The sequence below is a fragment of the Lepidochelys olivacea genome (genome assembly GCF_965140295.1).
Source record: "Lepidochelys olivacea isolate rLepOli2 genome assembly, chromosome: 24".
Taxonomy (NCBI): Eukaryota; Metazoa; Chordata; order Testudines; family Cheloniidae; genus Lepidochelys; species Lepidochelys olivacea.
In genome coordinates, this window is record NC_140434.1 from 15,988,100 (window position 1) to 16,060,188 (window position 72,089).

The 72,089-nt window shown below is 47.0% G+C and overlaps 3 long non-coding RNA genes across 3 annotated transcripts; 2 read left to right on the top strand and 1 right to left on the bottom strand.

The window, feature by feature from the left end:
* The first annotated feature begins 5,235 nt into the window (after positions 1–5,235).
* Positions 5,236–8,966, top strand: LOC311512669. The gene is made up of 5 exons (XR_014709522.1): positions 5,236–5,259; positions 5,836–5,892; positions 6,993–7,016; positions 7,467–7,505; positions 8,915–8,966. It is a non-coding gene; the product is annotated as an uncharacterized lncRNA (long non-coding RNA).
* Positions 8,967–25,793: 16,827 nt separating this feature from the next.
* LOC311512796 lies at positions 25,794–30,554 on the top strand. The gene is made up of 4 exons (XR_014709566.1): positions 25,794–25,921; positions 26,956–27,003; positions 27,671–27,694; positions 30,319–30,554. It is a non-coding gene; the product is annotated as an uncharacterized lncRNA (long non-coding RNA).
* A 10,068-nt stretch (positions 30,555–40,622) lies between these two features.
* Positions 40,623–45,763, bottom strand: LOC311512208. The gene is made up of 3 exons (XR_014709424.1): positions 45,580–45,763; positions 44,257–44,409; positions 40,623–40,907 (listed from the first exon to the last, which is right to left on the bottom strand). It is a non-coding gene; the product is annotated as an uncharacterized lncRNA (long non-coding RNA).
* Positions 45,764–72,089: the final 26,326 nt, after the last annotated feature.

Here is a 72,089-nt window from a genome sequence, read left to right on the forward strand (position 1 = left end):
CATTTCCCACCGTTTTTCCATGTTACAAAGGCAATTTAGAAATGCCACCTGCTGCAGGGTGCTTATGAACATCTCTGCAGATCTGTGGCAGATTGACCATCTCTGACAGAGTTCCCCTGCATGGCTATAAATACGCCCCAAGGGGATTTCCAATATCACCCATCCAAGACATTGCTACTTGGAGCTACTTTAGAAGGTCCCCATCCCATGTGAACACAGAGTAGGTTACAGGAGGCTTATGGGAGATTGTAGGGGCTGATGGGAGGTTGACAACTCACAGTTCCCTTGGGCACCCATGAAATATCTCAAGAGGGGGGGTTCTGTAATCACACATACTGTACTGCACCTAGAAACCAGGCTAGATGGAGTAATTTCTCTACCCCAGCTTAGGCAGAGATATCAAGATAGACTGGCCAATTGTTCAGATCAGGTGTGCAAATTCTTTAGTTACTCAGTGATACAATCCCAGATACCCTGGTGGGGAGTTGAACAGTACGCTTTGCTAACTTTTCCTTCTCTTGCAGCAGAACAACCCGTTCTGGTCAGCTGTGATGATCAGCAGTCATCTTTGCTATTGGAATATAATGCTTTGCCTCAAGGGCATTCTGAATCACTGCTCACTAAGAGCTGAATCCTTTGCTGGCAAAAAAAAATTGAGGAAATAGACTTCCTGCCACCCTTTACCCCATCAGTCAGGTTAGGGTAACAAATAGGCAGAATTGGGATATCACAGCTTTCTAAGGATTCTCTCTTGGTTTCCATCATCTTGAGACTGATCCCCAGTTGATGTAAATTTGTCATAGATTCATTGGAATAAAGGGGGCCAGGCTCACACTGGTGTAAATTCTCCACAGAAACAGTGGAATCAATACGCCACAACCCCAGATGTTACAAATTGTCCATGGCCCACTGGGCAGATGGAATATCCGTTCAAGGCCTATTGCTGTTGCACAATAACCATAATAAACATTCCTCATCTTGCAGGACTCCGGTAGTGTGAAAACCGGCAACATCCACGGCGGCAACTTTAACGACAACAGCGTAAGTAACAGAGATTACCTCTCCATGCTCTGTAGCTTCACACACATTAGAGAATGGACACCGTTTCAGCTAGTTGGATGTCTGGTAACATTTGCATCGAGGAGCGTTGGCTGCATTTGCTTATGTTGCGAAAGCAGCATGGAAAGTCATCCCACTCCACAAGGCTTATGAAAATTTCCAGAGGGTTATAGCAGGTTCGCCTCCCTCTCCCCAGTACCCGGGGTAATAATGAGGCATACCAGAAGAGGCTTTTTGATGTCACTCAGAAGGCACTTCTGTTGGGAGCTACCTCCAAGGGTCCCCAGGTGAACACATATTTGGGAGGTTTATATGAGATTGCAAGGGTTGATGGGAGGTTGTCCTCTCCATAATTTCTTTCGGCACCCATGAAATGTCTTGCAAGAGGGTCTTTGATATCACCCACAACACATTGCACATGGGAGATATCCCAAGAGTTTTGGGATAAAAGCCCCATCTCCATTTGGAGCCACATGAGAATTTCCCATGGCTTCATGGGAGGATGATGTCTTCTACTACAAGTCCACTGAACAGGCATGAAGTGTCCACCAGTTCCTTTGGGTACCTACTAATTCTCTCCCAAGAGATCTTTCCGAAATCACACGGAATGCACTGCTCTTGACAACAGTCCTAGGAACTCAGGGTAAATTGTGTCCAATCAAGGATAGCTTGGCTGACTCCTTTGCTATTAGATTAATTTTGCCTTATGTCATCTGAGTGGGAATAATATGTGGCTTGTTATCTGAAGAACAAAAGAGGAGAGACAGATATCTAAGAAACGTACTTAGCTGTGAGGGGATCTAAGCATAGCATAAGAGTTAAAGTGCTAGATTAGCACCGAAGATATATTATCTATGTCTACAGCATTGATGGGGTCAGCACTGGAATACTGGGCATTTTGGGAGATATGATTGAGGGGCCCATTCCTCTGTTCCAGCCTGGGGAGGGACATTAGAGTAGATTGGCCTATTGGTCTGATCTGGTGCGGCTATTCTGAAGTTACTCACTGGTACAACCTCTGCTACCCTTGTCGGGGGGTTGAACAGTGTGCATTCCTAACTTCTCTTTCTGTTGTAGAAAAACAATGAATTCTTTTCAATGGTGAGTATCAGCAGTTATCTGTCCTTTCGGACTGTCATGCTTTGCCTCAATACTATTCTGTATCGCTGGTCATTAACAGCCCAACGCTTTCCTTGCAAAACTCTCTATGCAACTGCCATTCTGTCCCCTTTTATCCCATCAGTCCAGCCATGGATAACAAATTTACAGCCTTGGAACGTCAGAGCTTTACCAAGGATTCTCTCTTGGTTTCCATTAGTGGGTGAGAAGGATGTTGGGGGAGGACCCCAGTTCACGTAAATTTGCCCAAGTTTCATAGGAATCAATGGGACCAGGCTCCCACGGGTGTAAATTACCTAGAGAAGCCCTGGAATCAATACGCAACATCCCGAGATGCTATACATTCTCCACGGCCCACTGGGTCGATGGAATATCCGTTGCAGTCCTATTGGTGTTAAACAATAAACATAATAAACATTCCCCATCTTGCAGGGTAATGGAAACTTCGGAGACAACAGCAATAGCAACAACGTGAGTACCATAAATTACCTCTCCGTGCTCTGTAGCTTCACACACATCAGTGAATGGACCCCGTTTCAGCTAGTTGGATGTCTGGTAACGTTTGCCTTCGAGGAGCACTGGCTGCATTTGCCGGAAAGTCCTCCCACTCCACAGCCCTTAAGAACATCTCCAGAGGCTTATAGCAGGTTCACCTCCCTCTCCCACGGTACCAGGGGTAAGAATGAGGCATGCCAGAAGAGGCTTTCTGATATCATTCGGAAAGCATTTCTGCTGGGAGCTACGTCAGAGGGTCCCCATATGAACTCATATTTGGGAGGCTTATATGAGATTGCCAGGGTTGATGGGAGGTTGTCCTTTCCACAATTCCTTTGGGCACTCATGAAATATCTTGCAAAAGGGTCTTTGACATCAGCCACATTGCACTGCACCTGGGAGATATGCCAAGACTTTTGGGATACCTGTCCATCCCCACTGGGCGCCTCATGTGAATTTCCCAGGGCTTCATGGGAGGATGATGTCTTCTGCTACAAGTCCATTGGACAGAAACAAAGTGCCCCACAGTTCCTTTGAGCACCCACTAAATGTCTCCCAAGAGATCCTTCCGAAATCACACGGAATGCACTGCTCTTGGCTACGGTCCTAGGAACTCAGGGTAAATGGTGCCGTATCAGGGATACCTTGGCTGACTCCTTTGCTATTAATTTTGCTTCATGTCACGTGAGTGGAAATAACATGTGGCTTGGGTGCTGCAGAACAAAAGAGGATACCCAGGTATCTATGAATGAGACATACTTCGGTGGGAGGGGATCTAAGCATAGTATAAGAGTTAAAATACTAGATTAGTACCGAGGAGATATTATCTATGTTGATAGCATTGAAGAGGTCAGTAGTGGAATACTGGGCCTTTTAGGAGATATGACTGGGCGGCCTATTCCTCTGTTCCAGCCCCAGGGAGGGACATCAGGGTAGACTGGCCTATCAGTCTGATCTGGTGTGACTATTCTGAAGTTCTTAGATGGTACAACCTCTGCTACCCTTGTGGGGGGTGGAACAGTGTGCATTCCTAACGTCTCTAGAAAAACAACCAATTCTGGTCAGTGATGAGTATCAGCAGTTATCTCTCCTCTCGAACTACAGCCGTGGAGTGTCGGAGCTTTACCAAGGATTCTCTCTTGGTTTCCACCAGTGGAGGAGAATGATGCCGTGGCCGATCCCTAGTTCATGTAAATTTGTCGTAGTGTCATAGGAATCAACGGGGCCAGGTTCCCACTGGTGTAAATTGTCCAGAGAAGCACTGGAATCATTACGCCACATCCCCAGATGCTATAAATTGTCCATGGCCCACTGGGTCGAAGGAATATCCATTTGAGCCCTATAGCTGTTACACAATAAACATAATAAACATTCCCCATCTTGCAGAACTTCGGTAACAACAACATCCAGAATGGGGGCATCGGCAACAAGAACGTAAGTACCAGAGAATACCTCTCCATGCCATGTAGCTTCACACACATCAGTGAATGGACCCCGTTTCAGCTAGTTGGATGTCTGGTAACGTTTGCCTTCGAGGAGCATTGGCTGCATTTGCCCATGTTGCAAAAGCAGCATGGAAAGTCATCCCACTCCGCCAGGCTTATGAAAATTTCCAGAGGTTTATAGCAGGTTCGCCTCCCTCTCCCCAGTACCCGGGGTAATAATGAGGCATACCAGAAGAGGCTTTTTGATGTCACTCAGAAGGCACTTCTGTTGGGAGCTACCTCCAAGGGTCCCCAGGTGAACACATATTTGGGAGGTTTATATGAGATTGCAAGGGTTGATGGGAGGTTGTCCTCTGCACAATTCCTTTGGGCACCCATGAAATATCTTGCAAAAGGGTCTTTGACATCAGCCGCATTGCACTGCACCTGGGAGATATCCCAAGAGTTTTGGGATACAAGCCCATCCCCACTGGGAGCCTCATGAGAATTTCCCATGGCTTCTTGGGAGGATGATCTCTTCTGCTACAAGTCCACTGAACAGGCACAAAGTGTCCACCAGTTCCTTTGGGTACCCACTAATTCTCTCCAAAGAGATCTTTCCGAAATCACACCGAATGCACTGCTCTTGGCAACAGTCCTAGGAACTCAGGGTAAATTGTGTCCGATCAAGGGTAGCTTGGCTGACTCCCTTGCTATTAGATTAATTTTGCCTTATGTCATCTGAGTGGGAATAATATGTGGCTTGTTTCCTGAAGAACAAAAGAGGAGAGACAGATATCTAAGAAACGTACTAAGCATAGCATAAGAGTTAAAGTGCTAGATTTATTATCTAAATTTAAATTTATCTAAAGATAATATATCTTTTAAATTTATTAGATTTAGAATATATATTATCTATGTCTACAGCATTGATGGGGTCTGCACTGGAATACTTGGTATTTTGGGAGATATGATTGAGGGGCCCATTCCTCTGTTCCAGCCCGGGGAGGGTCATCAGGGTAGATTGGCTATTGGTCCGATCTGGTGTGGCTACTCTGAAGTTACTCGCTAGTACACCCTCTGCTACCCTTGTGAGGGGTTAAACACTGTGCATTCCTAACTTCTCTTTCTGTTGTAGGAAAACGACCAATTCTGGGCAGTGGTGAGTATCAGCAGTTATCTGTCCTATCGGACTGTCATGCTTTGCCTCAACACTATTCTGTATCGCTGCTCATTAACAGCCCAACGCTTTGCTTGCAAAACTCTCTATGCAACTGCCATTCCGTCCCCTTTTATCCCATCAGTCCAGCCATGGATAACAAATTTGTAGCCTTGGAACGTCAGAGCTTTACCAAGGATTCTCTCTTGGTTTCCATTAGTGGGTGAGAATGATGCTGGGGGAAATCCCCAGTTCATGTAAATTTGCCCTAGTTTCATAGGAATCAACGGGGCCAGGTTCCCACCGGTGTATTTTGTCCAGAGAAGGACTGGAATCAATACGCCACATCCCCAGATGCTATCAGTTGACCACAGCCCAGTGGGTCGATGGAATATACATTGGAGCCCTATAGGTTTTACATCTGATGAATTGGGTTCTAGCCCATGAAAGCTTATGCCCAAAGAAACTGCTTGGTCTCTAAGGTGCCGCAAGTACTCCTCTTTTTGCAGATACAGACTAACATGGCTACTACTTAGAAATCTGTCACAATAAACATAATAAACTTTCCCCATCTTGCAGAAATCCGGTAGCGTGAACACCGGCAACATCCACGGCGGCAGCTTTAACGACAACAGCGTAAGTAACAGAGATTACCTCTCCATGCTCTGTAGCTTCACACACATCAGTGAATGGACCCCGTTTCAGCTAGTTGGATGTCTGGTAACGTTTGCCTTCGAGGAGCATTGGCTGCATTTGCCCATGTTGCAAAAGCAGCATGGAAAGTCATCCCACTCCACCAGGCTTATGAAAATTTCCAGAGGCTTATAGCAGGTTCGCCTCCCTCTCCCCAGTACCCGGGGTAATAATGAGGCATACCAGAAGAGGCTTTTTGATGTCACTCAGAAGGCACTTCTGTTGGGAGCTACCTCCAAGGGTCCCCAGGTGAACACATATTTGGGAGGTTTATATGAGATTGCAAGGGTTGATGGGAGGTTGTCCTCTCCACAATTTCTTTCGGCACCCATGAAATGTCTTGCAAGAGGGTCTTTGACATCACCCACAACGCATTGCATATGGGAGATAAGATAAAAAGAAGAGTTTTGGGATAAAAGCCCCATCTCCATATGGAGCCACATGAGAATTTCCCATGGCTTCATGGGAGGATGATGTCTTCTACTACAAGTCCACTGAACAGGCACAAAGTGTCCACCAGTTCCTTTGGGTACCCACTAATTCTCTCCCAAGAGATCTTTCCGAAATCACACCGAATGCACTGCTCTTGGCAACAGTCCTAGGAACTCAGGGTAAATGGTGCCCTATCAGGGATACCTTGGCTGACTCCTTTGCTATTAATTTTGCTTCATGTCACCTGAGTGGAAATAACATGTGGCTTGGTTGCTGCAGAACAAAAGAGGATACCCAGGTATCTATGAATGAGACATACTTTGGTGGGAGGGGATCTAAGCATAGCATAAGAGTTAAAATACTAGATTAGTACCGAGGAGATATTATCTATGTTGATAGCATTGAAGAGGTCAGCACTGGAATACAGGGCCTTTTAGGAGATATGATTGAGGGGCCCATTCCTCTGTTCCAGCCCGGGGAGGGACATTAGGGTAGATTGGCCTATTGGTCTGATCTGGTGCGGCTATTCTGAAGTTACTCACTGTACAACCTCTTCTACCCTTGTCGGGGGGTTGAACAGTGTGCATTCCTAACTTCTCTTTCTGTTGTAGAAAAACAACGAATTCTTTTCAATGGTGAGTATCAGCAGTTATCTGTCCTATCGGACTATCTTGCTTTGCCTCAATACTATTCTGTATCGCTGCTCACTAACAGCCCAACCTTTTACTGGCAAAGCTCTCTACGCAACTGCCACCCTGAACCCTTTTATTCCATCAGTCCAGCCTTGTATAACAAATTTACAGCCTTGAAATGTAGGAGTTTGACCAAAGATTCTCTCTTGGTTTCCATTAGTGGGTGAGAAGGATGTTGGGGGAGAACCCCAATTCATGTAAATTTGCCAAAGTTACATAGGAATCAATGGGACCAAGCTCCCACTGGTGTAAATTGCCTAGAGAAGCACTGGAATCAATACACAACATCCCGAGATGCTATACATTCTCCATGGCCCACTGGGTCGATGGAATATCCGTTGCAGCCCTATTGGTGTTAAACAATAAACATAATAAACATTCCCCATCTTGCAGGGTAATGGAAACTTCGGAGGCAACAGCAAAAGCAACAACGTGAGTACCAGAGATTACCTGTCTGTGCTCTGTAGCTTCACACACATCAGTGAATGGACCCCGTTTCAGCTAGTTGGATGTCTGGTAACGTTTGCCTTCGAGGAGCACTGGCTGCATTTGGCAGAAAGTCCTCCCACTCCACAGCCCTTAAGAACATCTCCAGAGGCTTATAGCAGGTTCACCTCCCTCTCCCACGGTACCAGGGGTAAGAATGAGGCATGCCAGAAGAGGCTTTCTGATATCACTTGGAAGGCATTTCTGCTGGGATCTATGTCAGAGGGTCCCCATATGAACTCACATTTGGGAGGCTGATATGAGATTGCCAGGGTTGATGGGAGGTTGTCCTTTCCACAATTCCTTTGCGCAGCCATAAAATATCTTGCAAAAGGGTCTTTGACATCAGCCACATTGCACTGCACCTGGGAGATATGCCAAGACTTTTGGGATACCTGTCCACCCCACAGGGCGCCTCATGTGAATTTCCCAGGGCTTCATGGGAGGATGATGTTTTCTGCTACAAGTCCATTGGACAGAAACGAAGTGCCCCACAGTTCCTTTGAGCACCCACTAAATGTCTCCCAAGAGATCCTTCCGAAATCACACGGAATGCACTGCTCTTGGCTACAGTCCTAGGAACTCAGGGTAAATGGTGCCCTATCAGGGATACCTTGGCTGACTCCTTTGCTATTAATTTTGCTTCATGTCACCTGAGTGGAAATAACATGTGGCTTGGTTGCTGCAGAACAAAAGAGGATACCCAGGTATCTATGAATGAGACATACTTTGGTGGGAGGGGATCTAAGCATAGCATAAGAGTTAAAATACTAGATTAGTACCGAGGAGATATTATCTATGTTGATAGCATTGAAGAGGTCAGTAGTGGAATACAGGGCCTTTCAGGAGATATGACTGGGGGGCCTATTCCTCTGTTCCAGCCCCAGGGAGGGACATCAGGGTAGACTGGCCTATCGGTCTGATCTGGTGTGGCTATTCTGAAGTTCTTAGATGGTACAACCTCTGCTACCCTTGTGGGGGGTGGAACAGTGTGCATTCCTAACGTCTCTAGAAAAACAACCAATTCTGGTCAGTGAGGAGTATCAGCAGTTATCTCTCCTCTCGAACTACAGCCTTGGAGTGTCAGAGCTTTACCAAGGATTCTCTTTTGGTTTCCACCAGTGGATGAGAATGATGCCGTGGCCGATCCCTAGTTCATGTAAATTTGTCATAGTGTCATAGGAATCAACGGGGCCAGGTTCCCACTGGTGTAAATTGTCTAGAGAAGCACTGGAATCATTACTCCACATCCCCAGATGCTATAAATTGTCCATGGCCCACTGGGTCGAAGGAATATCCATTTGATCCCTATAGCTGTTACACAATAAACATAATAAACATTCCCCATCTTGCAGAACTTCGGTAACAACAACATCCAGAATGGGGGCATCGGCAACAAGAACGTAAGTACCAGAGAATACCTCTCCATGCCATGTAGCTTCACACACATCAGTGAATGGACCCCGTTTCAGCTAGTTGGATGTCTGGTAACGTTTGCCTTCGAGGAGCATTGGCTGCATTTGCCCATGTTGCAAAAGCAGCATGGAAAGTCATCCCACTCCGCCAGGCTTATGAAAATTTCCAGAGGCTTATAGCAGGTTCGCCTCCCTCTCCCCAGTACCCGGGGTAATAATGAGGCATACCAGAAGAGGCTTTTTGATGTCACTCAGAAGGCACTTCTGTTGGGAGCTACCTTCAAGGGTCCCCAGGTGAACACATATTTGGGAGGTTTATATGAGATTGCAAGGGTTGATGGGCGGTTGTCCTCTGCACAATTCGTTTGGGCACCCATGAAATATCTTGCAAAAGGGTCTTTGACATCAGCCACATTGCACTGCACCTGGGAGATATCCCAAGAGTTTTGGGATACAAGCCCATCCCCACTGGGAGCCTCATGAGAATTTCCCATGGCTTCTTGGGAGGATGATCTCTTCTGCTACAAGTCCACTGAACAGGCACAAAGTGTCCACCAGTTCCTTTGGGTACCCACTAATTCTCTCCCAAGAGATCTTTCCGAAATCACACCGAATGCACTGCTCTTGGCAACAGTGCTAGGAGCGCAGGATAAATTGTGTCCGATCAAAGACAGCTTGGCTGACTCCTTTGCTATTAGATTAATTTTGCCTTATGTCATCTGAGTGGGAATAATATGTGTCTTTTTTCCTGAAGAACAAAAGAGGAGAGCCAGATATCTATGATAAGGAACGTACTTAGCTGTGAGGGGATCTAAGCATAGCATAAGAGTTAAAGTGCTAGATTAGCACCGAAGATATATTATCTATGTCTACAGCACTGATGGGGTCAGCACTGGAATACTGGGCATTTTGGGAGATATGATTGAGGGGCCCATTTCTCTGTTCCAGCCTGGGGAGGGACATTAGGGTAGATTGGCCTATTGGTCTGATCTGGTGCGGCTATTCTGAAGTTACTCACTGTACAACCTCTTCTACCCTTGTCGGGGGGTTGAACAGTGTGGATTCCTAACTTCTCTTTCTGTTGTAGAAAAACAACGAATTCTTTTCAATGGTGAGTATCAGCAGTTATCTGTCCTATCAGACTATCTTCCTTTGCCTCAATACTATTCTGTATCGCTGCTCACTAACAGCCCAACCTTTTACTGGCAAAGCTCTCTACGCAACTGCCACCCTGAACCCTTTTATTCCATCAGTCCAGCCTTGTATAACAAATGTACAGCCTTGAAATGTAGGAGTTTGACCAAAGATTCTCTCTTGGTTTCCATTAGTGGGTGAGAATGGTGTCAGGGGAGAACCCCAGTTCATGTAAATTTGCCCAAGTTACATAGGAATCAATGGGACCAGGCTCCCACTGGTGTAAATTGCCTAGAGAAGCACTGGAATCAATACACAACATCCCGAGATGCTATACATTCTCCACGGCCCACTGGGTCGATGGAATATCCGTTGCAGCCCTATTGGTGTTAAACAATAAACATAATAAACATTCCCCATCTTGCAGGGTAATGGAAACTTCGGAGGCAACAGCAATAGCAACAACGTGAGTACCAGAGATTACCTCTCCGTGCTCTGTAGCTTCACACACATCAGTGAATGGACCCCGTTTCAGCTAGTTTGATGTCTGGTAACGTTTGCCTTCGAGGAGCACTGGCTGCATTTGCCGGAAAGTCCTCCCACTCCACAGCCCTTAAGAACATCTCCAGAGGCTTATAGCAGGTTCACCTCCCTCTCCCACTGTACCAGGGGTAAGAATGAGGCATGCCAGAAGAGGCTTTCTGATATCACTCGGAAGGCATTTCTGCTGGGAGCTATGTCAGAGGGTCCCCATATGAACTCACATTTGGGAGGCTGATATGAGATTGCCAGGGTTGATGGGAGGTTGTCCTTTCCACAATTCCTTTGGGCACCCATGAAATATCTTGCAAAAGGGTCTTTGACATCAGCCACATTGCACTGCACCTGGGAGATATGCCAAGACTTTTGGGATACCTGTCCATCCCCACTGGGCGCCTTATGTGAATTTCCCAGGGCTTCATGGGAGGATGATGTTTTCTGCTACAAGTCCATTGGACAGAAACGAAGTGCCCCACAGTTCCTTTGAGCACCCACTAAATGTCTCCCAAGAGATCCTTCCGAAATCACACGGAGTGCACTGCTCTTGGCTACAGTCCTAGGAACTCAGGGTAAATGGTGCCCTATCAGGGATACCTTGGCTGACTCCTTTGCTATTAATTTTGCTTCATGTCACCTGAGTGGAAATAACATGTGGCTTGGTTGCTGCAGAACAAAAGAGGATACCCAGGTATCTATGAATGAGACATACTTCGGTGGGAGGGGATCTAAGCATAGCATAATAGATAAAATACTAGATTAGTACCGAGGAGATATTATCTATGTTGATAGCATTGAAGAGGTCAGTAGTGGAATACAGGGCCTTTTAGGAGATATGACTGGGGGGCCTATTCCTCTGTTCCAGCCCAGGGAGGGACATCAGGGTAGACTGGCCTATCGGTCTGATCTGGTGTGGCTATTCTGAAGTTCTTAGATGGTACAACCTCTGCTACCCTTGTGGGGGGTGGAACAGTGTGCATTCCTAACGTCTCTAGAAAAACAACCAAGTCTGGTCAGTGATGAGTATCAGCAGTTATCTCTCCTCTCGAACTACAGCCGTGGAGTGTTGGAGCTTTACCAAGGATTCTCTCTTGGTTTCCACCAGTGGAGGAGAATGATGCCGTGGCCAATCCCTAGTTCATGTAAATTTGTCGTAGTGTCATAGGAATCAACGGGGCCAGGTTCCCACTGGTGTAAATTGTCCAGAGAAGCACTGGAATCATTACGCCACATCCCCAGATGCTATAAATTGTCCATGGCCCACTGGGTCGAAGGAATATCCATTTGAGCCCTATAGCTGTTACACAATAAACATAATAAACATTCCCCATCTTGCAGAACTTCGGTAACAACAACATCCAGAATGGGGGCATCGGCAACAAGAACGTAAGTACCAGAGAATACCTCTCCATGCCATGTAGCTTTACACGCATCAGTGAATGGACCCCGTTTCAGCTAGTTGGATGTCTGGTAACGTTTGCCTTCGAGGAGCATTGGCTGCATTTGCCCATGTTGCAAAAGCAGCATGGAAAGTCATCCCACTCCACCAGGCTTATGAAAATTTCCAGAGGCTTATAGCAGGTTCGCCTCCCTCTCCCCAGTACCCGGGGTAATAATGAGGCATACCAGAAGAGGCTTTTTGATGTCACTCAGAAGGCACTTCTGTTGGGAGCTACCTCCAAGGGTCCCCAGGTGAACACATATTTGGGAGGTTTATATGAGATTGCAAGGGTTGATGGGAGGTTGTCCTCTCCACAATTTCTTTCGGCACCCATGAAATGTCTTGCAAGAGGGTCTTTGACATCACCCACAACGCATTGCATATGGGAGATAAGATAAAAAGAAGAGTTTTGGGATAAAAGCCCCATCTCCATATGGAGCCACATGAGAATTTCCCATGGCTTCATGGGAGGATGATGTCTTCTACTACAAGTCCACTGAACAGGCACAAAGTGTCCACCAGTTCCTTTGGGTACCCACTAATTCTCTCCCAAGAGATCTTTCCGAAATCACACCGAATGCACTGCTCTTGGCAACAGTCCTAGGAACTCAGGGTAAATGGTGCCCTATCAGGGATACCTTGGCTGACTCCTTTGCTATTAATTTTGCTTCATGTCACCTGAGTGGAAATAACATGTGGCTTGGTTGCTGCAGAACAAAAGAGGATACCCAGGTATCTATGAATGAGACATACTTTGGTGGGAGGGGATCTAAGCATAGCATAAGAGTTAAAATACTAGATTAGTACCGAGGAGATATTATCTATGTTGATAGCATTGAAGAGGTCAGCACTGGAATACAGGGCCTTTTAGGAGATATGATTGAGGGGCCCATTCCTCTGTTCCAGCCCGGGGAGGGACATTAGGGTAGATTGGCCTATTGGTCTGATCTGGTGCGGCTATTCTGAAGTTACTCACTGTACAACCTCTTCTACCCTTGTCGGGGGGTTGAACAGTGTGCATTCCTAACTTCTCTTTCTGTTGTAGAAAAACAACGAATTCTTTTCAATGGTGAGTATCAGCAGTTATCTGTCCTATCGGACTATCTTGCTTTGCCTCAATACTATTCTGTATCGCTGCTCACTAACAGCCCAACCTTTTACTGGCAAAGCTCTCTACGCAACTGCCACCCTGAACCCTTTTATTCCATCAGTCCAGCCTTGTATAACAAATTTACAGCCTTGAAATGTAGGAGTTTGACCAAAGATTCTCTCTTGGTTTCCATTAGTGGGTGAGAAGGATGTTGGGGGAGAACCCCAATTCATGTAAATTTGCCAAAGTTACATAGGAATCAATGGGACCAAGCTCCCACTGGTGTAAATTGCCTAGAGAAGCACTGGAATCAATACACAACATCCCGAGATGCTATACATTCTCCATGGCCCACTGGGTCGATGGAATATCCGTTGCAGCCCTATTGGTGTTAAACAATAAACATAATAAACATTCCCCATCTTGCAGGGTAATGGAAACTTCGGAGGCAACAGCAAAAGCAACAACGTGAGTACCAGAGATTACCTGTCTGTGCTCTGTAGCTTCACACACATCAGTGAATGGACCCCGTTTCAGCTAGTTGGATGTCTGGTAACGTTTGCCTTCGAGGAGCACTGGCTGCATTTGGCAGAAAGTCCTCCCACTCCACAGCCCTTAAGAACATCTCCAGAGGCTTATAGCAGGTTCACCTCCCTCTCCCACGGTACCAGGGGTAAGAATGAGGCATGCCAGAAGAGGCTTTCTGATATCACTTGGAAGGCATTTCTGCTGGGATCTATGTCAGAGGGTCCCCATATGAACTCACATTTGGGAGGCTGATATGAGATTGCCAGGGTTGATGGGAGGTTGTCCTTTCCACAATTCCTTTGCGCAGCCATAAAATATCTTGCAAAAGGGTCTTTGACATCAGCCACATTGCACTGCACCTGGGAGATATGCCAAGACTTTTGGGATACCTGTCCACCCCACAGGGCGCCTCATGTGAATTTCCCAGGGCTTCATGGGAGGATGATGTTTTCTGCTACAAGTCCATTGGACAGAAACGAAGTGCCCCACAGTTCCTTTGAGCACCCACTAAATGTCTCCCAAGAGATCCTTCCGAAATCACACGGAATGCACTGCTCTTGGCTACAGTCCTAGGAACTCAGGGTAAATGGTGCCCTATCAGGGATACCTTGGCTGACTCCTTTGCTATTAATTTTGCTTCATGTCACCTGAGTGGAAATAACATGTGGCTTGGTTGCTGCAGAACAAAAGAGGATACCCAGGTATCTATGAATGAGACATACTTTGGTGGGAGGGGATCTAAGCATAGCATAAGAGTTAAAATACTAGATTAGTACCGAGGAGATATTATCTATGTTGATAGCATTGAAGAGGTCAGTAGTGGAATACAGGGCCTTTCAGGAGATATGACTGGGGGGCCTATTCCTCTGTTCCAGCCCCAGGGAGGGACATCAGGGTAGACTGGCCTATCGGTCTGATCTGGTGTGGCTATTCTGAAGTTCTTAGATGGTACAACCTCTGCTACCCTTGTGGGGGGTGGAACAGTGTGCATTCCTAACGTCTCTAGAAAAACAACCAATTCTGGTCAGTGAGGAGTATCAGCAGTTATCTCTCCTCTCGAACTACAGCCTTGGAGTGTCAGAGCTTTACCAAGGATTCTCTTTTGGTTTCCACCAGTGGATGAGAATGATGCCGTGGCCGATCCCTAGTTCATGTAAATTTGTCATAGTGTCATAGGAATCAACGGGGCCAGGTTCCCACTGGTGTAAATTGTCTAGAGAAGCACTGGAATCATTACTCCACATCCCCAGATGCTATAAATTGTCCATGGCCCACTGGGTCGAAGGAATATCCATTTGATCCCTATAGCTGTTACACAATAAACATAATAAACATTCCCCATCTTGCAGAACTTCGGTAACAACAACATCCAGAATGGGGGCATCGGCAACAAGAACGTAAGTACCAGAGAATACCTCTCCATGCCATGTAGCTTCACACACATCAGTGAATGGACCCCGTTTCAGCTAGTTGGATGTCTGGTAACGTTTGCCTTCGAGGAGCATTGGCTGCATTTGCCCATGTTGCAAAAGCAGCATGGAAAGTCATCCCACTCCGCCAGGCTTATGAAAATTTCCAGAGGCTTATAGCAGGTTCGCCTCCCTCTCCCCAGTACCCGGGGTAATAATGAGGCATACCAGAAGAGGCTTTTTGATGTCACTCAGAAGGCACTTCTGTTGGGAGCTACCTTCAAGGGTCCCCAGGTGAACACATATTTGGGAGGTTTATATGAGATTGCAAGGGTTGATGGGCGGTTGTCCTCTGCACAATTCGTTTGGGCACCCATGAAATATCTTGCAAAAGGGTCTTTGACATCAGCCACATTGCACTGCACCTGGGAGATATCCCAAGAGTTTTGGGATACAAGCCCATCCCCACTGGGAGCCTCATGAGAATTTCCCATGGCTTCTTGGGAGGATGATCTCTTCTGCTACAAGTCCACTGAACAGGCACAAAGTGTCCACCAGTTCCTTTGGGTACCCACTAATTCTCTCCCAAGAGATCTTTCCGAAATCACACCGAATGCACTGCTCTTGGCAACAGTCCTAGGAACTCAGGGTAAATTGTGTCCGATCAAAGACAGCTTGGCTGACTCCTTTGCTATTAGATTAATTTTGCCTTATGTCATCTGAGTGGGAATAATATGTGTCTTTTTTCCTGAAGAACAAAAGAGGAGAGCCAGATATCTATGATAAGAAACGTACTTAGCTGTGAGGGGATCTAAACATAGCATAAGAGTTAAAGTGCTAGATTAGCACCGAAGATATATTATCTATGTCTACAGCACTGATGGGGTCAGCACTGGAATACTGGGCATTTTGGGAGATATGATTGAGGGGCCCATTCCTCTGTTCCAGCCCGGGGAGGGACATTAGGGTAGATTGGCCTATTGGTCTGATCTGGTGCGGCTATTCTGAAGTTACTCACTGTACAACCTCTTCTACCCTTGTCGGGGGGTTGAACAGTGTGCATTCCTAACTTCTCTTTCTGTTGTAGAAAAACAACGAATTCTTTTCAATGGTGAGTATCAGCAGTTATCTGTCCTATCGGACTATCTTGCTTTACCTCAATACTATTCTGTATCGCTGCTCACTAACAGCCCAACCTTTTACTGGCAAAGCTCTCTACGCAACTGCCACCCTGAACCCTTTTATTCCATCAGTCCAGCCTTGTATAACAAATTTACAGCCTTGAAATGTAGGAGTTTGACCAAAGATTCTCTCTTGGTTTCCATTAGTGGGTGAGAATGATGTTGGGGGAGAACCCCAATTCATGTAAATTTGCCCAAGTTACATAGGAATCAATGGGACCAGGCTCCCACTGGTGTAAATTGCCTAGAGAAGCACTGGGATCAATACGCAACATCCCGAGATGCTATACATTCTCCACGGCCCACTGGGTCGATGGAATATCCGTTTCAGCCCTATTGGTGTTAAACAATAAACATAATAAACATTCCCCATCTTGCAGAGTAATGGAAACTTCGGAGGCAACAGCAATAGCAACAACGTGAGTACCAGAGATTACCTCTCCGTGCTCTGTAGCTTCACACACATCAGTGAATGGACCCCGTTTCAGCTAGTTTGATGTCTGGTAACGTTTGGTTTCGAGGAGCACTGGCTGCATTTGCCGGAAAGTCCTCCCACTCCACAGCCCTTAAGAACATCTCCAGAGGCTTATAGCAGGTTCACCTCCCTCTCCCACTGTACCAGGGGTACGAATGAGGCATGCCAGAAGAGGCTTTCTTATATCACTTGGAAAGCATTTCTCCTGGGAGCTACATCAGAGGGTCCCCATATGAACTCACATTTGGGAGGCTGATATGAGATTGCCAGGGTTGATGGGAGGTTGTCCTTTCCACAATTCCTTTGGGCACCCATGAAATATCTTGCAAAAGGGTCTTTGACATCAGCCACATTGCACTGCACCTGGGAGATATGCCAAGACTTTTGGGATACCTGTCCATCCCCACTGGGCGCCTTATGTGAATTTCCCAGGGCTTCATGGGAGGATGATGTTTTCTGCTACAAGTCCATTGGACAGAAACGAAGTGCCCCACAGTTCCTTTGAGCACCCACTAAATGTCTCCCAAGAGATCCTTCCGAAATCACACGGAGTGCACTGCTCTTGGCTACAGTCCTAGGAACTCAGGGTAAATGGTGCCCTATCAGGGATACCTTGGCTGACTCCTTTGCTATTAATTTTGCTTCATGTCACCTGAGTGGAAATAACATGTGGCTTGGTTGCTGCAGAACAAAAGAGGATACCCAGGTATCTATGAATGAGACATACTTTGGTGGGAGGGGATCTAAGCATAGCATAAGAGTTAAAATACTAGATTAGTACCGAGGAGATATTATCTATGTTGATAGCATTGAAGAGGTCAGTAGTGGAATACAGGGCCTTTTAGGAGATATGACTGGGGGGCCTATTCCTCTGTTCCAGCCCAGGGAGGGACATCAGGGTAGACTGGCCTATCGGTCTGATCTGGTGTGGCTATTCTGAAGTTCTTAGATGGTACAACCTCTGCTACCCTTGTGGGGGGTGGAACAGTGTGCATTCCTAACGTCTCTAGAAAAACAACCAAGTCTGGTCAGTGATGAGTATCAGCAGTTATCTCTCCTCTCGAACTACAGCCGTGGAGTGTTGGAGCTTTACCAAGGATTCTCTCTTGGTTTCCACCAGTGGAGGAGAATGATGCCGTGGCCGATCCCTAGTTCATGTAAATTTGTCGTAGTGTCATAGGAATCAACGGGGCCAGGTTCCCACTGGTGTAAATTGTCCAGAGAAGCACTGGAATCATTACGCCACATCCCCAGATGCTATAAATTGTCCATGGCCCACTGGGTCGAAGGAATATCCATTTGAGCCCTATAGCTGTTACACAATAAACATAATAAACATTCCCCATCTTGCAGAACTTCGGTAACAACAACATCCAGAATGGGGGCATCGGCAACAAGAACGTAAGTACCAGAGAATACCTCTCCATGCCATGTAGCTTCACACACATCAGTGAATGGACCCCGTTTCAGCTAGTTGGATGTCTGGTAACGTTTGCCTTCGAGGAGCATTGGCTGCATTTGCCCATGTTGCAAAAGCAGCATGGAAAGTCATCCCACTCCGCCAGGCTTATGAAAATTTCCAGAGGCTTATAGCAGGTTCGCCTCCCTCTCCCCAGTACCCGGGGTAATAATGAGGCATACCAGAAGAGGCTTTTTGATGTCACTCAGAAGGCACTTCTGTTGGGAGCTACCTCCAAGGGTCCCCAGGTGAACACATATTTGGGAGGTTTATATGAGATTGCAAGGGTTGATGGGAGGTTGTCCTCTCCACAATTTCATTCGGCACCCATGAAATGTCTTGCAAGAGGGTCTTTGACATCACCCACAACACATTGCATATGGGAGATAAGATAAAAAGAAGAGTTTTGGGATAAAAGCCCCATCTCCATATGGAGCCACATGAGAATTTCCCATGGCTTCATGGGAGGATGATGTCTTCTACTACAAGTCCACTGAACAGGCACAAAGTGTCCACCAGTTCCTTTGGGTACCCACTAATTCTCTCCCAAGAGATCTTTCCGAAATCACACCGAATGCACTGCTCTTGGCAACAGTCCTAGGAACTCAGGGTAAATGGTGCCCTATCAGGGATACCTTGGCTGACTCCTTTGCTATTAATTTTGCTTCATGTCACCTGAGTGGAAATAACATGTGGCTTGGTTCCTGCAGAACAAAAGAGGATACCCAGGTATCTATGAATGAGACATACTTCGGTGGGAGGGGATCTAAGCATAGCATAATAGATAAAATACTAGATTAGTACCGAGGAGATATTATCTATGTCTACAGCATTGATGGGGTCAGCACTGGAATACTGGGCATTTTGGGAGATATGATTGAGGGGCCCATTCCTCTGTTCCAGCCCGGGGAGGGACATTAGGTTAGATTGGCCTATTGGTCTGATCTGGTGCGGCTATTCTGAAGTTACTCACTGTACAACCTCTTCTACCCTTGTCGGGGGGTTGAACAGTGTGCATTCCTAACTTCTCTTTCTGTTGTAGAAAAACAACGAATTCTTTTCAATGGTGAGTATCAGCAGTTATCTGTCCTATCGGACTATCTTGCTTTGCCTCAATACTATTCTGTATCGCTGCTCACTAACAGCCCAACCTTTTACTGGCAAAGCTCTCTACGCAACTGCCACCCTGAACCCTTTTATTCCATCAGTCCAGCCTTGTATAACAAATTTACAGCCTTGAAATGTAGGAGTTTGACCAAAGATTCTCTCTTGGTTTCCATTAGTGGGTGAGAAGGATGTTGGGGGAGAACCCCAATTCATGTAAATTTGCCAAAGTTACATAGGAATCAATGGGACCAAGCTCCCACTGGTGTAAATTGCCTAGAGAAGCACTGGAATCAATACACAACATCCCGAGATGCTATACATTCTCCATGGCCCACTGGGTCGATGGAATATCCGTTGCAGCCCTATTGGTGTTAAACAATAAACATAATAAACATTCCCCATCTTGCAGGGTAATGGAAACTTCGGAGGCAACAGCAAAAGCAACAACGTGAGTACCAGAGATTACCTGTCTGTGCTCTGTAGCTTCACACACATCAGTGAATGGACCCCGTTTCAGCTAGTTGGATGTCTGGTAACGTTTGCCTTCGAGGAGCACTGGCTGCATTTGGCAGAAAGTCCTCCCACTCCACAGCCCTTAAGAACATCTCCAGAGGCTTATAGCAGGTTCACCTCCCTCTCCCACGGTACCAGGGGTAAGAATGAGGCATGCCAGAAGAGGCTTTCTGATATCACTTGGAAGGCATTTCTGCTGGGATCTATGTCAGAGGGTCCCCATATGAACTCACATTTGGGAGGCTGATATGAGATTGCCAGGGTTGATGGGAGGTTGTCCTTTCCACAATTCCTTTGCGCAGCCATAAAATATCTTGCAAAAGGGTCTTTGACATCAGCCACATTGCACTGCACCTGGGAGATATGCCAAGACTTTTGGGATACCTGTCCACCCCACAGGGCGCCTCATGTGAATTTCCCAGGGCTTCATGGGAGGATGATGTTTTCTGCTACAAGTCCATTGGACAGAAACGAAGTGCCCCACAGTTCCTTTGAGCACCCACTAAATGTCTCCCAAGAGATCCTTCCGAAATCACACGGAATGCACTGCTCTTGGCTACAGTCCTAGGAACTCAGGGTAAATGGTGCCCTATCAGGGATACCTTGGCTGACTCCTTTGCTATTAATTTTGCTTCATGTCACCTGAGTGGAAATAACATGTGGCTTGGTTGCTGCAGAACAAAAGAGGATACCCAGGTATCTATGAATGAGACATACTTTGGTGGGAGGGGATCTAAGCATAGCATAAGAGTTAAAATACTAGATTAGTACCGAGGAGATATTATCTATGTTGATAGCATTGAAGAGGTCAGTAGTGGAATACAGGGCCTTTTAGGAGATATGACTGGGGGGCCTATTCCTCTGTTCCAGCCCAGGGAGGGACATCAGGGTAGACTGGCCTATCGGTCTGATCTGGTGTGGCTATTCTGAAGTTCTTAGATGGTACAACCTCTGCTACCCTTGTCGGGGGTGGAACAGTGTGCATTCCTAACGTCTCTAGAAAAACAACCAAGTCTGGTCAGTGATGAGTATCAGCAGTTATCTCTCCTCTCGAACTACAGCCGTGGAGTGTTGGAGCTTTACCAAGGATTCTCTCTTGGTTTCCACCAGTGGAGGAGAATGATGCCGTGGCCGATCCCTAGTTCATGTAAATTTGTCGTAGTGTCATAGGAATCAACGGGGCCAGGTTCCCACTGGTGTAAATTGTCCAGAGAAGCACTGGAATCATTACGCCACATCCCCAGATGCTATAAATTGTCCATGGCCCACTGGGTCGAAGGAATATCCATTTGAGCCCTATAGCTGTTACACAATAAACATAATAAACATTCCCCATCTTGCAGAACTTCGGTAACAACAACATCCAGAATGGGGGCATCGGCAACAAGAACGTAAGTACCAGAGAATACCTCTCCATGCCATGTAGCTTCACACACATCAGTGAATGGACCCCGTTTCAGCTAGTTGGATGTCTGGTAACGTTTGCCTTCGAGGAGCATTGGCTGCATTTGCCCATGTTGCAAAAGCAGCATGGAAAGTCATCCCACTCCGCCAGGCTTATGAAAATTTCCAGAGGCTGATAGCAGGTTCGCCTCCCTCTCCCCAGTACCCGGGGTAATAATGAGGCATACCAGAAGAGGCTTTTTGATGTCACTCAGAATGCACTTCTGTTGGGAGCTACCTCCAAGGGTCCCCAGGTGAACACATATTTGGGAGGTTTATATGAGATTGCAAGGGTTGATGGGAGGTTGTCCTCTCCACAATTTCATTCGGCAACCATGAAATGTCTTGCAAGAGGGTCTTTGACATCACCCACAACACATTGCATATGGGAGATAAGATAAAAAGAAGAGTTTTGGGATAAAAGCCCCATCTCCATATGGAGCCACATGAGAATTTCCCATGGCTTCATGGGAGGATGATGTCTTCTACTACAAGTCCACTGAACAGGCACAAAGTGTCCACCAGTTCCTTTGGGTACCCACTAATTCTCTCCCAAGAGATCTTTCCGAAATCACACCGAATGCACTGCTCTTGGCAACAGTCCTAGGAACTCAGGGTAAATGGTGCCCTATCAGGGATACCTTGGCTGACTCCTTTGCTATTAATTTTGCTTCATGTCACCTGAGTGGAAATAACATGTGGCTTGGTTCCTGCAGAACAAAAGAGGATACCCAGGTATCTATGAATGAGACATACTTCGGTGGGAGGGGATCTAAGCATAGCATAATAGATAAAATACTAGATTAGTACCGAGGAGATATTATCTATGTCTACAGCATTGATGGGGTCAGCACTGGAATACTGGGCATTTTGGGAGATATGATTGAGGGGCCCATTCCTCTGTTCCAGCCCGGGGAGGGACATTAGGGTAGATTGGCCTATTGGTCTGATCTGGTGCGGCTATTCTGAAGTTACTCACTGTACAACCTCTTCTACCCTTGTCGGGGGGTTGAACAGTGTGCATTCCTAACTTCTCTTTCTGTTGTAGAAAAACAACGAATTCTTTTCAATGGTGAGTATCAGCAGTTATCTGTCCTATCGGACTATCTTGCTTTGCCTCAATACTATTCTGTATCGCTGCTCACTAACAGCCCAACCTTTTACTGGCAAAGCTCTCTACGCAACTGCCACCCTGAACCCTTTTATTCCATCAGTCCAGCCTTGTATAACAAATTTACAGCCTTGAAATGTAGGAGTTTGACCAAAGATTCTCTCTTGGTTTCCATTAGTGGGTGAGAAGGATGTTGGGGGAGAACCCCAATTCATGTAAATTTGCCAAAGTTACATAGGAATCAATGGGACCAGGCTCCCACTGGTGTAAATTGCCTAGAGAAGCACTGGAATCAATACACAACATCCCGAGATGCTATACATTCTCCATGGCCCACTGGGTCGATGGAATATCCGTTGCAGCCCTATTGGTGTTAAACAATAAACATAATAAACATTCCCCATCTTGCAGGGTAATGGAAACTTCGGAGGCAACAGCAAAAGCAACAACGTGAGTACCAGAGATTACCTGTCTGTGCTCTGTAGCTTCACACACATCAGTGAATGGACCCCGTTTCAGCTAGTTGGATGTCTGGTAACGTTTGCCTTCGAGGAGCACTGGCTGCATTTGGCAGAAAGTCCTCCCACTCCACAGCCCTTAAGAACATCTCCAGAGGCTTATAGCAGGTTCACCTCCCTCTCCCACGGTACCAGGGGTAAGAATGAGGCATGCCAGAAGAGGCTTTCTGATATCACTTGGAAGGCATTTCTGCTGGGATCTATGTCAGAGGGTCCCCATATGAACTCACATTTGGGAGGCTGATATGAGATTGCCAGGGTTGATGGGAGGTTGTCCTTTCCACAATTCCTTTGCGCAGCCATAAAATATCTTGCAAAAGGGTCTTTGACATCAGCCACATTGCACTGCACCTGGGAGATATGCCAAGACTTTTGGGATACCTGTCCACCCCACAGGGCGCCTCATGTGAATTTCCCATGGCTTCATGGGAGGATGATGTTTTCTGCTACAAGTCCATTGGACAGAAACGAAGTGCCCCACAGTTCCTTTGAGCACCCACTAAATGTCTCCCAAGAGATCCTTCCGAAATCACACGGAATGCACTGCTCTTGGCTACAGTCCTAGGAACTCAGGGTAAATGGTGCCCTATCAGGGATACCTTGGCTGACTCCTTTGCTATTAATTTTGCTTCATGTCACCTGAGTGGAAATAACATGTGGCTTGGGTGCTGCAGAACAAAAGAGGATACCCAGGTATCTATGAATGAGACATACTTTGGTGGGAGGGGATCTAAGCATAGCATAAGAGTTAAAATACTAGATTAGTACCGAGGAGATATTATCTATGTTGATAGCATTGAAGAGGTCAGTAGTGGAATACTGGGCCTTTTAGGAGATATGACTGGGGGGCCTATTCCTCTGTTCCAGCCCCAGGGAGGGACATCAGGGTAGACTGGCCTATCGGTCTGATCTGGTGTGGCTATTCTGAAGTTCTTAGATGGTACAACCTCTGCTACCCTTGTGGGGGGTGGAACAGTGTGCATTCCTAACGTCTCTAGAAAAACAACCAATTCTGGTCAGTGAGGAGTATCAGCAGTTATCTCTCCTCTCGAACTACAGCCTTGGAGTGTCAGAGCTTTACCAAGGATTCTCTTTTGGTTTCCACCAGTGGATGAGAATGATGCCGTGGCCGATCCCTAGTTCATGTAAATTTGTCATAGTGTCATAGGAATCAACGGGGCCAGGTTCCCACTGGTGTAAATTGTCTAGAGAAGCACTGGAATCATTACTCCACATCCCCAGATGCTATAAATTGTCCATGGCCCACTGGGTCGAAGGAATATCCATTTGATCCCTATAGCTGTTACACAATAAACATAATAAACATTCCCCATCTTGCAGAACTTCGGTAACAACAACATCCAGAATGGGGGCATCGGCAACAAGAACGTAAGTACCAGAGAATACCTCTCCATGCCATGTAGCTTCACACACATCAGTGAATGGACCCCGTTTCAGCTAGTTGGATGTCTGGTAACGTTTGCCTTCGAGGAGCATTGGCTGCATTTGCCCATGTTGCAAAAGCAGCATGGAAAGTCATCCCACTCCGCCAGGCTTATGAAAATTTCCAGAGGCTTATAGCAGGTTCGCCTCCCTCTCCCCAGTACCCGGGGTAATAATGAGGCATACCAGAAGAGGCTTTTTGATGTCACTCAGAAGGCACTTCTGTTGGGAGCTACCTTCAAGGGTCCCCAGGTGAACACATATTTGGGAGGTTTATATGAGATTGCAAGGGTTGATGGGCGGTTGTCCTCTGCACAATTCGTTTGGGCACCCATGAAATATCTTGCAAAAGGGTCTTTGACATCAGCCGCATTGCACTGCACCTGGGAGATATCCCAAGAGTTTTGGGATACAAGCCCATCCCCACTGGGAGCCTCATGAGAATTTCCCATGGCTTCTTGGGAGGATGATCTCTTCTGCTACAAGTCCACTGAACAGGCACAAAGTGTCCACCAGTTCCTTTGGGTACCCACTAATTCTCTCCCAAGAGATCTTTCCGAAATCACACCGAATGCACTGCTCTTGGCAACAGTCCTAGGAACTCAGGGTAAATTGTGTCCGATCAAAGACAGCTTGGCTGACTCCTTTGCTATTAGATTAATTTTGCCTTATGTCATCTGAGTGGGAATAATATGTGTCTTTTTTCCTGAAGAACAAAAGAGGAGAGCCAGATATCTATGATAAGAAACGTACTTAGCTGTGAGGGGATCTAAACATAGCATAAGAGTTAAAGTGCTAGATTAGCACCGAAGATATATTATCTATGTCTACAGCATTGATGGGGTCAGCACTGGAATACTGGGCATTTTGGGAGATATGATTGAGGGGCCCATTCCTCTGTTCCAGCCCGGGGAGGGACATTAGGGTAGATTGGCCTATTGGTCTGATCTGGTGCGGCTATTCTGAAGTTACTCACTGTACAACCTCTTCTACCCTTGTCGGGGGGTTGAACAGTGTGCATTCCTAACTTCTCTTTCTGTTGTAGAAAAACAACGAATTCTTTTCAATGGTGAGTATCAGCAGTTATCTGTCCTATCGGACTATCTTGCTTTACCTCAATACTATTCTGTATCGCTGCTCACTAACAGCCCAACCTTTTACTGGCAAAGCTCTCTACGCAACTGCCACCCTGAACCCTTTTATTCCATCAGTCCAGCCTTGTATAACAAATTTACAGCCTTGAAATGTAGGAGTTGGACCAAAGATTCTCTCTTGGTTTCCATTAGTGGGTGAGAATGATGTTGGGGGAGAACCCCAATTCATGTAAATTTGCCCAAGTTACATAGGAATCAATGGGACCAGGCTCCCACTGGTGTAAATTGCCTAGAGAAGCACTGGGATCAATACGCAACATCCCGAGATGCTATACATTCTCCACGGCCCACTGGGTCGATGGAATATCCGTTGCAGCCCTATTGGTGTTAAACAATAAACATAATAAACATTCCCCATCTTGCAGAGTAATGGAAACTTCGGAGGCAACAGCAATAGCAACAACGTGAGTACCAGAGATTACCTCTCCGTGCTCTGTAGCTTCACACACATCAGTGAATGGACCCCGTTTCAGCTAGTTTGATGTCTGGTAACGTTTGCCTTCGAGGAGCACTGGCTGCATTTGCCGGAAAGTCCTCCCACTCCACAGCCCTTAAGAACATCTCCAGAGGCTTATAGCAGGTTCACCTCCCTCTCCCACTGTACCAGGGGTACGAATGAGGCATGCCAGAAGAGGCTTTCTTATATCACTTGGAAAGCATTTCTCCTGGGAGCTACATCAGAGGGTCCCCATATGAACTCACATTTGGGAGGCTTATATGAGATTGCCAGGGTTGATGGGAGGTTGTCCTTTCCACAATTCCTTTGGGCACTCATGAAATATCTTGCAAAAGGGTCTTTGACATCAGCCACATTGCACTGCACCTGGGAGATATGCCAAGACTTTTGGGATACCTGTCCATCCCCACTGGGCGCCTCATGTGAATTTCCCAGGGCTTCATGGGAGGATGATGTCTTCTGCTACAAGTCCATTGGACAGAAACAAAGTGCCCCACAGTTCCTTTGAGCACCCACTAAATGTCTCCCAAGAGATCCTTCCGAAATCACACGGAATGCACTGCTCTTGGCTACAGTCCTAGGAACTCAGGGTAAATGGTGCCCTATCAGGGATACCTTGGCTGACTCCTTTGCTATTAATTTTGCTTCATGTCACCTGAGTGGAAATAACATGTGGCTTGGTTGCTGCAGAACAAAAGAGGATACCCAGGTATCTATGAATGAGACATACTTCGGTGGGAGGGGATCTAAGCATAGCATAATAGATAAAATACTAGATTAGTACCGAGGAGATATTATCTATGTTGATAGCATTGAAGAGGTCAGTAGTGGAATACTGGGCCTTTTAGGACATATGACTGGGGGGGCCTATTCCTCTGTTCCAGCCCCAGGGAGGGACATCAGGGTAGACTGGCCTATCGGTCTGATCTGGTGTGGCTATTCTGAAGTTCTTAGATGGTTCTTACATTCCCCATCTTGCAGAACTTCGGTAACAACAACATCCAGAATGGGGGCATCGGCAACAAGAACGTAAGTACCAGAGAATACCTCTCCATGCCATGTAGCTTCACACACAACAGTGAATGGACTCCGTTTCAGCTAGTTGGATGTCTGGTAACGTTTGCCTGCGTGGAGCACTGGCTGCGTTTGACCATGTTGCAAAGGCAGTATGGAAAGTCCTCCCACTCCACAGGGTTTATGAACATCTCCAGAGGCTTACAGCAGGTTGACCTCCTCTCCCACAGTACCCGGGCTAAGCATGAGGCATGCCAGAAGAAGCTTTCTGATATCACTTGGAAAATACTTCTGCTGGGAGCTACCTCAGAGGGTCACCAGTGAACACATATTTGGGAGTCTTATATGAGATTGCCAGGGTTGATGGGAGGTTGCCGTCTCCACAATTCCTTTGGGCACCCATGAAATATCCTGCAAGAGAGTCTTTCACATCACCCCCAATGCATTGCACCTGGGAGATATCCCAAGAGTTTTGGGATAGAAGCCCATCCCCACTGGGAGCCTCATGAGAATTTCCCATGGCATCATGGGAGGATGATCTCTTCTCCTAAAAGTCGACTGGACAGGCATGAAGTGTCCCACAGTTCCTTCGGGCTATTCTGAAGTTACTAAATGGTGCATCCTCTGCTACCCTGGTGAGGGGTTGAACAGGGGGCATTCCTAACTTTTCTTTCTCTTGCAGGAAAACAACAATTTCTAGTCAGCGGTGAGTATAAGCAGTCATCTTTGCCTTCTGACTTTGCTTTATTTTGTCTCAAGAGTATCCTCCATCGCTGCTCATAATCAGGCTAACCCTTTGCTTGCAAAATTCTCGAGGCATCTTCTATCACCCTTTATCTCCTCTGTTGAATGTGGTGAAAATATTTCTGCAGCCTTTGGATGTATGAACTTTTGCAAGGGTTTTATTTCTTTCCAGCTGTGGATGAAAATGATGTTGGGGCCAGATACCTAGCTGGTGTAAATAGTCCATAGCTTCACTGAGTCATTTGATTATCAGTTGGGGACCTTTAGGTTTTACCATAAGACACACAGTAAATATTCCGCAACTTGCTGGGCTTTGGTAGTTTCAACTCTAATACCGTAAGTGTAAACAGCTTTAAAGACAACAGTCTCAGTGGCAGAGATTACCTCTGCATGTCATTTGTCTTCACACAGAGCAGGGGAATCAACCAGGTTTTAGCAGGATTGTTGTCTGGTAGCATTTGCCAAGTAAGGAGCATTGGCTTTGTTTTCCAATGTTGCAAAGGCGCTTTGGAAACACCAGCTGCTTCAGAGGGCTTACCGGAGGTTGACCTTCTCTCTGACCACTCCCAGACCCATCCCAGCTATCCATGATGCAGAACACAAAAAGCTTTCTGTATCCCCCGAAGGCAGTGTTGCTGGGAGTTACTTCAAACAGTCTTCTAGTGAACACACAGTAGCTCCAGGGAGGTTATGGGAGTTTACCAGGGGCGATGGGATGTTGACATCTCTACAGTTCCCTTCAGTACTCATGGAACATCTTGCAAAAAGTTCCTTTGAAATCACCTGGAATTTATTGCAGGTGGGAGATGTCCCAGGAAATCTAGAATACACAATCAGCTGGCAGCAGGGGCCTCATGACAATTTCCCACAGCCTTATTGGAGGATGACCTCTTCTCCCACAAGTCCACTAGAGAGGCATGAAAGTGTCCCATGATTTCTTCTGGGTACCCATGAAATCTCTTGAAAGAGGGTCCTCTAAAATCACAGAAAATTGTTGATGCCACGACCCAATGGAGCTGGGCATGAGGGGTTTGGAGTGTGACAGGGACTCAGGGCTGGGGCAGAGGGTTGGGGTGCGGGTGTGAGGACTGCAGGGTGGGGCCGGGACTGAGGGGTTCAGGGTGTGGGAGGGGGCTCTGGGCTGGGGCAGGGGGTTGGGGTGCAGGAGGAGGTCAGGGCTCTGGGCTAGCGGTGCAGGATCTGGGGTTGAGCTGGGGATGAGGGGTTTGGGGTGCAGGAATGTGTTCCATGTTTGCGGGGGGCGGGGCTCAGGGCTCGGCCAAGGGGTTGGGGTGTGCAGTTGTGGCACAGGGTTACCTCCGGCAGCTCCCGGTCAGCCGTGCAGCCAGGGTGCCAGGGCAGGCTTCCCATCTGTCCTGGCACCGCTGACCACGCTGCATCCCGGAAGCCATCAGCGGCAGGTCCGGCTCTCAGGCGGAGGTGCGCAAGCGGCTTCGTGCAGCTCTTGCCTGCAGACTCTGAGCCCCCCCAGCTCCCATTGGATGGTTCCCAGGCAATGGGAGTGCGGAGCCGGTGCTCAGGGCGGGGGCAGCGCGCGGAGCCCCGTGGCCCCCCTGCCTGGGAGCCGGACCCGCTGCTGGCCGCGTCCGGGTCACAGCGTGGTGTCGGAACAGGTAGGCACTAGCCGGCCTTAGCCGGGCGGCAAAGCCAACGGGACTTTTAACATGCTGACCAGAGCAAGCCAGCACCTGACATGCCGTGAGCCAGGACTGGGTCGCGACCCGAACTCTGAGAAATGCTGCCCGAGGGGGATCATAGACCCTGGGAGCTGCGATTGGCTGCCAGTGCCGGCAGTCTGCACCTTTGGGGTGGAGATAACAGTATCCCCAGGGCCAGTCATATGCAGGTTTCAACTACGCTCCCAGCCACTAAACGACACTGCCCCCTACAGGGCTGGGGACAGCAGTGCCCGTTGTGCTTTCGAAGCTCCTGCTCACCTAAGTGAGAGTTCAGGAAAGACCCTCATCTCTTCGCAGGGTGTGTCCTAAGATTCAGTAAAACAGCTTCCATGTCTTCCTTTGCTTCTAGTCTTACAAATAGCCCAGGCCCTTCTTTTGGTTTTCCAACGGAGAACAAAATCATCCTTTTTTTCATTTGCAAAAACCACTGTTGTAAAATTTTTGAGGTCTGACTTTCTAATGTGCTGGGGGTGGGGGGGGTACTCAACCCCCAGCTCTGCCCCAGGCTCTGCCCCCACTCCACACCTTCCCCCAAGGCCCCACCCCCGCTCTGCCTCTTCCCGCCCCCCCTGCCTCCCCTCTTGCTGCCCCATTCTGCCCCCTCCCCCGAGCATGCCCCACCCTTGCTCCTACCCCCTCGCCCCCAGTCCCTCCTGCAAGCCGCTGCACGCTCCTGGGGGCAGAGGGGAGGAGCTGATGGGCGGGGCTCTGACTCCCTTTTCCAGTTTATCAATAACTCAGTTTGCAAAGGATGTAAAATGCACCCAGCTGGCTGGGGATAGAAAGGGGTGGAATTCCTTCAGGGTATAGGGGAGGATACTTGTCTTATTCCCAGTGCGTTCCTGGGACCATAATTGCTGTTTGCCATCTCTCCCTGAACCTGCAGACCCTGGGATGATGAATTAATAAGAGACATGCTGATGAAACCAGATTTGCTGATCATGGCGATGATGCCTGCCATTATGCTTCCCGTGCTGCTGCCTCACACCTCTCCTGACCAATCAAATCCCACATGAGAATCATCAATTGGACTGATTGGGTCTCTAACTGATGACTGTGCAGTTCCTTGATTGTGGTGTCTTTCGATGTAACAGAGGGCAAAGAGCTCTGTCCCTCTGTTGCCCTGGGGAATGGCAAGAGCTTTGCAAAAATAAAAATAAATCCAACTGCACAAAAAGCTTTGGGATTGTTTGTTGTTTAAATGGTTCTCGGTAAATTAATTTTACTTCCAGACTGGCATGGGATTTACTCCATTCTAAGGCATGTCTACACTACAGCCCGAAGTCGAGCTATGTTAGTAATTCCTGTGGTGGCTGATGTCCACACTACCCTCCTTCTGTCCGTGATGCGTGTCCTCACCAGGAGCGCTTCCACAGACTAAAGAGGGGCAGTGTGGGAGGCTGAGAGCCAAAGCTCTCAGTTCCTTGCAGCTCCCCTCCAGGAGCCCAGCTGCCTCCCTCCCTCGCACCCACCACCCCTGACTCCCCACTGGGAGCAGGGGCCAGATGCCCAGGGTTGTTGACTCCCTGAATGGGGAGCAGGGAGCCTCCAGGCAGCAGCCTGGCTGGGAGTGGGGAACCGTGGGTAGCCGGGCTCAAGACAGCAAGGAGCCAATGTCAGTAACACAGCGTCCGCACAGACACTGCGTCACCTTAACTACCCCAACATAAGTGCTACGCCTCTCGTGGAGTTATGAGGTCGGTGTAGGAGGGCACTTCCACCAGCGGGACACGGCTGCAGCGTGTACACGGACATAATTAGGTTGAAGTAAACTGCCTTACGTTTAGACCAGGCCTAAATGCTGTCATTTCTGTTAGGGAATTCTGAACTGTGTGTAGGTGAGGCGGGGGGAATAGGTTGTGGTCTCCAATATCCTTCCCTCTTCCTCGGTTGGGAAGCACCGAGAAAAAATAAATGATGGAGCAACTCACAAATCCAAAAGAGCAGGAAGGAAAAGGGTCTGTAACTGAGTTAGAGAGCGACAGTTCCCAGGGCTGTGACTGGGAGAACAAGTGGCAAGTTTCCCTTCAGGGCAGATGTTCCAGCACATAATCCCCAGAGGTCTGGAGATGTCTCCTTGCACTCCGTAAAACAAACCCTTTCCAGAACAGTTACACTCTTTTGGCCTGAACATCACACAGGCATTCGCTCCCATCAAAACAACCCATACACTGCACCTCAGTCTTGCTTCTTCAAAGGACACAAGTTATGGCACAAACTTATGAGAAGGCTTCATTTGTTCAAAATTATTTTGGGCTTCAGACCCTTCCACTGGCTTCTCAGCCTCATCCACTCCTCCTCTCTGCCCGGACCAGCACTATCTATCCTTCACGGGAGAAACAAAATCTTTTCAGAAAAAAAGACATTAGGGTGGCATTTTTCAAAGGAGACTAAAGGAGTTAAAGGAGCTGGACACCTAACTGGCTTAGGCCTGTCTGACAATCCCTGTCTAGGGCAGTAGAACCATAGTTTTGCAAAAGAGAGGGATGCAGGGTTGCTGTTTGGATCATTTCCAAAGGGCAATGTCAAACACTGTTAGGGACACTGGGGCATGGCCACTAGTAACTCGAGGGGATGGAAGACCACGAGTGTCGATGAAGCCCCCTCGCACGAGGCCCAAGTGTCCTTGCCCCCCCAGCCTAGAGGCACTCGCAGCAGCTATGCTGAGGATCTGCAACAATATGTTGCAGAGTCAGACTGCCTGAAACTAAACAAGGCCAAACAGGGCAGATATGGAAGAACAATGGTGAATAAAGCAGCTTTATGTATGGTTTAACAGATGGTACAGAGAACAAGGGAACTAGCTGGTAACTGGATTGGCTGGCTATTTGGATCCTTCGGGTAGCTTGCTATTGGATAAGTATGCTGAAGAAAGGATGTAGAAAAGCCTGTGTAACTTCCTGCTCTGTGTGCAGGATTTGAGATTCTATTCTCCCTGTACCTTCTTTGCAGCTGCAAATAAACTTTTCTGTTTCTCCACCCCGTTGTGATTATTGGGTGATGCACACCGGGCAACGAACCTTGCTGTTGTTTGCCTTTGGCACTGGGTGCCGGCAGCAGCTTTTGGCGTCCCTGGGTGGGCGACGAGGCTGCTATTTAGCCTTACCCAGACTCCTCCTGGAGGTCAAGGATTGCGGCGAGAACCGACGCCCAGCACACACCGGTGAGTTCATCGGGGGCCTCGGAGGAGACGCGATTTGATTGACCCCGGAGGGCACAACGGTGCAACGCACTCATGTAGTGGACAAGCAGCTGTGGGCGACGGTGAGGAACCGGTCCCTTGGACATAGGGGAGGAGCAGCTGCAGGCGACAGTGGGGAACCGGTCCCTTGGATCAGGTAGGAACCTTTTGAAATCCGGATTGTATGCTCTGTTGGAACCTGGGGACGCGCAGAGTTACCCTGTAGGTATGGGACAGGGACAGAGCTCAGGAGGCAGGACACAGTGTACGCCCCTAGAATGCATTCTAGCAAACTGGAAAGTGTTTGGATCAGATCCAATGACTAAAAGTAAATTGAAAAGGTTTTGTACAGTAGGCTGGCCTCAATATCGGCTAGAGGACCAGGAACGGTGGCCACTGGGAGGGTCAATCAATTATAATACGATCCTCCAACTAGTTTTGTTTTGTCAGCGAACGGGTAAATGGAATGAACATCTGTATGCACAAGCGTTTATGACTTTAAGAAATACAACAGAGCTGTAATTCTGCAGAGCTGTAATTTGACTCCAACTGGTTTGGTAGCAGCTCATGTTAGTCCCCAGACCCCCACCCCCACTGTAATGGCAGAGCCGGTGTCCCCTTCGGCCCCCACACCCCAACCGTATAAGGGTAGGATGCCTCGGGTTACAGAGATTGCCCCCTCGGTGGGACTCTATCCTTTGCTTACCGAGACTGTTGTGGCTCGCCTGGGGCAGACGGACGTCAGGCTACCACTTTGCAAGTTTTCACCCATGTGCCATTCAATCCCATAGACCTAACAGCTTTTAAAACACAGGCTGGGGAATTCTCAACAAACCCAAGCCGGTTTATTTCAGTCTTTGACGGGTGCCTCAGTAGTCACAAGCCAGATTGGGACAATTGTAATATCCTCCTGAGAACTCTGTTGTCTGAGGTGGAGCGGAATCAGGTTACAGCTAAGGCAAGGGGAGCGTCAGCTTTCAAGCGAAAGAAAGGAAGCTGTATGCCAAGTTCCTACCCCAAGTAATCGTAAACGGCTCAGAGCTTTTCTGGGTATGGGAGGCTTTTGCAGGATATGGATCCCAGAGTTTGGACTATGGGCTAAACCCCTGTATGACTGTGTAAAAGAAGCAGATCATGACCCCTTCTATTGGACCCCAGAGGCTGACAGGGCATTTAAAATCTTGAAGAGGAAGTTGATGGAAGCTCCAGCCCTGTGTCTGCCGGATCTCTAATGAAAAGGGAGTGCTCACACAGCTGTTAGGAGACATCCTGTGGCTTATCTTTCTAAGCAACTGGATCAGGTTGCAAAGGGTTGGCCGGCATGTTTACCGATAGTCGCAGCTACTGCCCTAGTGCTTGAGGAAGCCGAGAAGCTATCATTGGGAGGGGTTATGCAAATCTATACTCCCCATATGGTCCGAACCCTGCTAGACACCAAGGGTGGGCTCTGGCTCACCCAGGCTCAGATTGCTCGGTATCAGGCTAAGCTGTTAGAGAACTCCGAGGTCACTCTACAGCCTTGCCCCTCCCTTAACCCAGCCATCCTCTTGCAAGAAACAGAGGAACAGGAACATGACTGTTTAGAGATCATAGATGCCCAGTACTCCAGCCGTCTGGATTTAAAGGATGTACCCCTCCCAAATGCAGATTATGAGTGGTACACTGATGGTAGCAGTACTGTAATAGATGGGCAAAGGAGGGCGGGTTATGCTGTTGTGACCCTCCATGACACTGTGGAAGCTGAAGGTTTGCCTCCTGGGACCTCTGCCCAGCTTGCCGAACTAATAGCCCTGACCCGTGCACTTAAACTGTCAAAAGGAAAGCGGGTCAACATTTTTACTGATTCAAAATATGCTTTTGGAGTGCTGCATGCTCATGCTGGCCTACAGAAGCAAAGGGGAATGCTGACAGCCCAAGGCTCCCCAGTCAAGTACGGGCCCCAAATCCTCCGGCTTCTAGAAGCCGTACAACTCCCCTCGGAAGTGGCGGTGGTACACTGTAAAGCCCATCAAAGGGAAGATCAAGATGTGGCCAGAGGTAACGCCCGGGCAGATAGAGAGGCTAAGCATGCTGCCACCCTGCCATCCCCTCAGACTGAGAACGCCCATATGCATGCCCTTAGCCCATCAGTAGGGGAACTTCCAACCCCTCAGTACTCTGGGGAGGAGAGACAGCTAACTGACAAACTCGGTCTCCGGGAAAAGGAGGGATAGCTCCATTCCCCAGAAGGGAAGGTCCTCTTACCAAAGGGCCTAATCCGGCCAGTGCTGCAGAAACTACATCAAACCACTCATGCTGGCAGGGAAGCACTTATCCAGCTAATGGGAAAATACTTTATCACTTCCGGACTCCGACCCCTGGCTGCCCAGGTACAGGCGGACTGCTTAGTCTGCCAAAAGAATAACCCCCGACCGGGACATCCTGTGCCATCAGCTGCCCTAGAACCCACTCCGGGCCCCGGACAAGTGTGGCAAATAGACTTTACTGAGTTTCCCCGGACCCAAGGGTTCAAATATCTCCTTGTTATAGTGGATCGGTTCAGCGAATGGCCAGAAGCCTTCCCATGCCGTAACTGCACTGCCAGGACAGTGGCCCTCAAGTTTGTTAAGGAGATCATTCCTCGCTTTGGACTCCCCCTGTGGATGGAATCTGACAATGGGACACACTTCACGTCAAAAATCATCCAAAGCATCTCACATGCCTTACGGATCCCCTGGAAACTCCATACGCCCTGGAGACCGCAAGCCAGTGGGGCAGTGGAGCGTACCAATCAGACCCTTAAACGGCATCTCTCAAAAGTGTGCCAAGAAGCCTCACTGCGATGGCCTGATGCTTTGCCCCTCATCCTACTTCGGATCCGCATTTCCCAAAGGGTAGATTAGGGCTCAGTCCCTTTGAAATTATGTTTGGAAGGGCATGGCCTATGAATGGCACCCCGGTTCTGTCAGAGGAATGGGAGCTGGGTAATGGCTTTTTGTCACAGTATATGTGTTCCCTGTCTGCTGTTCTCTTGTCTCTTCACAGGTATACCAAGGATTCCCGGCCTCTCCCCTTGGACTCTCCCGTCCACTCCTTACAGCCCTGTGACTCCGTGCTTGTTCATACCTGGAAAGACGAGCCTCTCCAGGAAAAGTGGAAAGGACCCTATACCGTCCTGCTGATCTCCCATACAGCGGCAAAGGTCAAGGGACACAAGAACTGGATCCATCACTCTCGTCTGAAGGCAGTACCCGCCCCCTCGTCAGCAGAACAGTGGACCGTCCAACCTGCTGACTCCTCATCTAGTGTTGATCTCGGGCTAAAGCTACTGTTTAAGAGACACAAATAGCGGGCACCTTAATGCCAAAATGAGCCCACCCAGGTACTGGAGACCCGAAGTTAAAAAAACTCAGGTAATAATTAATTGGGTAACATTGTTATTCTCTGTATTGGTATTTCCAAACTGCGCATATCGGGAGCATAACTCCTTTGTTTTGCTTGCACACCATGTTGCTACTTTAACAAACCAGACTGATTACTGGGTATGTGCTCCAACCCCACTGTCCCCAAAACGGGAATGCCCCTTGACATGCTGCTCCTGCCCCTAGCAGAATTAGCCACCACCAAAGTGCAGGAAAGAACGGACTCGCCGTTCTGAAACAAGACCTCTTTACAGCAAGCCACCTATCAGGACCAGGAGTATTCAGTTGCAGTACTCACTAAGGGCATATTATGTTTTACCCAAAACCAATCTGATCCCTATGGGCATCCTGTGAAAAAAAGCTCCTGTGTTATTACACAGTGGGCTGATGGGCACTGGATAAAGACCAAGAGGGGAGGCCAGCAGTGTGGGTGTAATGGTTCCTCCCCTTTTAGGGAAACTCTTACAAATAATCTTACCACAAAAAAGGGGTTTGGAAATGTAACTTGCCGTCCAGTTAATATCTCCAATGTAGCAAGCCAATGGTGGGTTTGTAGTGGTCCCTATGGCGAGTGTAATTTGAACGGCACAATTAGAAACACTCCCACTTGTACCCAATCAGGAGGATGGGATGCCCCCTTAGGGGCATATGGACTGTTCAGAAAAGCAGCCAAAGCAGCCTTAAATAGCCCAGGAATCCCCTTAAGAAACAGTCCTTACTGGGCCCTACAGGGTCACTATTTTGTATGTGGCAGAAAGGCTTACAAGGTGCTGCCAGCCAACTGGACAGGTAGCTGTTATATAGCTCATGGAGTTACTCATCTGTCAATAACTGCCACACTGCCCAAAGGAAAGATACCTCCGAGTCACGAAAAAAGACCCTGCGGCGACTGACTATGGCATTGGAGGTCAATATAAAGAATCCCCTCACAACCGAGAAGCTTCTAGGGTGCTCTGTACTGGGAATAACGCCACTGTTTACCGGGCCAGCCATGGCATGCATAGGCCGCAAATGGTACTTGAGAAAGTGGCCTTAGAGTTAGAGGACTCGGTTAGTGATTTACGGTCAGCAGTAAAAACATTAAATAAAGAGGTTCAGCAGCTCAGGACGTTTTCCGATGAAGTGAGCTGTAGCTCATGAAAGCTCATGCTCAAATAAATTGGTTAGTCTCTAAGGTGCCACAAGTCCTCCTTTTCTTTTTCCCTCCAAAACAGGCTGGCTTTGGACTATCTCTTGGCATCCCAAGGGGGGGGGGTTGTGCCCTTGTCGGGCCCCAATGTGGTGTATATGTCAATGATAGCAGTTATGAGATCTATGAAAAGGTGATATAGGCTGAGGCCCATGCCCGAGCCGGAGCACAGGTTGCCTATACTGCCCCCGAGAGCGACTGGTTGCAAACCTTGTTTTCAGGCTGGGGTTTGTCATTTTGGCTTGGTGGTTTATTTAGCCTGTTATTGAAACTTCTCTTTCCTGTATTGCTTGTATTACTGGTATTATGCTGTGCAGTCTCATGTGTCAGGGCCCTTTTGCAAAAGTTAATAAGTCATTCTCTTCAGGGCTATCACAAAGTGCTTAGGCAAAGTCCTATTGTAAAGAAATAAGTAGCCCAAGTGAGAAAACTCAGAGCCAAGGCTGTTGAGTGTTCTCAAAGGAGGGAGTAGTTGTTGGGAACACTGGGACAGGGCCACTAGGTAACTCAAGAGGATGGAAGACCACGAGTGTCAATGAAGCCTCCTCGCAAGAGGCCCAAGTGTCCTTGCCCCCCCCCCGCCTGGAGGCACTCACAGCAGTTATGCTGAGGATCTACAACAATATGTTGCAGAGTCAGACTGCCTGAAACTAAACAAGGCCAAACAGGGCAGATATGGAAGAACAATGGTGAATAAAGCAGCTTTATGTATGGTCTAACAGATGGTACAGAGAACAAGGGAACTAGCTGGTAACTGGATTGGCTGGCTATATGGATCCTTAGGGCAGCTTTCTATTGGATAAGTATGCTGAAGAAAGGATGTAGAAAAGCCTGTGTAGGGCCAAATATGTCACATAACCTCTAATGCTGCGTTACATGAGCCAAAAACCATGTTGGCAAACCTGATCTAAGCCCTGCAGGTGATTATTGCATCCTAATGGGTGATGTACTTATTGCCATTTCTGTATGCATGCAGAACCGCGAAGAAGCCTGCTGCTACCCAGTTTGTTCGAGCCATTCTTGCCCCATTGTGCCCTACGCTTACACAGAGCAGGTCTGTGCTCCTGTCTGGTGGCTGGAGTTTGAGCTAAGAGACCCTGAGCTAAAGAATCCTAAAATAGGGGATTCATAAACTGCTATATGTGGACTAACCACGAGGGGGAGCCGAGAGCCACAATGTCTACTCATGGTGGTAACAGTACCCCCATCACCAAGAGCTAAAAGCTGCCCTCGCAGCGAAAGCTCATCCCAACTTTCAGAGTTCCATTGCGGCTCAAATCCTCATATGGACCATCTCTTCTGACAAATCTCACCTGGGAAGGAGCCACTGGGGGGGACTGAACCCTGGCTAGCTACATCTGAAATCATGCCAGAGCTGAAAGGGTTATATTTGTTTGCGCAAAGTCAGTTGCGGACTAATACACCTGTACGATGTCCTGCTGCTAGAGGGCACACAGCCACCCAGGGGAGGTATGGGTTACACCTTCATTTTTTTTTAAGATTTGATAGTGGACTCTAGCCTTTGTAGGCACATTTTTCGCGTGGCTTCTTGATGATTTGGGAATCTGCCCATGCAGTTCATGAATTCTGTGTGAGCTTATGAACTGTCCATCTGTATCTTTATTAGATTACAAACTCCATTTTGAATGTGTGTGTGTGTGGGGGGGGGTCTTCTCTGTGATCTTGTCTCCATGGTAGACTGAAAGTCCAAGGTGTAATGATACAGCACTGACAGTAGAGGGTCATTAAATTGGGATGGCCCCTATTGAAATAAAGACTGGCTCCCAACCTGGGGGATCAGTTTGTCAGGGGAGTGGTCCACTGGCAATGAAATTGCCTGAGGAAACAGATCCAAGAGTCACCTGACGGGATGGGAAGATTAGGAAGGCAGGAGTTGATCTATTTGGGGTCTTTGGCTGTTGTCACCAGTTCAAGCCGAGGGGAAGTGATGCAGGAGCCTGATGAGGCTGGGGAACCCTGCCTACCTGAAGTCGGATGGTTCCGAAAGGATTCCCAAGGGAAGGGTGAGCCAGAGTGAGAGGCAATGTGTTTAGGATGTTTGTGGGTTTAGATATGAGCTGCTCTCTCTGTGTATTTCTTGTGCTTAAGTAAAGTGCAATAGTATTTGAGAATCCTATGCAAAGTGTCTCTCTCCATGTTATGTGTTTCACCTCATCATGGGCCCCCTGGGAGAGTTAAACTGGAAGGCTCCTATCTTCAGTGGGATTCTGGAGGAGGGTGAGTTTAAGCTACAGGAGAGTCAGAGGAATCAGCACTGATTCTAGCAACTGGGTGGTTGGACCCCCTGGCTGCAACTCTCAGGAGGGGGTGCTAGATAGATCAGCACCCTGGGAGTGTGCATAAGGACCCCAAGACAGAGCCAGTGTCTGGGCTCATGTCTCTTCAGACTCTGGAGGCTTGAAAGACATGGAAACCAGTTTCTGGGTCCCCTCACAGCAGTCTGGTGGGGCAGTGGATCAGAGCTTTGACAGCTTCCTAACAGGTTGTTTGGAAGTGGCTGCTTCTGTGGTCACAATCCAGCCGAGTCATGAGAACGTGGAGAGGGGTTCAGGAAGAGTTGCCACTTTTATTTCTAGCAGCATTTGACATGTTAGTGGAATGAGCAAAAAGAGCAGCCCTGCTCCCATCTGCTTTGCAAAATATTGCTCTGTTGCCCTAGGTTGGGATTTTCAGACAGACCGAAGGAAATTAGGATTCTTTGCAAATCCCAGCCCCAATGTCTTTTGGGGAAGAGATTTTGTGTCTCACATGAAGGATAGAAGGTGACAGTCCGGATGTAGGGAGCTGGGCTGGATGAGGCTGAGAAGCCAGTGGAAGGGGCTGAAGCCCAAAATAATTAAGAACAAATTAAACCTTCTCATGAATTTATCTGTAATCTGTGTCCTTTGAAGAAGCAAGACTGAGGTGCAGTTTATGGGTGGTTTTAATGGGAGTGGTTTCTTGTCCGGCGTTCAAGCCAAAAGAGCGTAACTGTTCTGGAAAGGGATCGTTTTATGGAGTGCAAGGAGGCACCTCTAGATTTTTGAGGATTATGTGCTGGAGCATCTACCCTGAAAGGAAAACTTGCCACATGTTCTCTAGCCCTGGTAGTGTAGTTCTGTAGCTCAGTTAACGGATACTCTTCCCTCCTGCTCTTCTGGATTTGTGAGCCACTCCATTATTCATTTTTCCCAGTGCTGCTGCTTCCCTGGTTTCACCACTGAGGGAGAGAGAGGAATACTGGAGAACAGTGTCTTCCCCCACCCCCCATACAGTAATCATTGCCTACAAAGAGTTTAGAAATGACTCACAGTCGTGTCAGCGTTTACAGAGGAGCAAATCCTATCCCAGCCTGGAAGGAAATTTAATTTACTAAAATGTAAAAAAACCAACAGTTACTGAACATTTTTTGTGCGTTTGTATTTATTTTAATTTTTGCAAAGCTCTCGCAATCCCCCAGGGCAGCTGCGGGACAGAGCTCAGTGTCCCTCCGCTCCCTGTTACATCAAAAAGCATAAAAATCAAGGACTGTCACAGTAATCAGCTAGAGGCCCATTCAGTAGGATTCATGATTTTCAGTCAGCATTTGATTGGTGGAAGAGTTGTGAGGCAGCAGCACGGGGAGCGTAATGGCAGGTGTCATCATCGAAGTCAGCCAATCCGGTTTCGCCAGCGTTTGAGTTAGTAATTCATAATTCTTAGTCCTGGGGAGAGATGGCAAATGGTCATTATGGTCCCAGTAACCCACAGGGAGTCAGACAAGAACCCTCCCGCACTCCCTGGAGGAGTTTAGTCCCTTTCTAGTCCCCTACAGCTGTGTGCGACCGCCAGCATTCCACTTCCAGTATTGTGCATTGTACAGCAGTGCCCTTTACAAACTGCGATTGATGGCACTGGATGGGGAAATGAGGGAGGAGAGGGCCAGGGGAGATTTGGGAGGGCTGGAACTGAGCTCTTGGATTTGTTAAAAGGAAGGGTAATTTTAGAAATTAAAACTTTCTTTTGGGGATTTGAGCTGCCACTGGGATTTATGCTCTGGTTATCACACACTCGTCAAATCCCTGCCACTGTGTCAGTATTTACCCACACAGAGTTTATTCTGTCTGCCACGGGAATGCTGTGTCAATGAGACAGCATTGCACTTCCCAGCATTGCATTCAATGGAGAGGGTGACAGGAGGAAAGGGGAAGAAGTCTTGCGTGCTTGAAGGGGGCAGCTCAGTGATGTTGAGAGTAGCCCTCTGCCCTGCTCCTGATCTGTGGTGCATGATCCTGGTGGTGAAGTGGCTGCTGTGAGATCAGGAAAAGTGGTTGTGGAGAGGAAGTATGTCACAAAGCCAGTACTGCTACATGGTAGATTCTTCCAGGTTTGGCTAATGGAAGCCCCAGAGCACCCATGGAGTTGGCGCCTATGCTCCTGAGAGTCAACAACCACACTGTTCCCCAGTTCTTTTGGGCCCCTATTCTAGGACCTCCACACCTCTGGTGATTCTCCATCCTTCTTACCTCTCTCCTCCCGCAGCCCTCAGTTCGGGTCTTCTGCGAGAGGGCTCCCCACAGTGTTCCACTCTTCAGGCCCCCTTGCCTGTGAGTCCTACCCCTACTAAGCAACATCTCCTGGGAGCCTCAGTCTAGAAACAACCCTCTGCTTCTTGGCTCAGCCTGCCCTGATTGAGCTAGTTTGTCCCCTTTCCCTCGGGACCCCTTCACACACCGTCTGTTCAGCAGGGTTTCCCTGCTCTGGCCAGTTTTCTCCAGTGGCTGCCACCCACAGCACTAGCCGAACAGCTCTCGGAAGTTCTCTCTCTGCACAGGTCTCTTCCCCAACATCTTCCACTGCAGCCTTCTCAGATCTCAGACAGCTCTCTCCTAGCAATTCTTAACAGCTTCCTGCATGGAGGCCAGGTGCCCTCTATCAGGACCCACTTTGAGGGACCTAACTAATTACAGGTGAACAGGACCCATTCCCTCTTACATGAACCAGTCTTAAATGAACACAGCCATCAAATGGGGAAGTTACCAAGGGACAAGATGGAATCTCCATCACTCAAAGTCTGTCAGTCAAGTCTTGGTATAAATTTTGCATAAGCATCTACGTGATTTAGGAGTCCAAGTCCCACATTCAAAATTGACGGAGGCACTTAAGAGCCTGAGTCCTGGTGAAAGTCTGGGGATATGAAGTACCGAAGTCTTCCTCACTTTTGAAAATGCAACTTACAGTCTTAACACATGGAGGCGCTGGTGAGGCTTCTGCCAGGATATCTTTCTTTGGGGTGTGCCCTAGCTCACCTAGAAATCATGGGCTAGTTGCAGGAAGGACTGGATGAAATTCCCTGGACTGTGTTCTGCAGGAGGTCAGCCTAGCTGAAGAGAACGGTCCCTTCTGGCCTTAAAATGTGTGAACCTATGAATTGTGCTGGTGGTGTTCTCTGTTAACATACATTTGAGCCTGTCACTCCCCCATCCTCTCTCTAACTACCAGACAAGCAGGAAAATAATACCTCCGAAATGAAAAGGAAAAGCTTTGTTTCTGCTCGCTAGTTGTTACTCCTTGGCATGGACTGAAGGCAGCAGCTGAAACAAACAGTTTCATGCCATTGGCAGATGCCGCTGGGTGGGGGACCCTTCTGTGTCAGGGCTGGTGGGCAGCAGCAAGAGCGGGGGGCACTTTTTTCCTTTCACTGAGGTTGTACCATGAAATATACTGAGGGTGCCTCCTTTAACTCAAATGGCTCCAGTCTCCATTCCCATTATGAGAGCTGCCAAGATAACGCAAGAGATTCTCAAAGAGAGAGAACTTGAGATACTCACCACAGATCATCGCCCCATTTAACCCTTTAGAGAGAAAATACAAGAAAGTTATTTTTTTCCAGTGACTTCCTGTGACATTGGAATGAGGGTGGTTAGCTCCTATCCCTGGCAGAAGCAGCTGAGGTGCTTGTGTCATGGCAAACTTTGTTGCTGTCCCAAAGCTGCTACTGACTTCTGGTGTAGCCCAGGGTGTTTAGCACCTTTTGAAATCGAGCCCCAGGCATCTGTACTTGAAACCCTCAACTGTGAGACCCCCTAAATGAATGACAGCTTTTCCTCCTGTTGGCCTAAATGTGTAAGGGAAACGGCACAGTAAGCTAACGTCAGTCAGTGAGGGCCTCTCTATTTCTCCGGCACACAAACTTCTTAGAACCGAATCTGTACACACCGAATCTGAGATTTGGACAAAAGTGGCTTTTAATCTATCTAAACACAATAATAGATGTAAAGAATTTTCTTAATAAGTGAGGAGAACCTTTTATCCTCCTTTCTGCTCACTCAAACAATCCAAACTCAGCTATAGGGAATGCTAAAAGTTCACCTTTGGGCAAAGAGGAAAGCGCAGACATATCCAATCCTATTTCTGAGAGAGAATCGTCATTATAATAGAGAGTATGTTACCCCTACCATTACTTTCATTGTTACCACCAGCATTTGTACAGGCCCAGCGCTGCTTCCCTTTGGGCAAGGGACGGAGACGAGGAGAATGGCAGCTATAGATTGATCTTGACCGTCCCACCAGGTTATAAAGCAACACCTGAAACTCCATATTTTGAAACATGGGTGTGACACTCTATACCTTGGGGGAGCATCCTTAACCCCCATATTCCTCATTTTTAGATAACTGTGATCTTGCATATAAAGCATGCCTGGTAAGGTATCAGGGGAAAGGTTATGATCTGCTGAAAGACATTGTTCTATCTAAACATGTGTAGCACCAATGCATATGAAATGATAAGAATTGTGTTGTATGGTTTTCACTAAAATATGCTGTGGATTTGGGAGACACCAAGATACTAGCTACACAGAGACAATGACAAGGGAGGTAACCAACACCGGGGTGGGTGCTGTTGAACAGACATCACTAGCCATTGTCCAGCAAGGGAGCTACAATGCAATCACTCACCTGCATGAGGCCACACCAAGGGAATTGCTCAACCTTGGCTGGGGACTCGTGACACAGGGGCCCCATGCTTGGCTTTCTCCTGCCCCCACCTATGCTGCAAGCAACAAAGACACTCACTGAAGACTTCAGCCTTCCTCTAGAACGCCGGGGGCTTGTGCCGCCTGGAGAGCACGGCGGCAATCCTCGTTCACATTTTCAACCGCCATTTTTATCAGGATCTCCTGAGCTGCCGTAGGGTTATCCACCTGTCGGAGGATAGCCTCCAGCAATCTGTTGGTAAAATCCATAAAGGACTCTGATGCACCCTGACGGATACTGGCAAAGCTTTTGGTAGGCTTGCCTGAATCCGGGACCTTCCAGAAAGCATGCTGGGCGCAGGTGGATATAATGGGGAAGATGGCCTGAGGGAGTTGAGTCTGCATCTGAACGGTAGCAAACTGGCCCTCCCCTGCCAAGTGCTCATAAATGATACCTTGCTTTCTATATACCTGGGCTTGGCGTTCCACCATCTGCCGATACTCACTAAGCCAAATAACATACTGACTGGGCGTCAGCATCATGCGTAACAGCGCCTTCCAATCTTCAGGGATCGGGGTGTACCCAGTACCTAGCCCTTCAAGGAGACCACGTACATATGTGCTAGTGAGGCCGAACTCGCGAATCGCTTTCTTTACCTCTCTGAACACCGAGTAAGGCAAACTGACCCAGATTGCAACCTGGTTGCCCTGGCCATCATCCTGCCAGGTCACCGGACAAACTGAGACCAGATCAGCCAGCTCCTCCGCTGTAAGATCTGAGCGAGTCTTCGCTGCGTGAACCATTTGTTGCACCAGCGAAAGCCCCTGAGCAGACGCGGACGACCCCCCAGGGGGCCCCGGAGCATGGGGCCCCACGGGGGGATGGTGATCACACACCGGCTCCGGTGGGAAGGCAAGGGAGGCGGTGGTAATAGAGGCACTGGGGGCAAAGCAGGGGGAGGGATGGCTGCAGGAGCAGACGGGGGTGGCGGGATCGGCAGCCCCTCTGTTAGGGCTGGAGAGGGCCTTTCCGAGGCGACACGCTGTGTCGCATCGCCAGGAAGGGGGATGGCTGCAGGAGCGGACGGGAGTGGCGAGAGCACCAGCCTCGCGAGGGAGGCCTGTCCGAGGCGACACGCTGTATCGCGTCGCGGCAGAGGTGCCAGGCATGTAAAGCCTGCACGGGCGCCCGAGGCTCTTTGTGCTCTTTGTCTGGCCCAACCGCTCCCAGTCCGCTAGCTTAAGGGTTCCAGCTTCAGGGTACCACGGGCATTGGGCACTCACCTCCTGTAGCAGGAGAGTGAGTTCTCGAGTGGGGCAGTCATGCTGAGCCTTACGCAGCAAATACTGTAGCTCATTGCGATGTTGCACTTGCAAAGCAGAGAGGGAGCTTCCCATACTTACCACAATGAAAAATACTCACTGGGATCTGCGGAACGGATGAGTGACGCGTCTGAAAACCTTGCCGGGCGTGGTGAGTGCTGAGGGCCCCACGTTTTGGAGCCAGTTGTTGCGGTTCAAATACAAGACAGCACAGAGCTTTAAGCAAGCAAACAGGCTGGTCTGCCAACGGACTTCTGCCTGTCAGCTTTCCACCCTCTCCTTTATTCTTTTCTCTCCCCCCACGCATTACATTCTCCAACAGATAAAAGGAATACACTGGCTTTGTTTAACATTCTTATTTACCAATTTCTATCTACCACATTCCTTGCTCTCGGGCCTTGAGCCCAGTCCTGGGAGGCTTCCCACGGTTCATGTCATCTGGGCGAGATTCCAAGGTTCATGCCCTTGAGAGGAGCTGTTTGTGCACAGCTCCTATACAACACGCCCGGTGTGCCCTGAATGTTGCCAAGCGCATGAACCTTGTATGAATCCTAGAGGAACTCTATTTGCAAATACGACTCTGGGGAATCAACAAAATTCAGAACATTTTTAGTTCTATTTTTCTTAATTTTCATTGGAAAAAAATCTTTCTTGAGTGGCAACAGCTAATTTAGATCCTGTCATTTTATATTATAGTTGGGATTTTGTTTTCCTATGTGCATTACTTCGCATTTATCAACAATGAAGTTCACCTGCCATTTTGTTGCCCAGTCACCCAGTTTTTGGGAGATCCCTTTGTAACTCTTCGCAGTCTGCTTTGGACTTACAAAACTGCTCAAGATATTTATCATCTGCAAATTTTGCCACCTCACTGTTTATCCCTTTTTCCAGATTGTTTATGAATATGGTGAGTAGTACTGGTCCAAGTACACATCCCTGCAGGATACCACTCTTGACTGAAAATTGACCATTTATTCCTGCCCTTTGTTTCCTATCTTTTAACCAGTTGCTGATCCATGAGAGGACCTTCCCTCTTGTCCCATGACATCTTACTTTGCTTAAGAACCTTCGATGAGGGAGCTTGTCAAAGACTTTCTGGAAATCTAAGTACACTATATCCACTGGATTCCCCCTTGTCCACGGGCTTGTTGACCCCCCTCAAAGAATTCTAGTAGATGGGTAAGGCATGATTGCTCTTTACAAAAACCATGTGGACTCTTCCCCCAACAAATTGTGTTCATCTAGGTGTCTGGTAATTCTGTTCTTTACTATAGTTTCAACCAGCTTGCCCGGCACTCAAGTTAGGCTTACCAGCCTGGAATTACCGGGATCACCTCTTGAGTCTTTTTTAAAAATTGGTTTCAGAGTAACAGCCGTGTTAGTCTGTATTCGCAAAAAGAAAAGGAGTACTTGTGGCACCTTAGAGACTAACCAATGTATTTGAGCATAAGCTTTCGTGAGCTACAGCTCACTTCATCGGATGCATACTGTGGAAACTGCAGAAGACATTATATACACAGAGACCATGAAACAATACCTCCTCCTACCCCACTCTCCTGCTGGTAATAGCTTATCTAAAGTGATCACTCTCCTTACAATGTGTATGATCATCAAGTTGGGCCATTTCCAGCACAAATCCAGGTTTTTTCACCCTCCGCGCCCCGCCCCAAACTCACTCTCCTGCTGGTAATAGCCCATCCAAAGTGGCCACTCTCTTTACAATGTGTATAAGAATCAAGGTAGGCCATCTCCAGCACAAATCCAGGTTTTCTCACCCCCTCCCCCTCCAAAAACCACATACACAAACTCACTCTCCTGCTGGCAACAGCTTATCCAAAGCGACCTCACAGTGTGCATGAAAATCAAGGTGGGCCATCTCCAGCACAAATCCAGGCCCTTCCGCCTCCACCCCCCAAAAACACACACACACAAACTCACTCTCCTGCTGGTAATAGCTTATCCAAAGTGACCACTCTCCCTACAATGTGCATGATAATCAAGGTGGGCCATTTCCAGCACAAATGAAACTGCTGAATTGGAATTCATTTGCAAATTGGATACTATTAATTTAGGCTTAAATAGAGACTGGGAGTGGCTAAGTCATTATGCAAGGTAGCCTATTTCCCCTTGTTTTTTCCTACCCCCCCTCCCCCAGACGTTCTGTTTAAACTTGGATTTATGCTGGAAATGGCCCACCTTTATTATCAAACACATTGTAAGGAGAGTGGTCAGTTTGGATGAGCTATTGCCAGCAGGAGAGTGAGTTTGTGTGTGTGTGTTTTTTGGGGGGAGAGGGCCTGGATTTGTGCTGGAGATGGCCCACCTTGATTTTCATGCACATTGTGAGGAGAGTGGTCGCTTTGGATGAGCTGTTGCCAGCAGGAGAGTGAGTTTGTGTGTGTGGTTTTTGGAAGGGGAGGGGGTGAGAAAACCTGGATTTGTGCTGGAGATGGCCCACCTTGATTTTCATGCACATTGTAAAGAGAGTGGTCACTTTGGATGGGCTATTACCAGCAGGAGAGTGAGTTTGTGTGTGTGTGTTTTTTGGGGGGAGAGGGCCTGGATTTGTGCTGGAGATGGCCCACCTTGATTTTCATGCACATTGTGAGGAGAGTGGTCGCTTTGGATGAGCTGTTGCCAGCAGGAGAGTGAGTTTGTGTGTGTGGTTTTTGGAAGGGGAGGGGGTGAGAAAACCTAGATTTGTGCTGGAAAAGGCCCAACTTGATTATCATACACATTGTAAGGAGAGTGATCACTTTAGATAAGCTATTACCAGCAGGAGAGTGGGGTGGGAGGAGGTATTGATCATGGTCTCTGTGTATAATTACCAGGATCATCTCTTGAGTCTTTTTTAAAAATTGGTGTCACATTAGCAATGCTCCAGTCATCTGGTACAGAAGGTGATTGAAATGATAGGTTACGTACCACAGTTATTAGTTCTGCCATTTCACATTTGAGTTCCAAGAGAACACTTGAGTGAATGCCATCTGGTCCTGGTGACTTATTACTGTTTAATTTTTCAATCTGTTCCAAAAGCTCCTCTAATGATACCTCAATCTGGGACAGTTCCTCAGATTTGTCACCTAAAAAGAATGGCTCTGGTTTGGGAATCTCCCTCACGTCCTCAGCCGTGAAGACCGACGCAAAGAATTTATTTCGTTTCTCCGCAATGGCTTTATCGTCCTTGAGTGCTCCTTTAGCATCTCAATCGTCCAGTGGCACCACTGGTTGTTTAGCAGCTTCCTGCTTCTGATCTACTTCAAAACCTTTAGCTGTTACTTTTTGAGTCTTTTGTTAGTTGTTCTTCAAATTCTTTTTTGACCTTCCTAATTGTATTTTTACATTTCACTTGCCAGAGTTTATTCTCCTTTCTATTTTCCTCAGTAGTATTTAACTTCCACTTTTTAAAGGATGCCTTTTGCCTCTCAGTGCTTCTTTGACTTTGTTTCGCCATGGTGGCACTTTTAGAATTCTCTAATTATGTTTTTTAATTTGAATTACATTGAAGTTGAGCCTGCATTATGGTGTCTTTACAAAGTTTCCATGCAGCTTGGGGGGATTTCACATTTGACACTGTACCTTTTAATTTCTGTTTAATTAACTTCCTCATTTTGGTGTTGTTCCCCTTTCTGAAATTAAATGCAGCTATGGCGGGCTGCTGTGGTTTTTCTCCTACCCGAGGAATGTTAAATTGAATTATATTATGCTCACGATTACCAAGCAATCCAGCTATATTCACTTCTTGGACCAGATCCTGGGTTCCACTTAGTACTCAATCAAAGATTGCCTCTCCTCTTGGGGGTCCCAGGACTAGCTTCTCCAAGAAGCAGTCGTTTAAGGTGTCAAGAAACTTTATATCTGCATCCCGTCCTAAGATGACATGTACCCAGTCAATATGGGGATTGTTAAAATCCCCCATCATTATTGAGTTTTTGTCTTGTTTTTGTTTTATTTTGTTTTATAGCCTCTCTAATCTCTCTGAGCATTTCACAGTCACTATCACCATCCTGGTCAGGTGGTGGGTTGTCTATGGAATTACTATCCATAGAGATTCTATGGTACAGTTTGCTTCATTTAAGATTTTTATTTCATTTGACGCTGTTTTTTTTCACCTCTAGTGCCACTCCCCCACCAGTCCGACCTGTTCTGTCCTTCCAATCTAAAGAAATAGTATTTTTCAATTCACCTCATACAAGTACTGTCATGCAATCTCTTTCATGTGAAAGTGAAACTTTCAAAGGTAGATTTTATTTTAAAATAACTGCACTCAAAAACAAAACCATGTAAAACTTTCGAGCCTACAATTCCACTCAATCCTACTTCTTGTTCAGACAATTTGTAAGACAAAGAAGTTTGTTTTCATTTACAGGAGATAATGCTGCCTGCTTCTCACTTTCAGGTGACATTGTAAATAAGAAGAGGCATTCGCATGGCACTTTTGTAGCCGGCATTGCAAGGTATTTACGTGCCAGATATGGTAAACATTCGTATGGCCCTTCATGCTTTGGCCACCATTCCAGAGGATATGCTTCCATGCTCGTGACACTACTTCTTCTTCTTCTTCTTCAAAAAAAGAAAATGCGCTAATTGAATTTCTGACTGAACTCCTTGTGCGAGATTGTATGTCTCCTGCTCTGTGTTTTACCCGCATTCTACCACATATGTTTCATGTTATAGCAGTCTCGGATGATGACCCAGCACATGTTGTTCATTTCAAGAACACTTTCGCTGCAGATTTGACAAAATGCAAAGAAGGTACCAATGTGAGATTTCTAAAGATAGCTACAGCACTCAACCCAAGGCTTAAGAATCTGAAGTGCCATCCAAAATCTGAGAGGGACAAGGTGTGGAACATGTTGCTTTTTTAAGACTTTTGACAACACTCCAATGTGGAAACTACAGAACCCGAACCACCCAAAAGGAAAATCAACCTTCTGTTGGTGGCATCTGATTCAGGTGATGAAAATGAACATGTGTTAGTCTGCACATTGCTTTGGATCATTATGGAGCAGAACCAGTCATTAGCATGGAAGCATGTCCTCTGTAATGATAATATAAAACAGGTGGACAGCAAAGTAATTTTGAGTACTCACCTGAGGAAGTCTTTCTCCAGCTGGACGTTGTGGAAACACCTGTAAGGAAATAGAGCAGGATCAAGAAACTCCTTCTCCAATATCATTTCAAGGTTGTTGATTCCTCACAATGGCAATAGCGTTACCAGCAAGCTCTACACCAGGAACGCTTTGCCAGTACAGTTCTACCAGTACACTCGTGTGCTTTTGCTGGTATGGCATATTCTCCTCGAAAGGGAAATGAGGCCATGTCTACACTACAGAGCCTATGCCTGCATAGGCCCTTGAGTAGATGCTGCATATGCTGACATAAACTTTTTCACACCCCATACAGATGGAGCTGTGCCAGCAGAAGTCTGTATTTTAGACATGGCCCCAGACAGCTCTGCGAAGGGAAACAGCCCCCCATCCTTGCTTCACAGGGGTGAGATTAACCTCCTGAATCTGAATATGGGAGCTTCCTTTCTTGACTCTGACCAATCAATATAAGAATTAGAGCTGGTCAAAAAACTTTTTCTAATGAATTTTTGTTTAAAAAAAAATTCTCAAGCTTTTTCCAGAAAATTGATTAATACTTTTAAGAAAATCAGAAATGAAATTTCTTTGCATTTTTTCATTTACTTTTCCCCCTTTTTTTCTTCTTTTCTGGAACTCTTTGAAAAATTATAAATGTATAAATTTCAAAGAAAAATAGCATTTCAACTCTATTTGGAAATTGGACCCTGGGGAATCAAATAACAAAATTCCAAACTTGTTTTGTAAAAAGAAAAGGAATACTTGTGGACCTTAGAGACTAACAAATTTATTAGAGCATAAGCTTTCGTGAGCTACAGCTCACTTCATCAGATGCATACGGTGGAAAATACAGTGGGTAGATTTTATATACACAGAGAACATGAAACAATAGGTGTTACCATACACACTGTAATGAGAGTGATCAGGGAAGGTGAGATGTTACCAGCAAGAGAGAAAAAAAACCTTTTGTAGTAATAATCAAGGTGTAAGGCCAATATAGGCACTCCACCTCCCCGATGGATGTTCGGTATGCTGATAGACTCACCCTTCTCTTGGTCTAGTTCCGTCTATACGGGGGATTCTCCAGGAAAATAGCTGTGTTGCCCAAGAGGGGTGATTTTTGCACACAGCTCGTTGATATAGCTGCGCTGGCAGAACTTTATAGTATAGACCAGGCCCAGCAATACCAGCAAAAGCCCAGTTATGCTGATTACAACTGCAGCTACAGTAGGGAGAGGCTTTTGCCAGCACAGCCGTGTCAGTCAGGAATCAAACCTCTTCACACCCCATTCTATAGAGCTGTGCCAGCAGAAGTCTGTGTTTCAGACATGGCCCCAGACAGCTGTGGGATAGAAGACATCCCCTCTACACTTCCTTCTCAGTACTCAGATTGACCCCCAGAATCTGGAATTTGGGAACTCCCTTTCTTCAGTCTGACATTTCAAGATAAGAATTAGAGCTGGTTCAATTTTTTCAAAATGAATATTTGTAATAAAATTGTCATTTTTTATCCAGAGAACAAATTCATTGTTTGATAGAATCAAAAATGAAAAAGTTTGACATTTTTTTCATTTACTTCTCCCCCGTCCTTCTTTCTTCTTTACTGGAGCTGAATCTTTTTAGGATTTTTCAATGAAAAATTACATTTCAACTCTATTTCCAAAAATGGATCTTGGGAATCAAATGACACAACTCAGAACTTTTTTGTTTTAGTTTTCATTTATTTCAATAATGTTTCAAAATGCTCGAGCCCGCAAAGAATGAGACCTCCTGAATCACTGACCACTGCTGCACTTGTTGGCCTAAATGTGGAAGGACATGGCAGAGTAAACTGTTGTCAGTCAGTGAGAGCCTCTCTCTGTCTTCTGCACACAAACCACTTTTAACCATACATGTACACATCAAGTCTGAAATTTGGAACAAAAGCTGCTTTTGAGATATCTGAGCACAATAACATCTAAACAGTTTTCTTAATACGTGATGAAAACCCTTCAGCCTCCTCCCCCCACAGCTGTTACTCAGCATCTTTCTACACTTAAAACGCTACAGCAACACCGTGCAGCGCTAAATTTGCACACTGAAGCACTTCAGTGTAAACACTCGCTACCGTGACGGGAGGGGTTCTCCTGTCGCTATAGTTAATCCACATTCCCATGGAGCAGTACCTAGGTTGAGTGTAAAATTCTTCCGCCTAGCTAGCACTGTCTACAACGAGGATTAGGTCGGGATAGCTGCTACTTTCAGGGGTGTGGAATTTTCACGCTCATGAGAGACGTAGCTATATCAATGTGAGTATTCAGGATAGATGGGGCCTCAGACAATTCAAGCTCAGCTACAGGGAATGCCAAGAGATCGTCACAGAACAATTCACCATTGGGTAGAGAGAAAAAGGAGACATTTATGTTACTATATCACAGAGAAAATCATCTTTCTAATATAAAGTATTAATCCTAGTAGTACTTTCACTTTTACCAGCAGAGCTTCTACCGGCAAAGCACTGCTTCCCTTTCGGTAAAGGGTGGAGATGGGGGTAAAGGCAGCCATGATTTGGAGCTTAATGTTGGTTTCTGTTTGTTTCTTCCGATTATGAAATCCACTTTCAGGCTGGGGAGGTTTAGCAGCTCCATTGATACCATGAGTCGTCTATGACATTACAAGCCTGATTGCCCAAACCCAACACCTTGTTTGTTAAAGAGACCAGTGGCCTTTGTCAATGAGGAACGGTCAGAGTTGATTTACCTCCCGGTGTAATATGGCTATATGCTGTCCCTAGAGTTTCTGAACATAGCCTTTATGGTGTGGATGGGGTCTGTAATCATAAGAACATAAGAATGGCCATCCTGAGTCAGACCAAAGGTCCATCCAGCCCAGTATCCCATCTACCAACAGTGGCCAATGCCAGGTTCCCCAGAGGGAGTGAACCTAACAGGCAATGATCAAGTGATCTCTCCCCGGCCATCCATCTCCACCCTCTGACAAACAGAGGCTAGGGACACCATTCCTTACCCATCCTGGCTAATAGCCATTAATGGACTTAACCTCCATGAATTTATCCAGTTCTCTTTTAAACCCTCTCATAGTCCTAGCCTTCACAACCTCCTCAGGCAAGGAGTTCCACAGGTTGACTGTGCGCTGTGTGAAGAACAACTTCCTTTTATTTGTTTTAAATCTGCTGCCCATTAATTTTATTTGGTGGCCCCTAGTTCTTATATTACGGGAACAAGTAAATAACTTTTCCTTATTCACTTTCTCTAAACCACTCATGATTTTATAGACCTCTATCATGTCCCCCCTTAGTCTCCTCTTTTCCAAGCTGAAAAGTCCTAGCGTCTTTAATCTCTCCTCATAGGGGACCTGTTCCAAACCCCTAATCATTTTAGTTGCCCTTCTCTGAACCTTTTCTAATGCCAGTATATCTTTTTTGAGATGAGGAGACCACATCTGTATGCAGTATTGAAGATATTCTCCGTCTTATTCTCTATCCCTTTTTTAATGATTTGTTTGCTTTTTTGACTGCCGCTGCACACTGCATGGACGTCTTCAGAGAACTATCCACAATGACTCCAAGATCTTTTTCCTGATTAGTTGTAGCTAAATTAGCCCCCATCATATTCTATGTATAGTTGGGGTTATTTTTTCCAATATGCATTACTTTACATTTATCCACATTAAATTTCATTTGCCATTTTGTTGCCCAATCACTCAGTTTGGTGAGATCTTTTTGAAGTTCTTCACAGTCTGCTTTGGTCTTAACTATCTTGAGCAGTTTAGTATCATCTGCAAACTTTGCCACCTCATTGTTTACCCCTTTCTCCAGATCATTTATGAATAAATTGAATAGGATTGGTCCTAGGACTGACCTTTGGGGAACACCACTAGTTACCCCTCTCCATTCTGAAAATTTACCATTTATTCCTACCCTTTGTTCCCTGTCTTTTAACCAGTTCTCAATCCATGAAAGGATCTTCCCTCTTATCCCATGACAACTTAATTTACATAAGAGCCTTTGGGGAGGGACCTTGTCAAAGGCTTTCTGAAAATCTAAGTACACTGTGTCCACTGGATCCCCCTTGTCTACATGTTTGTTGACCCCTTCAAAGAACTCTAAGGCCTGGGCTACACTGGCGGGGGGTGGGGGTGGGTTCGAACTAAGATACACAACTTCCTCCACACTATTTGCGTAGCTGAAGTCAAAGTATCTTAGTTTGAGTTACCTGGCCGTCCGCACGGTGGCAAGTCAACCACAACAGCTCCCCCGTCGACTCCGCTTACTCCTCCTGCTGAGGTGGAGTACAGGCGTCGATTCGGGGATCGATTTATCGCCTCTAGACGTGATTTATCGCGTCCCCGATATATCGATCACTACCCGCCGAGCTGGTGGGTAGTGAAGACGTGCCCTAAAAGGTTAGTAAGACACTATTTCCCTTCACAGAAACCATGTTGAGTTTTGCCCAACCATTTATGTTCTTCTATGTGTCTGGACACTTTTATTTTTTACTATTGTTTCAACTAATTTGCCCTGTACTGACGATAGATTTACCGGTGTGTAATTGGTGGGATCACCTCTAGAGCTCTTCTTAAATAGTGGCATTACATTAGCTATCTTCCAGTCATTGGATATAGAAGCTGATTTAAAGGACAGGTTACAAACCCTAGTTAATAGTTCCGCAATTTCACATTGGAGTTCTTTCAGAACTCTTGGGTAAATGCCATCTGGTCCTGGTGACTTGTTACTGTTAAGTTTATCAATTAATTCCAAAACGTCCTCTAGTGACACTTCAGTCTGTGACAATTCCTCAAATTTGTCACCTGTAAAAGATGGCTCAGGTTTGAGAATATTCCAAACATCCTCAGCCGTGAAGACTAAAGCAAAGAATTCATTTAGTTTCTCTGCAATGACTTTATTGTCTTTAAGTGCTCCTTTTGTATCTCAATCGTCCAGGGGTCCCACTGGTTGTTTAGCAGGCTTCCTGCTTCTGATGTACTTAAAAAACATTTTGTTCTTACCTTTTGAGTTTTTGGCTAGCTGTTCTTCAAACTCCTTTTTGGCTTTTCTTATTACATTTTTACACTTAATTTGGCAGAGTTTATGCTCCTTTCTATTTACCACACTAGGATTTGACTTCTACTTTTTAAAAGATGCCTTTTTATCTCTCACTGCTTCTTCTACATGGTTGTTAAGCCACAGAGGCTCTTTTTTAGTTCTTTTACTGTGTTTTTTAATTTCGGTTGACATGTAAGTTGGGCCTCTATTATGGTGTCTTTGAAAAGTGTCCATGCAGCTTGCAGGGATTTCACTCTATTCACTCTACCTTTTAATTTCTGTTTAACGAACCCCCTCATTTTTGAATAGTTCCCTTTTCTGAAATTAAATGCCATAGTGTTGGGCTCTTGACGTGTTCTTCCCACCACAGGAATGTTAAATGTTAGTGGATTATGGTCACTGTTTCCAAGCGGTCCTGTTATAGTTCCCTCTTGGACCAGATCCTGCGCCCCACTCAGGACTAGATCGAGAGTTGCCTCTCCCCTGGTGGGTTCCTGTACCAGCTGCTCCAAGAAGCCGCCATTTAAAGGATCGAGAAATTTTGTCTCTGCATTTCGTCCTGAGGTGACATGGACCCAGTCAACATGGGGATAATTGAAATCCCCCACTATTAGTGAGTTCTTTGTTTTGGCAGCCTCTCTAATCTCCCTTAGCATTTCATCATCACTATCGCTGTCCTGGTCAGGTGGTCGATAATAGATCCCTACTGTTATATTCTTATTAGAGCCTGGAATTACTATCCAGAGAGATTCTATGGAACATGTGGATTCATTTAAGATTTTTACTTCATTTGATTCTACATTTTCTCCCCCCCTCCGCCCCCGCATGACCTGTTCTGTCCTTCCAATATATATTGTACCCCGGAATGATTGTGTCCCATTGATTGTCCTCATTTCACCAATTTTCCATGATGCCTATTATGTAAATATCCTCCTTTAACACGAGGCACTCTAGTTCACCCATCTTATTATTTAGACTTCTAGCATTTGTGTACAAGCACTTTAAAAACTTGTCACTGTTTATTTGTCTGCCCTTTTCTGATGTGTCAGATTCTTTTTTATGTGACTGTTTCTCATCTGATCTGGCCCCTACTTTATCCTCTTCCATCCTCTCCTCCCGACTAAAACCTAGAGAATCACTATCAATAGACCCTCCTGTAAGAGAAGTCTCTGTCCGATCCACGTGCTCCTCTGCAGCAATCGGCTTTCCCCCCGCCCCCATCTCTTAACATTAAAAAGGTTGCAGAGCAATTTTTAAACTAAGTGCCAGCCGTCTGGATCCACCTTGGTTTAGGTGGAACCCATCCTTCCTGTATAGGCTCCCCCCATCCCAAAAGTTTCCCCAGTTCCTAATAAATCTAAACCCTGCCTCTCTACACCGTCATCTCATCCACGCATTGAGACTCTGAAGCTCTGCCTGCCTACCTGGCCCTGCACGTGGAAGCATTTCTGAGAATGCCACCATAGAGGTCCTGGATTTCAGTCTCTTTCCTACCAGCTTAAATTTGCCCTCCAGGACGTCTCTCCTCCCCTTCCCTGTGTCACTGGTACCTACATGTACCACGACCACTGGCTCCTCCCCAGCACTGCACATAAGTCTGTCTAGATGCCTCGAGAGAAATCATAGCTGGCCCTATGACCACCACCTGAAACTCCAGATTCTGAACATGATGGGAAGCCAGATGAATAAAAGAGAGACTAGGATTGCCAGGGATCTCTCACTTCATAGATTTGCTAACCCTAACCGTGAAGGGAATGGGCTTCCGCCATTTAATCTGGCCTCTGTCTGTTAAAAGTATCAGGCTAATAGAACAGACTCTTGAAGCAAAAGGAACTTGCAGTACTCACAGGCAGAGCATCACTGACGCGGCTCACCCCTGCCCTGCCTCCAATGGAGCGACCTCGGTTTAGCCTGGACCATGAACTCCAACACAGGAATGTTGATTTACATCCATTTGGAATCTGGCCCGTTGACTCCAATGAAGCTACGGATAAGTTACACCAGAAGGGGATCTGGCCCTGCTGACTTTACTGGAGCAATGGTTGATTTACCCCTGTTGTTCTGTCTCCACTTACTTTGATAGAGCAACACTAATTTACACCAGCTTGGGATCTGCTCCCTTGTAGAGATGAGGCCATGTACGGGATTGCCCATGGTGACACTATGATCTGCAGTCTCTCGGATGCAGAATGACAGAATTCCCCGTATATCACAGCTCCCAGTATGTACGACTCCACCTGGGAAGTGATTATAATGAACAGAGCCCACAGTAACCCAGCAAATTGTCTACTTTTATAATGGGAGACTTGAAACTGCAAAGAACGCTTGGATTGACACTTACATGCCCCCATGGGACTTGGAAGTCCATTGCTTTGTGTTTTGCACCAGTCTTTGAACATGTGTCCAGGATACTCCAGTTGACTCTGAATCTCAGGGTTCGGGCTTGCGAAGAGGTACTGAGATAATATGACAGCCTGACAATAAAGTAAATCTACAGTACTCACCGAAACAGCTTCTTCAAATGGAGTCTCGACATCCTGTAAGGAGATAGTTAGGAGTTATTTCACCCTGCTCCTTCTCCAGTATCATTTCAATGTAGCTGATTCCTCACAATGGCAATTATTTTCCCAGGTCAGTTCTACACAAGGAGCGCTTGGCCAGTGTGGCTCTACCGGTAGACTAGTGGGCTTTTGCCAGTATAGCATGTTCCCCCCAAAGCCAAATAAGGTCATGTCTGCATTACGCTGCATTGCCCTATGGAACATGCTGTGCACGCCAACAGAAGGTCTTTTTCTGCCAATATCAGCACTCCACCTCCCCGATGGATGTTCGGTATGCTGACAGAATCACCTTCTCTTGGTCTAGTTCCGTCTATACGGAGGATTCTCCAGGAAAATAGCCATGTTGCCCAAGAGGGGTGATTTTTGCACACAGCTCGTTGATATAGCTGCGCTGGCAGAACTTTATAGTGTAGACCAGGCCCAGCAATACCAGCAAAAGCCCAGTTGTGCTGATTACAACTGCAGCTACAGTAGGGAGAGGCTTTTGCCAGCACAGCCGTGTCAGTCAGGAATCAAACCTCCTCACACCCCATACTATAGAGCTGTGCCAGCAGAAGTGTGTATTTCAGACATGGCCCCAGACAGCTCTGCGATGGGAAACAGCCCTCCTACACTTCCTTCTCAGTACTCAGATTGACCCCCAGAATCTGGAATTTGGGAACTAACTCCCTTTCTTGAGTCTGACTTTTCAAGATAAGAATTAGAGCTGGTTAAATGTTTCAAAATGAGTTTTTGTAAAAATATTGACAGGTTTCAGAGTAACAGCCGTGTTAGTCTGTATTCGCAAAAAGAAAAGGAGTACTTGAGGCACCTTAGAGACTAACCAATTTATTTTAACTCCCTTTCTTGAGTCTGACTTTTCACGATAAGAATTAGAGCTGGTTAAATGTTTCAAAATGAATTTTTGTAAAAATATTGTCATTTTGTTTTGCAAAATCAGAAATGAAAAGAATTTGTGGTTTTTTTATTTATTCCCCCCCCCCCTTCATCTTTTCTGGAGCTGTTTGAAAAATTATAAGTGTGTTTTGGGGACATTTCAAAGAAAAATAGCATTTCAAATCTATTTGCAAAAATGGGTCTGAGGAATCAAAGAACAAACCTCAAAACTTTTTTTCTTTTTCTTTTTCATTATTTTTATGGAAAAATTGGGGGAAAAGGTGGCTAGAAAATTATGTAATAGAACTCATGCCTTTTTTTCTTTTTAGTTTTCATTATTTTCGTTGAAAAAAATCAGAAAAAAACAGAAGAAACAAATTTTTCCATCAAATTTTTCTTTTAAAAAAATCATTTTTAGTTAAAAATAAAATAGATTAGTGACAAATTTCAAGTAGTTCTACATTTTTCTCCTTTCAAAAATGACTGAGCATCCTGTTTGTTGTTTTCAAAAAATATAGAACGTGGAGGGAAGAGTTGATTGCACAGCTGAAACTGTTCAGCACTTTTGGGAATCAAGTCCAAATCGTCAGTGATTGCGCCCCCAAAGAATGAGATCTGCAGGTTTTGCTAACTGTGTGAGGGAAATGGCATGATAAGCTATTGTCAATTGGTGAGGGCCTCTCTATATCTCCAGCACAGAAACCTCTTAGAACCATATGTACACACTGAAGCTGAAGATTGGAACAATAGTTGCTTTTGTAATATCTAAGCACAATAATGGATCCAAAACATTTTCTGAATAAGCAAGGAAATCCCTCTAATCTTCTCCCCTCACTACACCGAGACAATTCCAACTCAGCTACAGGGAATGCTAAGATACTGTCCCTGAGCAATTCACCTTTGGACAGAGAGGAAAGGGGAGACATTTCAGATCGTATTTCACAGAGAAAATCATCATTATAATAGAAAGGTCCAACTTATGACATTCTCCTAAGCAAAGTAGGGAAATATGATCTAGGTGAAATTGGTATAATGTGTGTACACAACTGGTTGAAAGGCTGGGTAACGGTGGTTCTCTGTCAAGCTGGGTGGACGTATCTAGTGGCGTTCTGCAGTGGTCACTCCTGGGTCTGATACTATTCCATATTTTCATTAATGACTTGGATAATGGGGTGGAGAACACACTTATAAAATGTGCAGATGATACCAAGCTGGGAGGAGTTGCAAGCAGAGGGTTAGAATTCAAAACAACCTTAACATATTGGAGAATTGGACCAAAAGCATCTAGATGAAATTCAATAGACAAGTGCAAAGTACTTCTCTTAGGAAAGAAAAAAACAAATGTACAGCTACAAAAGAGGGAATAACTGGCTAGGTGGTAATTCCCGGAAAAGGATCAGGTGGTTATTGTGAGTCACAAATTGAATATGAGTCAACATGTGATACAGATGTAAAAGAGGCTATTATCATTCTGGGATGTATTAACAGGAGTGGTGAATGTAAGACACAGGAAGTAATTGTTCCATTGTGCTCAGCACTGGGGAGGCCTCTGTTGGAGCCGTGTTTTCAGTTCTGGGCACTACACTTTCGGAAAAATGTAAACAAATCGGAGAGTCCAGAGGAAAGCAACAAAAATGGTAAAAGGTTTCGAAAATGTGGCCTGTGAGGAGAGGTTAAAAAATGGGGCATGTTTAGTATTGACACAAGAGGACTGAGGAGGGGGACCTGATAACAGTCTTCAAATATATTAAGGGTTGTTCTAAAGAGGACTGTGATCAACTGTTCTCTGTGTCCACTGAAGATAGGGCAAAAAGTAGGGGGCTTAATTGCAGCAAGGGAGATTTTGACTCGATATTAAAAAGAACTTTCTAACTCTAAGGGTAATTAAACTCTTGAGTAGGCTTGTGGAATCCCCATCATTGCACGTTTTTAAGAAAACTTTGGACATCACCTGTCAGGGATGGTTTAGGTTTCTTGGTTCTGCCTCAGTGCAGGGAGCTGGACATGATGACTTCTTGCGGTCCCTTCCAGCTCTACATTTCTATTATTTTACAAAAGTCATCGTTATGACAAATAGTATGTCACTCCTAGCAGTGCTTTCATTGTTACCAGCAGCACTCCTACGGGCAGAGAGCTGCTTCCCTTGGGCAAAGGACAGAGATGAGGGGAATGGCAGCCATGATCTGGACTTCCATCATCGCTTCCGTTCAGCTCTTCCAGATGAGCAAGTCCCCATTGTGGCTGGGGAGTTTAGCAGCTGTATTTATCCCCTGTGTCATATCTGACACTACAAGCCTGATTGCTCCAACCCAATCCCTGGATTGTCAAAGAGATCAATAGTCTTCATTAAACTAAAAAGGTCAGGACCATCGTATTAGTCCTTCTGCAATATGGCTGTATGATGTCCCTAGAGTTTCTGATTACAGCCTTCGTGGTGTGGAAAGGGGCTGTAACCATAGGCTGGCCCAATGACCACCAGGTTACAAAGCAAGACCTGAAACTCCTGATTCTAAACTATGGGAATTCTTTGATTGGGTCTCCTATCCCATCATGAGAGATAATAGGACCACCAAGGATCTCTCACTTAGTAATTTCTAACCCATCTGGGAGAAGAAAGATAATCCACTATTTAATCAGGCCTCTGCCTCTTACATGTAGCAAAGTAACGTAGCAGACTCTTAAAGCAGAGTGAATTTGGAATACCCAGAGGCCCAGCACCAGAAACTAACTGCTTCCCTGACACCAATGGAGCTCAATAAGTTTACACCAGCTGAGGATTTGGCCCATTAACGCCAACAGAACAATGCTGATTTACATTCATTTGGAATCTGACCCACTGACTCCAGTGGAACTATGCTGATTTACACCATCTGGGGATGTAACTCTTCTGATTTGAACAGAGTGACACCAGTTTACAACACCTGGGAATCCACTCCCTTGTCTTGAGGAGGCCATGTGTGTAATTCCCCTGGTGATACTATTATCCGCAGTCCCAGGGATGCAGAATGACAGGATTCCCAGCGAATCACCTCTCACCATGTGTATGACTCCAGCTGGGAAGTGAGTCTGATCATGGCTGTAGAGAACAGAGCCCAGACTGGGGACTAGTCTGATCAGAGAACTGAAACTGCAAAGAACACCTGGATTAACTCTTACATGCCCCCTTAGGACTTGGAAGCCCTTTGCTTTGTCTTTTGCCCCAATCCTCGCACATCTGTCCAGGCTATTCCAACTGACCCCTGGGCTCCGGGATTGCTAAGAGGAACTGGGGTAACATTTAAGAGATTGACAGCAAAGTAACTTTTGAATACTTACTGGCACATCAACGCTTGCACCCACGCCCAAGGATCCCTGCAAGGAAATAGTTGGGAGTTACTTGATCGTGCTCTTTCTCCACTGTTATTTAAATGTAGCTGATTCCTCACATTGGCAATAGCTTCATCAGGCCAGGTCGACACTAGGAGCGCTTGGCCAGTCTAGCTATACTGATCTACTAGTGTGCTTTTGCTGGTACAAATTATTCCAGCCCTTCCGCCCCTCGAGAGAAAGAAGGCCATGCCTACACTACAGAGCCTGTGACATGAGAGGCTCTTGTGTAGAGGCTGCGTATGCCAAGAGAAGAACTTTTGCCAACATAGTAACACCACCTTCCTGAACAACGTTCATCAAGCCGACAGAGTCACTCTTCTATCATAGGAGTTACCTCTACGCTGGGGATTCTCTGGCATAGCTATGTCACCGAGGGATGTGATTTTCTCACACTCCTAGCTGACATAATCATGCTGGCAGAACTTTGCAGTGTAGATCAGGCCACAGGCAAAAGCACAGTTTTGCTGGCTATTGCTGTGTCAGCCGCAGCGCCTTTTGCCAACACAGCCATGTCGGTCACGGATCAAAGCTCTTCATACCCCAAACCAACATAGCCGTGACAGCAGAAATCTGAAGTGTAGACATGGCTTCAGCAAGTTCTGGGCTGAGAAACCTCACCCCTACCCTTCTTTCTCAGTGCTGGCAGAAACCTCCAGAATCTAGAATTTGGGAGTTTCCTTACCTGAGTCTGACTCCTCAGGAGATGAATTAAAGCTGGTCAAAATTTCAGAAAGGAATTTTTTCCCCATCTTTTACATAAGAACATAAAATGGCCATACTGGGTCAGACCAAAGGTCTGTCTAGCCCATTATCCTGTCTTCCAACAGTGACCAATGCCAGGTACCCCAGAGGGAATGAACAGAACAGGTACTCAAAAAGTGATCCATCCCCTGTCACCCATTCCCAGCTTCTGGCAAACAGATGCTAGGGACCCCTGGCTAGTAGCCATTGATGGACCTATCGTCCATGAATTTATCTAGTTCTTTTTGAACCCTGTTATCATCTTGGCCTTCATAACATCCTCTGGCAAGGAGTTCCACAAGTTGACTGTGCACTGTGTGGAAAAACTTTTCATTTACATTCCCCTCCCTTCTTTTATTTCCCCCCTTATTTTCTGTTTTCGAGAGCCATTTGAAAAATGTTGTGTATTTTTGGAAAATTTCAGGAAAATTGGGGGTTTTAGTAATTTTTGCAAAAATTTTTGAACCTGCTTGCATATTTTTAAATGAAAAAATAATAGCCGAAAAATTTTCCCCGGTTGCTTTACCACTCAGGGTGCGGGGCTGGGAATCAATAGCCAAAACTCAAAACATATTTTGTTTTTTGGTTTTCACTTGTTTATTCTTTTCCATTAAAATGTTCACTTTGAAAAAACTAATCATTTTTGGTCGCAAAATTGGCTGAGCATCCTCTGTTATTTTCAAACATTTTAGAGAATGGGGTGGGGGGTCGGGGAGGGGGGTTCTTTGCACAGCCCAGGATGTTCAGCACTTTTGGGAATCAAGATCAAGTCATCTCTGCTTGAGCCTCTAAAGAATGAGACCCCACCCCCAGCCCAAATCGCTGACCACTGGGCCACAAGTTGGCCAAATGTGTGGTGGAAATGGCATAGTAAGCTTATGTCAATCAGTGAGGACCTCTCTATTTCTCCAGCACGCAAACCACTTTGAACCATATGTACACATTGAATCTGAACTTTGGAACAAAATGCGCTTTGGGGATATCGAAGCATAATAACAGATCTAAAGAATTTTCCTAATAAGTGAGGAAAACCCTTTAATCTTCTCCCCCCATTACTGTACTCGGCCAATTCAAACTCAGCACAGTGCTAAGACACTGTCCAAGAACAATTCACCTTTGGGCAGAGAGGAAAGTGGAGCCATTTCAGATCCTATTTCACAGAGAAAACCAGCATTATAATAGAAAGTATTATACTGCTCGTAGTGATCGCATCCTTACCTGTGCGCTGACCTGCTGCGCGCTGCTTCTCTTTGGGGAAAGGATGGTGACGAGGAGAATGGCAGCCACAATCTGGAGCTTCATCTTGGCTGCTGAAAGATTCTTCCAGGTCCTGATATCCCCAGCGTGCAGCTCGAGGGTTTAGCATCTATATTTATACCATGTGTGGTACGTGACATTACAAGCTTGATTGCCCAAACTCCATGCCCGCATTGTCAAGGAGACCAATCACCTTTATCAATAAGGAAAGGTCAGACACCTCATTTATCACCAAAACTCACCCTGTGGAATCTGATTTCTGCTTCCAAAGGCCAGGATCCAACTTCAGCTGGAAAAATAAACTGTTGTTCTCCCTAAACTTATCAAAGTGACTTATCTTCTCCTTTCTGGCATGGAGAGGCAGAACCTGCTTTATCTTTCTAATCTGCCCCAATCCCCATGCCCACCGTTTCTGCTAACTAATCAACTAGCCCATCCCTAGCCCTGCAGCCTCTCAGTTTCCCCTGCGCCCTACAGGCTGTTCCCTTTTAGGGGCCACAAGCCTGGTCTTACCCTACTCTCTCAAGAGCAGTATCTTGCGCCACTGGTTCTGCCCAGTGGAACCAACAAGTCTCTCTTTACCCTCCCATGATTGCCCAGACTTTGCAGCCTGCAACTCCTGCCACTTTATTGTCTCGTTCAGGTCATGAACATTTCTTCTTTCCCTCTGCGAAAGGTCTGCCCCCCACAGTAGAGATGTGTCTACCGTAGGTGAAGATATGTCCGCCCACAGCTGAAGTATCTGCCAATCTTTCATATCCTTAACCTTCCAACCCCCCTGCAAGGACAGGAAGTGCTATTGTCCCTGTCTTACAGATGGGAAACTGAGGCACAGAAGGACTCAATAACGTAATCAAGGTCACACAGGAGTCTGTGGCACCACAGGGGATTGAGCTGTCGTGTCCTGAGTCCTAAGCTAATGCTCTAACCACTGGGCGACCCTTCTTCCATAACCTGAGTCCCAAAAGCCACCCCTGGAGGCAGGAATGTAGCAAGTAATAAAATCAGAGGCGCTCCCAAGTGTAAGGGGACTGTTGCCCCCTTACTAACATTCAGTGGGGGTGTTTTAGTTGCTAGCTGCCAGTACTAAAAAGGGGGAAGGTTGGATGGGGAATCAGGACCCTGAGACTGACAGCCCCCAGGAACAATGGGGAGAGGCCAATGCTCCAGATCAGCCTGAATGACAGGGCGAGCAGGCTAATCAGGGAGTCAGAAGGCCAAGGAGGTCCTGTCCTCGTCCTCCATGTGAGCTGGATTTGCCTGGGTCAGACAGAGTGGGGCCGAGCTAAGGAGAAAGCAGGGGCCCAAGCTAAGCTGGGGAGCAGAGCTGGGCCAGATCCAGAGGGACCTGAAAAGCAGCCCAGAGAGAGCAGACCCTGTCCTGGGAGCAGAGCTGCAGCCACCAGAGCCAGAGGGGCCAAAGAAGCAGCCCAGGGAGCTGGAGGCAGCAGCAGCCGTGCAGAGGCCGAGCGGTGGAGCTCGGGCTGGAGCAGTCCGGAGCCGGGTGCGTGAGCAGCTGGGGAGAGCGAGGGGGACCCTGGGCAGTGGGCCCAGCACAGGGAGACGCCTCAGCCAAGAGGCTCTGCAGGCCAGGCTTGGATCGTAACCCCGCCAGGGCGGGGGCGACACTGGGCAGAAGGGTCCTACCACTTAGAGCGGAGAGCGTGTGGCCACCACCAGAGCAAGTGTCCAACCCACAGCATCCCTGCTGCACAGCCAGGGCCTGAGAAGAAGGCCTGGGACTTACGAGGAACAGACTGTGAACTCCCTGACGTTCCAGAGACACTGTTTGTGATTTTCCCTGCCACAGAGCAGGGTGATGTGTTTCCTTTAACCTTTCTCATTCTTCCTTACTCTTTTTAAAATTAATTGTTGATTAAATAACTTGTATTTGCTTTAAGTTGTATGTAATGGTCAGTAGGTCAGAGAAGTGCCCAGTGCAGAGAGAGTACCCCGGAGTGGGGACACCCTAGCCCCTGTCCTAGGTGACCAGAGCAGGGTTGGGGGTCGAGCCCCCCAGGAATCCTGGGCCCAGCCTTGTTGGGGTTACAAGGACTCTGCCAGACAGGAGAGTGGAAGGGGAGTCCTCAAGGGCAGGGAGGCCACTGGGTAAAGGAAGTGGGCGTGAGGACTCGGATCCTTTCGCTAGCCCACTTCACCGGGGTCGTGCAGAAGCCAGGAAAGTTCCCCACAAGAGCGGGACTATTTCCCCGCTTACATAAGCATGCTCAGACTTTATGTACAGCAAAGACATCAGTGGAGTATGCTTCCATTGGGTGTACTCAGCTACTGGTTTACTGGCTGACAATAGTGTAGCAAGAGAAGGCTGAGAGTTATCCAAGTCTTCCCGTCCCAAGTAATGCTCCCCTGAACTTCTCTCCCGCAGCCATGGCTCTCAGGTCGTCCTCCTCAGAGATGTCCGCCATTCTTGGCCCCCGCTAGCAAATCACAAATGGTTTTCTGGAGGAAAGGAATAGCAAGACTGGATTAGACCCAAGAGCCATTTCCTCCAGTATCCCATCTCCGGCACTGGCCAGCACCCACTGCTTCCAAGGAAGGTGTAAGAACCCCAACGTGGGAGAATCTGCCCCCATGAAAGTCTCATCCTTATCCCTAAGCAGGAGGTTTCATAACCCTTCCAAAATTAGGATAATGCAACATAAACCTGATTTGAATGGAAGAAGAGCCTGCACACAGGGGTTTTCATGGTTGAACTAACTCAGATTAAACTCCCACAAAATTGGTCAAATAATGTATCTTTCTTGTGTAGACAAGGCCTGAGAATCTGGGCCTCTGTTTTCTCTCTCTCCTTCCACAACCGGGACCCAATCCAAGCACAACAAAGAGCTACTACTGAGGCCCCTTTTTGCCTCGCTGGACACCCCACTTTTCACCTGTCGCCGGTAGCATTGCTATGTTGGCACAGCTCTTTCATGCAAGAGCTCTTCTGAAAACACAGCCACACCTGACAGCCTGTTCTTCCTGTCTGCCCTTGTTCACCTCTGGCAGGCATCGATCTCATGCTGATAAGAGCCATGGGTTCTGCTTCCTCCTCTTAATGACTGACTGTTCCCATTCTTAAAACCCCATGAACTGTCCAGTGGACAAACAATAGGAGCCTGTTTAGAGTCTGACCGGGCGTCACCTCAGAACAAGAGCTTTAGCCGTTTGCTGTTCAGAGACGGTGATATAACAAGGACAGTCCACGTCAGCAGCCAGAAAGGACATTTCTTCGCATGGGTCACTCACTCTAAAATACCTTGCTGTAGGAAGTTCTCAGGATCACTCCTGCTGATTCCCCACTGGACTTCTCTCCAGATTCTAGCAGGCTGTGCAGCTCCTGGTACTCTAGCGCTTCAGGTACGCGACTGAACCCCAAGTCCCGGCCTTTTCAGTCCTTACCTGGTTATTCCCTGTGGATCTGTGTGGCATAGAGCTGGGTGGTATCACTAAGTAGCCCAGGGAAAGCATGTAGGAATTCCCATACCGGATCAGATTATGATTATTATTTATCATCTCTATTATGGTCGTGACTAGGAGGCAGATGAGATGAGGACCCTATTGTGCCAGGTGGTAGACACACAAATAGTGAGAGACAGTCCCAGCCCCAGCTGGGATCACGGCCCTGTGGTGCCGCATGCTGGTGGGGATGTTAGTGGAGGTGCAAGCACAAGTGGTTTGTAGCGTGAGGACACGGTCTGCTCACATCAACATAGGCACAGGCAGATGTTCCTTGGGAGGCTGGAAGGATAGACACCTCTCATAGACACCTCTCTGACCATTGGCCATTTCCAGGTGAAAACTTCTCCCCTCCCATCTCCACTTTCATTCCTATTCACTTGACTCCTGACTTCTCATTCCCCATCACCCAGCCACCACCGTCCCCACCCTCCAAGCCTCTGTCTACCCTCCTGTTTCTCCTTGCCCGGCCCCACCAGCTCCCACCTCCCTTCACATTCCCCCTCACCGGACCTTGTCTCCCCTCCCGTTCCCTCTTGCTTGACCCCACCGGCCCTCTGGTTGCCCCTTGACTGCCTCCCATCTCTGCACCTGGTCTCTAATACCCAACCCTGTCTCCCTTCCCATCCCCGTCTGCCCTCCTGTTCCCCAGTGCCTTGCCCTCCCCACTCTCCCATTCATGGCTTCATAATGTCACTATGGCAACTACAGAAAAATACTGTAATTCTGATAAATTCTGATAAAATACTTTTCAGAAAACATTCCATGTGTTTCTGGCTCCTATTACCATGATTTAGCTGCTAGAAATAGGACGGGTCAGCAACATGTAACCAGCCAGCTCCCTATAGACCACCATCAAGGGCTCCATAGAGCCCAAGTGAACGGGACCTATTCCCAGTACTGATCCAGCCTCCGATGTACTGAGGCAGGGTTGAGGGGTATGGTACTTTCTTATCTGTGTGCTGGTGAGATGTGAGATGTGGCTTCTAAGAGTTAATCTCTGTCCAGGGTCAGGTCCCTGACACAGTCCCTGAAGTCTACACAGACTGACTCTCCACGGGGCAGGAAGCTTTTCTTTTGTGGGTTTCTTAAAGGGAAGGAAGGGGCGTTCGCGACTGAAGGGTGCAGAAGGGTTTGGTTTTGATGGTCTCTACTGAGTGTTACAGACAGGCAGATGTCCTGCGATTGTGGACTTCTAAAGATTCCTTCAAACTCACATTTCCTCTGTTGTGTGGAATGCTGAGCCCTAGTGCCCTGCTCTAACCACTAAACACCGTATCCCTCCCAGACTCAGGGAGAGAACCCAGGAGTCCTGTCTCCCAGGCCCCCTTGCTCTAACCCACTAGACCTCACTTCCCTCCCAGTAGGGGAATGCACAGAAATTTAACTTTGATCGCTTTTTTGAGGGGGGCACGTTCTGTGCCCCCCACACACAGCTGCCCAGGTCCCGGGAGGAGCTCACTCTTCCCTCCTCCCCACTGCAGCCCCAGGGCTGACGATTATTGGGGGGGGAGTGCCCCTGCTTGCCCCTCCATGTGCGCTTCCTGCCTCCCACAGTTGGAAGTAGAATCCAGGAGTTACTGCTTTAACCTACTAGATTCTACACCCTGCACAGCACTGAGAATAGGACCCAGGCGTCCTGACTCCCAGCCCTGCATTTCTCACCAGACTGAAGACTGTATATCTTTTTAAAAGATAATTTCTGATTGGTCTATAACTTATGGGCTTGATGCAGAAATGATGGGTGAGACTGGCCTGTTATGCCCGAGGCCAGACTAGATGATCCTAATAGTCCTTTCTTTCCTTAAAAGCTATGAATCTATTAACCACTAGGCCCCTCCTTCCCACCACCACTGGGAATAGAACGCAGGTGTTTTGGTTTACAGTCTCACTGCTGTAAGTCACTAGATAACATTCATTAGTCCAAGAAACTCTTGCGGCTTGATACAGAAGATACAGAACTGGATTTGGATAGACAAGACTAGTTCTAATTAGACTGGTTTGAGAGTAGCAACCGTGTTAGTCTGTATCCGCAAAAAGAAAAGGAGTACTTGTGGCACCTTAGAAGCTGTTGCCGGAACCCAGGGCCAGAGGCGAGCAACAGCAGGGGTTCGTTGCCCGGTATGCATCACCCAAGAATCACAACGGGGTGGAGAAGCAGAAAAGTTTATTTGCAGCTGCAAAGAAGGTACAGGGAGAATAGAATCTCAAATCCTGCACACAGAGCAGGAAGTTACACAGGCTTTTATCCATCCTTTCTTCAGCATACTTATCCAATAGCAAGCTGCCCTAAGTATCCATATAGCCAGCCAATCCAGTTACCAGCTAGTTCCCCTGTTAAACCATACATAAAGCTGCTTTATTCACCATTGTTCTTCCATATCCGCCCTGTTTGGCCTTGTTTAGTTTCAGGCAGCCTGACTCTGCAACATATTGTTGCAGATCCTCAGCATAACTGCTGTGAGTGCCTCCAGGCGGGGGGGGGGGGGGGCAAGGACACTCGGGCCTAGTACGCAGAGCTGCTGTGAGTGCCTCCAGGCGGGGGGGTGGGGGGGCCAAGGACGCTTGGGGCTAGTGCGAGGGGGCTTCATCGACACTCGTGGTCTTCCATCCCCTCGAGTTACCTAGTGGCCATGCCCAGTGTCCCCAACAGGACTAACAAATTTATTTGAGCATAAGCTTTCGTGAGCTATAGCTCCTTTCATCGGATGCATTCAGTGGAAAATACAGTGGGGAGATTTATATACACAGAGAACATGAAACAATGGGTGTTACCATACACACTGTAACGAGAGTGATCAAATAAGCTGAGCTATTATGAGCTACTTTTACGTAGAGATTGTCCAGTTTGGCCAATGTACAAGGCAGAGGGGCATTGCTGGCACATGATGGCATAGATCACATTGGTAGACACGTAGGTGAATGAGCCTCTGATAGTGTGGCTGATGTGATTAGGCCCAATGATGGTGTCCCCTGAATAGATATGTGGACACAGTTGGCAACGGGCTTTGTTGCAAGGGTAGGTTCCTGGGTTAGTGTTTCTGTCGTGTGGTGTGTGGTTGCTAGTGAGTATGTGCTTCAGGTTGGGGGGCTGTCTGTAAGCGAGAACTGGCCTGTCTCCCAAGATTTGTGAGAGTGATGGGTCGTCCTTCAGGATAGGTTGTAGATCCTTGATGATGCGCTGGAGAGGTTTTAGTTGGGGGCTGAAGGTGATGGCTCGTGGCGTTCTGTTATTTTCTTTGTTGGGCCTGTCCTGTAGTAGGTAACTTCTGGGTACTCTTCTGGCTCTGTCGATCTGTTTCTTCACTTCAGCAGGTGGGTATTGTAGTTGTAAGAATGCTTGATAGAGATCTTGTAGGTGTTTGTCTCTGTCTGAGGGGTTGGAACAAATGCGGTTGTATCATAGAGCTTGGCTGTAGACAATGGATCGTGTGGTGTGGTCTGGATGAAAGTTGGAGGCATGTAGGTAAGTATAGTGGTCAGTAGGTTTCCGGTATAGGGTGGTGTTTATGTGACCATCATTTATTAGCACCATAGTGTCCAGGAAGTGGATCTCTGGTGTGGACTGGTCCAGGCTGAGGTTGATGGTGGGATGGAAATTGTTGAAATCATGGTAGAATTCCTCAAGGGCTTCTTTTCCATGGGTCCAGATAATGAAGATGTCATCAATGTAGCACAAGTAGAGTAGGGGCATTAGGGGACGAGAGCTGAGGCAGCGTTGTTCTAAGTCAGCCATAAAAATGTTGGCATACTGTGGGGCCATGCGGGTACCCATAGCAGTGCCGCTGATTTGAACCCTAATTAGACTGTTGCACAAATCATTACAAATCATACGCAGGATCCATAGGGTCAGCAGAGAAACATTCCCTATGAAGCTCTCTTGCTTAAAGGGAGATCTATTGAGAAAGAGTGCTGTGATGAAAAGGGGCCACTCCTGGGTAAAGCTGGCCTTCAATGGGTGAAAGAACGGGAAAGAACATCCTGTACCAGGGAGAGGAATTCTGAGATAGACTGGAAAGGGAAACCTCTGCAGCAGCAGTTGGCTCAGTAGCAGATATATAGGCCAAGGCCTGTTCCACCCAATTCAGGACATTTTAACCTCTGAGAAGCCTAAGGGAACTGGTAAGCCAGTAGTATGAAGATAGACAAAAGGATGGATGTGTGTCAACTGTGAACAGCAAGACCATTTAGTACAAGACTGTGAGAACTCACCTCA